At 44.6% G+C, this 72,089-nt stretch overlaps 3 protein-coding genes across 3 annotated transcripts; 1 reads left to right on the top strand and 2 right to left on the bottom strand.

Moving 5' to 3' along the window:
• Positions 1-22,070: 22,070 nt before the first annotated feature.
• LOC134078945 (von Willebrand factor A domain-containing protein 7-like) lies at positions 22,071-34,793 on the bottom strand. The gene is made up of 15 exons (XM_062535113.1): positions 34,713-34,793; positions 34,125-34,424; positions 30,750-30,843; positions 30,320-30,448; positions 29,448-29,634; positions 28,865-29,043; positions 28,484-28,602; positions 27,982-28,098; positions 27,064-27,216; positions 26,448-26,580; positions 25,197-25,349; positions 24,944-25,036; positions 24,153-24,415; positions 23,125-23,421; positions 22,071-22,759 (listed from the first exon to the last, which is right to left on the bottom strand). The coding sequence occupies exons 1-15, from the start codon at positions 34,791-34,793 to the stop codon at positions 22,373-22,375; spliced, it is 2,685 nt and encodes an 894-aa protein (XP_062391097.1). The 3' UTR covers positions 22,071-22,372.
• On the top strand, positions 31,861-32,799 carry LOC134097640 (uncharacterized). The gene is made up of 2 exons (XM_062550913.1): positions 31,861-31,996; positions 32,123-32,799. The coding sequence occupies exons 1-2, from the start codon at positions 31,915-31,917 to the stop codon at positions 32,797-32,799; spliced, it is 759 nt and encodes a 252-aa protein (XP_062406897.1). The 5' UTR covers positions 31,861-31,914.
• A 2,688-nt stretch (positions 34,794-37,481) lies between the features above and the next one.
• On the bottom strand, positions 37,482-59,885 carry gtpbp1l (GTP binding protein 1, like). The gene is made up of 13 exons (XM_062544245.1): positions 59,846-59,885; positions 59,292-59,480; positions 58,643-58,754; positions 54,317-54,497; positions 52,519-52,702; positions 51,091-51,255; positions 49,612-49,735; positions 49,317-49,431; positions 47,358-47,502; positions 45,087-45,405; positions 43,584-43,762; positions 43,047-43,187; positions 37,482-39,965 (listed from the first exon to the last, which is right to left on the bottom strand). Exons 2-13 carry the CDS (start codon positions 59,469-59,471, stop codon positions 39,861-39,863), a joined length of 1,950 nt encoding a protein of 649 aa, XP_062400229.1. The 5' UTR covers positions 59,472-59,480; positions 59,846-59,885; the 3' UTR covers positions 37,482-39,860.
• Between the last annotated feature and the right edge of the window lie 12,204 nt (positions 59,886-72,089).

Here is a 72,089-nt window from a genome sequence, read left to right as displayed (position 1 = left end):
TTAAAACTGTAACTTCCTCACCCCCCCCCCTACTTAGAGTACCTAGATTACATGCCAGAGTGTTGGTGTGTGTGTTTATTTGGAAGGGGACAAGCTGGTAGTTGTCAGCTACCTGTTTACTGTGTACTATTTACATGAAAAAAAAAATATTTTAATTGCTTTCCAGGATGCTGTTATTTACACCACATTTGCCCTGTGGGCAAACATATTTTGCTATTGATGTCCACTCATGAAAGCTGGACAGAGGATCAGATATGTGCCAACTCATCAAACCATTTTAAAGCCAACTGCTCAATTAAAATTGAAATAAAGTTTTAAAACTCAGAGGGACAACACATGGTTGGTGGCCATATTTATGCAGCACTGTGATCGGGATGGTCTTGAAAAAAAGATATCTAAAAAAAAAAAAAAACCCTCTAGGGGAGTCATGTCATCAGTCTCATAATGAGTTCAGAGTTGAATGCCCTTTGACTCTGTGGCCCCTTGTCAGGACGCGTGAGTGACATTTCCTAATGACGGATGTTATGCCAGGGAGTGACAACACCCACACACGCCACTGGCAGAACATACCCACTTCATAGCCATGGCGCTATATTCAGAGGAGCAAGGATACATTTGAGCTCAAGTGCGTTCAAAGTGGCGTACGTTTGTGGCGAACACGTTTTCTTCAAACAGTTCAATTTGATTTGGTGTAAATATTCCATTGTAACGGTAATTGCATTGTTACCTTCATCAAGCTCACGTCCAGTCTCACTCCATGTTTGTAGAGAACTGGAATGAAGGGTGGAATAAATAAGTCAAAGTTTGCAAGTGTTCACCTATGTTCATGAATTTTGCAAATATGGCGAATGGTTGCAAACAGTTTTCCGTTAGCCTTGAGTTTTCGGCAAATGTGTGCGAACATTCGCAATCAATCTTCCAATCAGTTCTCCGCTAACATACGGAACTGTATGTGAGTTTGATGAAGGCAACAATGCAATTACCATTAGACAGAGGTGGAAAAGTCCAGCTTCAGAAAGTAAAAGTCCTACCACATAGCTCTCAGCCAGATGGAGACGCTAATTGATGATATCACCTGTGTTAAGTGCAGAGGTAGAACCAATACATGATTGGATTTTTACTTTCTGAAGCTGGACTTTTCCACCTCTGCCGTTAGAATGGAATGTTAACATTAAATCATTCAAATTTACCTGTTCAAAGGAACCATGAATGTTCGCCATGTTCGCCAAATTTGAACACATCTCTCATCAGGGCCCACTGTTCAGTTAGATTTGTCAGTGGGTACGATTCAGTAACAATCAGTAGAGGCACATGACAGACTGAACATCACTGTGTCTCAGTTACCTGGTTACAGGAGTGTAAACATGAACTCCACATGACAGCCTTCCAAGAGTGCTCAGGATACAGCACCCTGGCATTCCCAGCTTTCTTCTGGTTTACTGCAGACAGGAAGTTCCTTGTTGTATCCTATTTCCTGTTTTAATAGAAATGGCATTAAGCAAGGCGTTTTTTGTTGTTGGTTTTTTTAGGTTCTGAGAAGTTGTTTTGACAATGTGACTTAAACGTAACAGAATGACAGCTCTAGTTGGGTCTTCTGATGTTACTGGTCTTTCATCAAGTTGTTGACTTTATAGAGTTGCTTCACCCTTTATTTGTGCATTGTGATAGTCAAGGAACTCCTTTCATTGCGATAACCGACAACTCCTTTCATCCCGTGAGAGCAACACACACAGCAGGAAGAGAGCAAACAAGGACAGAGGTATGATGTGTTTGGCACAATTTATATACAGTATATGCTGCATAAAATACGGTTTTACACCGCTGTTCTACAGCTAAAAACCAAGCTGGTTTTTACACGTTAGTTCAGTAAAAAAAAAAACGCTCATGATGGTGGTTTACTGCATAGAAAGACTGACTGGGAAGGAAGCCAAGAAAAGACCCACAAGGCACTGCAGAGGGGGAGTCAAGATTTATTACATGTCAGAGAGTACATACGCCACTTACTGAGAGAACATATGTATCAGCACATTAATGTCATCACCGCGATCTAAAAATACACCCTGATGCCCTTGCACTGGGGTATAAATAAGCTGTAACGAAGCACAGGAGCTATATGGCGGCGTCGCAATGTACTACTGTTTACCGGAATCTGGACTGGAATGATAATGCAGTAGGCCTAGGCAAAAATGTTACCTCAGTGAATGCGGAGTGATATTCTCCCTCGATACACACACTGTTTGGCATCTTCCAAAAACAACTCAGCCTGCAAATGAGCAGACAGATGGCAGACAATAGTTAGGGGAAATATTAAATGAATGGTCGGTAGCGGCGATGTTGACCAAAAAACACGGTGGTCCCAACTGACCCGTACAGGCTGGACTTCATTGGCCCGGTGCAGTGGATTACACAGGTGGGTGCCATTACTGGGCTGCTGCCTGTAGAAACACCAATTGAATCTGAGGACAGCTTAGTGGTGGTCTGATGAACATAATAAACAGCAAGCTACTGGGACATCTGCTTTAACAAACCTTCTCATTCAGCACCCATAGATATCTACCCAACATCACCACACCACCACATGACGTTAGGCCTGCAATAATGTAGGCATGAAAAGCTTCTGTAAGCCTCTTCTGAAGAACTTCTGAAAGTAGTGCACCACTCAATTCCCAAATGGTCCATGTCAGCTATACCCATATAGCGTTTTGTCAAAAAGTTCTGAAATCATCCCATATTCTAGTATTTAGTTTTTAAGTTTAACCTTGAAGCCTATGTGTGTGATGGTGGATATCCTAAATGACTTGCCTCATGTTTCTTCTTCCCTCTCTCTCTTCCTCTCTGTCTGTCTCTCTCTCTCATACACACACAAACACACACACACACACACACACACACACACACACACACACTTAACGGCATACACGGTTTAACTTGTTTGTCAATTACGGCGCAGCTTCCCCACCTTCCCAGGAAGGCTGGCGATAAAGGCAGCTCCGATAACTCCCCCTGTTTACTGTTATTGTTCCTGTTCAGCTGCGTTCAAAAAAAAAAAAAAAAACCCAAACCCCTCTCGCACGCGCCGACTCGAGCTAAACGCCGTGAAATTGATTCGCCCGTAATGAAAGTTATTACAGGGCTCGGCGTGGAAGAACGCGCCCCGTCTTGAGAGGATAAAGAACGTGGGGCGACGGCGGAGAGGAGGGGAGGGGAGAGGAGAGGAGGGGAGAGGGTGGGGGGGGGCTCGAGTGGCGGCTCACGGCGGGTCAGAGGCATCCACGGTCGCCTGCTCATCGACTGGCGCTGATGAGCGAGCACTAAAGCTGTCCAAGAAATCATTTGCGACGAGCCAATTCTCCCGAAGCGGCCGAATGATCAGCGGAGTCTCGCTGGGAAGTGAGATGATAATGCGCGCACTCTGAAAAAAGGGAGTGGTGTGTGTGTGTGTGTGTGCGTGTGTGTGTGTGTGTGTGTGTGTGTGTGTCTAGTGGGGCAGACCGTGCGGTACCATAGTGAACAACGGGCACTTGAAAGCGAGGACAATTGTCACTTATTTTTTTCCCTCAATAGCACAGTTGTCACTCAAAAGGTGACTAAAGTGTGTGCGGGTGACCTTGGCTGAGTGAGAGTGAGTGAAAATAAGAAACAGGCAGTTGGTAAAAGTGTTGTTTAAATCACGTCGGTTTGGAGACTGAGGCAATAATAGTGTTTATTTACATTCAGTATATACACTGGCAACGTTAAATGGTAGCCATAACATAGTAGGAATCTTTTTTCCACCCCAATCCACTCTAGCCCCTCTACCACACAAATCCACATTTTCCTCCACACTCCTTTTCCCATCTCATTGCACAGAAAGACAAAGGCATCTATTTGAGGGTGTGTGTGTGGGAGGTGTGGGGTGTGTGTGTGTGTGTGTGTGTATATGGGAGGGGGGTTCAGTGGCTCCTTGCCAGACCCGTTACGTGTTTGGTCTCCTCTTACAATCTTACACTTGTTCCTCTTATCTCCCCCATCTTCTACTTGGGTAGTCGAGATTGCCCTTATTCCTCTTCAGCTCTCCTCATGAATCCCTCTCTGCCTTACCTTCCACCCCTCTCTCTCTCTCTCCCTCTATCCCTGTATAGCTCTCTATGCCTGTTTCTCTACGCTCTCTCTCTCTCTCTCTGTCTATCTATCTCTCTCTCTCTTTACCCCTCCCTCCATCCCTGTATAGCTCTCTCTGCCTGTTTCTCTATGCTCCCTAAATCTCTTTTTCTCTCTCTCTCAACCCCTCCGTCAGCTCTCTCTGCCTGTTTCTCCATGCTCCCTCGCTCTCTCTCTCTCTCTCTTCTCTCTGTGCAGCTTCACCTCCTTTTCATCCTCGCCCCTCGATCAATAATTCAGAGCCCCCCCCTGTGAGAGACGGCAGTCTGATGAACTGATTAAACATGTGAGATGGAAGGAGAGCTGCGGAGAAAGAGAGGGATGGAGAGAGAAAGGGAGAGATGAGAGAAAGAGCAGGGGAGAAAGGGAGGAGTGGAGGGAGAGAGAGGGCAGAGGAGAAAGAGAGAGAGTAGGGGATAAAGGGAGGGGTGGAGAAAGAGAGGGAGCAGGGGAGACAGAGAGAGAGAGAGAGAGAGAGAGAAACAGAGGCCAGTGAAGGAGAAAATGAGAGAAGGGAGGACTGGAGCGAGGGAGAGATGAGAAAGGAGGTAAACAGCACTAAAGAGGTGAGCAGCGTGCAGCATGACTCGACTTGCCTGGAGGAGGAAGAGGAAACGAAAACGTGAAATGTTAAACCTCTTCCAATTGAAACAGTTAAGACTTAGAGTTGTCGAATGGAGACAGCTGGGATATGGGCGAAAGAATAGAGAGAGACAAGAGACAGAGATGGAGAGAGAGAGAGAGAGAGACAGAGAGAAAGAGAGAGAATCACAAGCCGTCAGATTCCATTTTGCAACACACAAAAAACAATCCAATTTACAGCCCGTAGTACACCCTGCCTATCCACACAGCAACACGCTATGCCAGTGCAATGCTACCACTTCCAGCCATAAAAGTGAACACACTGTGCACTACTGAGTTCTTTTAACGTTCACACAGCACACAAACAACCGACAACAGCCCAAGACTCAGCAAAAACCACCCATAACAAAGGGGGATTCAAAATGGCTGCCGCCAACGAAGCTATTGATTTGACCCTATCTCAGCTACTAAACTAAAGCCCAGTGACTCGCTGTAATGTCTTTGCCGTGTTTGTTGGGCTGACCGAAGGCCTGGGCTCTGCTTGAGGCGGTTGCTAAGCGAGTAGGGATGAGCTGACCCAGCAGGAGTGGAGAGAGTGAGGCAGGAAATGGAAATTGTTTTCACTATTGGGCTGAGAAACAAGACTGGACTGATTACATACAAGGATACAAGGAGGTTTATTTGTCACACATGCATATCATTACTAAAGTAAAGAATGCAGTGAAATTTGTCAATTCCTTCGCATACTACATGGCCATGAATAAAAAAGTACAAACGGAGTCTAACTGGTTTTGGATCATGTCTGACAAACATGTGGAAAACATTATTCTTAATTCCTGCTTTCATTCGTCTTAATATGTGTCTTAACATACTCTAAAATCGTCCACTAAACACCTAGAAACTACCACTAACCTGCCAGCTGGTTATAATGATCAATTACCATGACATCCTTCTCAATTGACCCCAGCAATAACCTAACCTCAGGAAACTCCACCCATAGCCTGAACAGTATAGGCTGCAACACATGATTGTAACCTTAACCTCACACCTATGTGCCTATTTGTATTCTGCACTGTGGACAGAATGCCAACAGACAGTTCCTGGGCACAAATATTGTGCTATTGTGCAATGTGAGTGTGCAGTGTGCAGCAGAAATATGCTGGGCTGACAAAAGCACAGGATAGGAGAGAAGGGACTTTTATATATCCCCCACGGACAAACTCTGATGAAGAACAACAAAAACAGCTTTATGTAATTTGATTCTTTCATGATGGGTTGCCTGGAGAGTGTCATATTTCTTAGGATTATGTAAAGTAACATCGCATAGGCTACATAACGGAGATGAAAATGTCTTCCGTTTGAAGTATGTAGGAATAAAAACCATGCAATAAGTTGGTCTAGGTGTCACGGGAGATCTCCCAAGAAACTCTACATCTTTTAGAGAGCCGCTTTAAAATATCACCACCACATTGTCTCGCGAAATAAACAGCCAAAGGATAATGTGGCATACATAACATTATATATCTTCAAGTCATTTTTTTTATTTATTTCTTTTAAAATATGTAATCCAATTACGAAGACACTCAAAATGAATTCAACTGTATTATAAGATACTGTGTTTTGCCTGTGTAATTGCATCACATTTATATTACATGCAATTAGACACATTCCCGGGCACGGACTGTCAGATTTACCCACAGTTAATAAATCATACAAACAGCCCCAGGGCTGGTACTGTATGGAGCCCCACAGTCTTCACACTCACCAGGGGGTGGTGGTGGTGGTGGTGGTGGTGGTGGTGGTGGTGGTGGTGATGGGGGTGGTTGGGGTGGGTTGGGTTGCCAAGCAATGACTAACGACGTGTTCAACAAGCCAAATTTCATAGCTGACGGAGAGGGTTGGGGGTGGGGGCACATTTCTCAAAAAGCCGCCGTGTGATTTACAGCAGGGTAATGTAGTCCACCACAGTGCTGAGGCGCGGCATGGCGTCGCGTGGCGCGGTGTGGCGCGGTGCGGTGTGGCGCGCGTGCCACCTAACTTGTGCTTGAGTCAGCACGCTGCCTTAATCCATCACTATTTATAGGCGCGCACGCTCCAAACAAGGTGCCGGCCGCGCCCGCCTGTGACAGCCTGCTAATTGGCCCGCAAAGTTTTTCCTCCACCGCAAACTCCGAGGCCCGGCTCCATCAGTCACAAAATCTGTCACTCGCAAAGGGAGGGAGCAGAGTGGTGAAAAGGGTTGTGTGTGTGTGTGTGTGTGTGTGTGTGTGTGTGTGTGTGTGTGTGTGTGTGTGTGTGTGTGTGTGTGTGTGTGTGGGAGGGGGTGACGACGACAAAGACAGTATATGTTTAAGAAAGGTTGCAAAATTATAGTGTGTGTGTGTGTGAGTGAGTGAGTGAGTGAGAGAGTGTGTGTGTGAGTGAGTGAGTGAGAGAGAGAGAGAGAGAGAGAGAGAGAGAGAGAGAGAGAGAGAGAGATGGAATAAGGGCAGCGATGAAATCCCATAATTTCAGTAGCCGTGAATGGGTTGCAGGGATAATTCCCCCTTCGCCAAATGCCAATGCTACTTCTGCAGCCGCTGCCCAATGTGAAGGAAGACCATTTCAATGGCATTCCAACGCACTTCAAAAACGTCACCCACGGGAGGAGCACCAATCAATATTTGAGGAGCTGAGGGCTCTTCGGAGCGAAACTCCGAGCCTTCCATAAGCTTCCGTAGAGTCCCACAGAGGCTTGGCCGTGTATGGCCACCAGCCAGTGGATGTTCATCTCACAGAAGATGCCCACTGATCCTCACTTGTGCTGTGGTGTGTGTGTGTGTGTGTGTATTCATGGCCTCTCTCTCACTGTCCTGCTGAATAGAGGTGTCCGCTTGTAGCGGTGTACCATTCATGCCGTGAATAGGGTGCTTAAATACTGCGCTTGTATGTGGCTGATGGGACTATAATGGGAGTCGCGAGGGGGTTGACAAAAGAAGCTGTGAAAACGTGTGTGTGTGTGCGTGTGTGTGTGTGTGTGTGTGTGTGTGTGTGTGTGTGTGTGTGTGTGTTTACGCCTGGCATGGTGATTTTTAAGCACAAAGGCATGTGGAATGAGTTCTTTTTTTCTCAAACTCTCTCTCTCTCTCTCTCTCTCTCTCTCTTACACACACACACACACACACACACACACACAGACACACACAGAGTATTTTACTCATATGTAACAGTGCCCCCTGCTGGTGTCTACAGGGACATGCTCGTCTGGCCTGTTTGCCAATATTGGTTTTGATAAATTTGTGCGCCTCGCCTGCAAACCTTCACTGATATGAACAGTCCTTGTTGTCATTGCTGGGCTGGTAATGATCTCAAATGTGGCGTGCTCCTCCCTGTGTATTGATTTAGAGAGGGATAAGGAAGAGAAGAGTGCATGTGGATGGGAGACAGAAAAGGAGGAGGAGAAAGAGGGGGAAGAAAACAAAGGGAGGAGAGAAAGAGAGAGAGAGGAGTGGATGCATTGAGGAAATGGGATCGATGGGGAAGGTGTGCGTGTGAGAGGGAGAGGTGGGAAAAGAGGGGGAGACGAGAGAAGCAGGCGGAAGTGGGAAGAGAGAGAGGGATGAAGGAAAAGCCAGGAGGAGGAGGGGAGCGAGGGAGTGGAGGGGGTACAGTACAGCAGAGGGATGGCTGTTTAATGAGGAATTTACATTTTTTGGGGGGGGGGGGGGGGTGTATTGAGAGCGTGAGGCCGTTTTTCGTGTCTTCATTTGGGAGACATGCTGGATCTGCCATCACCTGAGCGTGGGTGTAAATGACTCGCTGAAGCCTCTCTCTGTCTCTCTCTGTTTCTCTCTCGCTCCTCGCTCCTCGTCCCAGCTCCGCTCCTCTCCCGCCGCCCTCTCTGAAGGTCAGCGAAGCCTCTGGGGAAATCTCCGCGCGTGGCTCGTCCACCTCGTGAGTCCGGTTCAGCGGGAGCGGCAGCCGCCCTCCATCCCCGCCCTCTCGCTTCTCTCTGCGTGCCCCACACAACAAGCCTGGAGACAGCGGGCACAATGTGGCACAGAGAGAGATTACAGATACGTATAAACTCATAGTATTAATTAATTATAAAAACACATTGATTAATAAATATTAATAAATATTAATAAACACAGGTTTACACTTTACAGAAGAGTATGTGGTCCTACTGTATGCTGCAGTCTTTACGAGTGTCTCTACTTGATGGTTGAATTTGCAAAGCGTTATCAGCCTCGGAGCATTTGTTAGCGCATTACACATTATGTTGACATCGTGATGTCTGAGTGAATGCACCAGTCTATTCTATCATAGTGGGACTGTTAGATCATGTTAGCAGCTGAACTCATTATCCTGATGCCAGTCTACTCAAATTCTAGTCGGAATATGAGTCTGATACTGCTCCATTGGGAAGTGATTATGGGATGTGTTTCATCCTTCTTCTTTCCAATTGCCTGGATATTGTTTTCTGGTGGTTTTTATTTTCTATTTTATTACAGTTATTGCATTGGCAATATCTTCTACAACAGATGTGATGCCGAAATCTAAATGTCTACCTTCTAGCAACAGCGGTTTTGTTATAGGGAGAGCCGGGATGAATGAAACTACAGTATATGTTTGTAATCAAATACTATTTACAAAGACATTGTACCATACAGAAAGCTAATATTCTGTCACTAGCAATCTACATCTGTCCTCCGTCAAACACAGTTGCATTTACAACTCTGAACAAAACTGTTCAGGAGTTCTTCTGGTCCGAACCACTACAGACAAGTCCAGACCAAACTTCCCGACCTCAAATGTTGTGGGCGCGGCTAAGTTTGATTGACATCCAGGCTATGAGCATTTCCATAGCCAATGTGCATATCTTGTGATCAAATGCCAAATCTATGTCTATGGAGTAATACAAACTCTACATGAGCTGGTTTCAGTATAGGAGAAGAGCCTTGGACTGGACTTGATGATCAAACCACTGTCCCTTAAGTGACCATAGGTCAAGCCTTCTGGCATGGCTGGGGTCAGTGATTATCTTGAGCCCCTAGAGGAGCAGAGTCACTCACCATGACTCAGGGGTCAAGCTAAAGTGGTGGAGATGGGGGGGCATGGCAGGTCCAGTCGGCCGAGTCCGAGGTGAGCCGTGGGGAGACATATGAGGGCAGAAGGAAAAGAGAGCATCTGAGAAAACCACAAACAACACATGTCCGAACCAAGCTCCACTGTCCATTCAACAGGCTATAGCTACCAGCAGAGTGCTATCGATTTGGAGACTATGTGTGTGTGTGTGTGTGTGTGTGTGTGTGTGTGGTGGAGGAAGACTAAAAAGACCTGTGGGAGAGAGCGTGTGTGAGGGAGAAGAAAGAGGATGGGGGGAGGGATGTGCATGCAGGTACTCTCAACCACTTGCCCTCCGTAGCCTCCTCTCATCAATAAAACCTTGGAGCCAGAGCAGTCTGCTTCCAAACAACAGGACTAGTGACTAGGCAGTCAGAAAAAAGAGAGAGAGTGAGAGTGAGAAAGAGAGAGAGGGAGAGAGAGAGTAGAGGAGGGAGGGAGAGAGAGTGTGAGGAGGAGGGGACAGAAGGGAAGGTGTAGTGATGGGGGGATGAAGGAAAAAGAGCACATGGAAAGAGAAATGGAAATGCAATAGAAGTAGCATTGATGAGTGAGGGATAGAGAGAGAACATTAGAAGGATATTTGGAGTCTGTGGACGTCTGTTACGGCAACTAAGGGGAGAGATAAAAGGAGAGAGAGAGACAGAGAGAGAGAGAGAAAACATGGAGGGTGTGAGAAACGAAAGAGCTTGACTCCTGTCTGCCCTCCAAATATCACAGGCACGTGAAATGTCTACAGCCGAAGGTTTGCTGAGTCGTCGCGTCGGCTGCGCTTGAAGTCGCTGAAATCACCCCCCCAAAGCTGAGAGATAATAGCAACCGCCCTCACAGTTAAGGACACGCTCTCAGAACACGAGCGAGCCCATTTCCTACATGAAACGCCCCTGGGCTAGCACAACATGTCAATTATATCTCGCCGAAAACATATCAAAGTTGTGTCGGAGATATCCAAGAAGTGCAACTCAAAGAGGGGGGAGAGTAATTATGACTGACTTGCTCCAAATTCATGTCTAGATTCGGGATTCATTTTGAGAGAAGCTTTGGAGGGATACTGACAATAGGGAATTGATTTTTTTTCTGTAGCTGCTCTTGTCAGCACTTTCCCTCTACAAACAATCCATTTAGTTGAAGGAATAATCAGTGCAAATAAAAACAGTCTCATCTCCGAATCCTTGTATTGATCGACTGCTTGATTGATTGACAGCAGTGTTTATGATCAGATCAGATTGGTGGTTGTGGGTACAGCTCCTCATTATACTTTTCGGTTTTCAACCAAACTGTTGAGACATATCTGTGTCACGTAATACTAACGCTATCACCGCTGTCATTGATTGTATTAGCGCAACCTAACTGTACAACTGTACGTCTGTCGTTGTAAAATGACCACCTCATTCTGGATATGCGGTTGTGATTGGTTCCTTGATTTTTGGTGATTCAGAAATGAGCGTGAATGGGGGAGTCGCCATATCGACCAACGGAGCCAATTCAAATGTGTTTCCAGATTCACTGGGTTTCAGCCAGGCTTGTCTTGTTTTGTTTGTTTTTTTGCTGCATTCTGTGTATGAAAGGTACTATACAAATAAAAGTATTTATATATTGTTTTGTTTATTTTATTGTTTCGTTTGTTTGTTTGTATTATTATTTTCACCATTATTATATGGCATCATGAGCTAGACAGACTCATACTTAAATGTGTGGTTGTTTAGACCCAACTGTATCAGCGTCTCAAGTGTCACTTGAAACATTTTGGAGGTTTGAAAGCAGACTTTGAGCTTTATTTGGAAGAATAAAGAGCCGTGTGTAATGATGAATTTTAAGGCACTCAACAGCAAATACTAAGCTTCACTAAATGTCACCATTTAAAGTCAAATATGACACATGGTACCTTGTGCTTCCTGTGTCAAATCTGACATTTTGAGCCCACCACCGCTGGTTTCTAGTTGTTTAACAGCCCTGTGAAGCCAGCGTGAGATCTGCCTCTGGGAATACCAACGCCACACGGCACTCTCTGGTGGCTGCTGTCATCGAGCCGCCATCTTCATTCTCCCCTCCAGCGGTCCCCATGGGAACGGGCTTTTTGTTTACATCTGATTCCTTCTCCAACAATTCACTCCAAGCTGTCCTCCAGTTGGAGCCTACTGAGTCTTTCACCTTTTTCCATCAAATGTTTGAGGGACGGGGGGGGCTGTGAAAAAAGTGCGCGAGCGGTTCTCCTAATTGGCGGCGGTGGTGGTGTTGTTATTGAGCGGCCAGCACCGTTTGTCTCTCCAGGTGTGGCTCATCTATCGCGGGTTTCTCACCTTGTCCTTTTGTGCTCGCCGAGGACTCGTCATGCTCTCAGCCTCTGCTCCTTAGCGCCCCCCCCCCATCTCGTCTCACTGTTGACCTCCAGCCTGTGTTATTAGAGAGAGAGAAAGAGAGAGAGAGAGAGAGAGAGAGAGAGAGAGAGAGAAAGAGAGAGTGAAAGGGAAAGAGAGAGAGAGAGAAACAGGACCCCCAGGCCTGAGTCATGCACCACTTTCATTTTACTTCTCTTGGACTTGGACTGTGTCATCCATTTGGCATAGACACACACACACACACACAGACACACACAATCTTTGTAATTCTCACACATAGGCTATCTTCACCTCTCACATATAGACTCTCTGCACTTCTCTCTCTCTCACTCACACGCAAACACACAAATGCACAATCTATGCACCTCACACACACACACACACACATTCTGTTTCTCTCTCTCACACACACACACAGACACACACACACACGTATAGAAAAAAAATACTCATTGAGCCTCATTGGAATCAGCATTTAGAGGGAGCTCCCAGAGTTCATTAGCTCTGATTCCTCCCTCTGTGTGGGGAGATAACAAATAACTCCCCCCAAAGGTCCGCACCATACATTCAGCTTCCTATAATCTGCTGGGCCCCCTCCCTCCACGTCACCTTTGGAGAAAAGACTGTAATGCACAACGAATATCAGAATGAGCAGAGATACAACTTAAACCCAATAACACTAAACTAATACAATGTAACAATCATGTTCAGGGTTTCCCCCAGAAAATTTGTTAGTTAAGGTGGTGTCTGTCCAGGGGAAGGGGGCGTCGCCGTAGCGTCCCCGCCGCATCGCCGCCACTGTCCTACGATGGGGGGGGGGGGGGGGGGGGGGGGGGGGGGGGGGACCGTTGGTTTAACTGCAGCCGAGACCGAGTGACAACGACCGAGTCTTTTAGGAAGCAAGTTGGAGTCGAATCCGAGTCTTAAAGGAGTCAAGGCCGCATCAAGACCAACCAAAGAAAGAGGTTTTCATAATTTACATCACCAAGGATCATATAACAGTTCAATTCCCAAAGGGTAGAGAGGGGATTGTTGGCTACAGGAGCAGTCTAGCACACACTTGTCTAAATAACTTCTTTTCTGATTTACTTTAAGACAAGGAGGTCAGCTGAAGTAGGCCTAAAAATTTAGTAGGCTGTCAGCATTTCATTAATGTTAAAAATGTTGAATTTTGACAGTAATGACAGCAATATACCTGGATTTCACATTCATTGTATCAGATTTAATTGTATCAGCAACCAATTAAACATCATTAACACAATTTAGACAATATTATACCTTAAAAGTGTAAGTTTACAACTCCAATACAGGGCCTTTTGTATCTTTCAAAACATTTGCACTGCTCAGCATAGCACCATAGGATATATTTTAAAGCCAGTCAATATTATAATATTCTATTAAAACCAAGAATATTTGTAATGGTGGATATTTTAGAATATACCATGAAATAAAGATGAAACTGTATGAAAATGTAACATTGCGACTGTATGGTAAAGTTAGTGAATTGTGATTTAGTAGCCTAAAGCTGCAATTCTTTGATTGAAAAGTTTTGAAGAAATCCAAGGCACTCTTCGTCTTCATTAAAAAGCTTTTAATTAAGTTAGAGCTAGTTCATAATTGAACAGTTTGCCTAATTCTTTGATTGAAGCTGTATATTGTGCGTGCCTGTTGCTCATATAGCATAAGAGAGCCGGAACGTTTTTAATGCTTTTTAAAACATAATTAGCGAGATCGTACCGCATTGAACGCTAATATTTTGTCTCTAGCACCCAAATCTGTCATCTGTCATATACAGTTGCATGTTCAGCTCTGAACAAAAACATTCAGGAATTATTTCTACAAAACGGAAACGTGCGTCCCGCCCGGTCGGGATGAATGAAACGGGAGACAAGAGGCTACAGTTTAAAGTTTAAACTAGCCTGTGTAAACCTCACAATTTCAGTATTTTACAACACGTGAATGAATAGCCGTCACAAGTTGTTGTTAGCTGTAGGCTAGATGGCACAAGTGTTTGTCACATTACAAGATGCAGTGGGTTATGCATTCATAGTAGACGAGTGATAAAAAAAAGATTAAGCGCTCAAAAGTGTTGCGCTTTATCTTTTATGCCGCTCATCCCACACATTTGGTAGATTCAACGGAGAACCATTCCTGTGAGAGTCGTCAAATCTAGCTAGGTTTAGGCTATTTGTGTTCGCAGTCACTCTGAGATATGCGTGGCAGTGGCACCTGACCTGATATCAAATACTCATGCTGTATGAGCGCGTCGCCTGAGCGCATAGGCCAACTCGATTTGAAAAAGTTTATTTTTTGTATGCGTTCTACAGAGAAGGGAGATTAGCGGCTACGGTTTGGAATGACAGGGAGAAAACATGACAGAGTAATACGGCGAATATCACTATACATAATATATTTATTAATTTATTTATTTATTGAAGACGCTAGTTAAGGCGGCAGCCCTGTGTTGTTAAGGCGGCCGCCTTAGCAGGAAAGCGCTGCGGGAAACCCTGATGTTATAGCATATATAACGAGGAAGAGGACATATTAGCTTGACTTTATTTATATACTTATGGATTTTAGCTTTTGTATACATACAGTATGTACGAAATGCCTCGCTGTATTTAGTATTCTATAAAAAGTATTCAAGCCTCAAAATACTAATACGTGACTACAGCTTTCAGTATATCTACCACTTCTCAGGTCTTACCACTAAAGTATGCCCACGTCATACCTTCACAGTTGCACACCTTATATAGGCTTAAAGTTCCAGTCTTCGGGATAAGACAGAATGCATAAGAGTGACAAACACTTTCTTACTGCCACTCTAGTATCAGTTTAATGTGGGGCACTGACGAGAGTGACGCAAAAACTTGTTTTTTTTCAAAAATGTTTTTAAAGCTCCTCGGCAGTGCATCCCACTGCTAAGACCTGGGTAATGATCGAGTCTCTTCGCTAGGCACACTTCCTCTCGTTTTCATTCCACTGGCATTTTGTATCCTCTGCTCCTGTAAGACATCCATTCCACCAGAGCTTCTGCTTTATCCGATAAGCCCTCCAGCTCTCTGTCTCTCTCCTTTCTCTTCCTCTCTCTCTCTCTCTCGCTCTCTCCTTCTCCCTCTTGCTCGCTTTCGTGCTTGCTTTCTTTCTTCCTGTCTCTCGGTTTCTACTTTGTCCTTGGAGGCGGAATAAAAAGAATGCTGCCAGTCTTTGCCGAGGTATTTGCTTTCATGTGCGTTATCATTTCATTCTTTTTTTTTACTACTCCCCCACCCCCCTTCTTAAAATCTTAATGAGTCAGCAGAGTTATGTGGTTTACACACTCAAGTCAGTCACTTCCTGGCAAAGAGACGGAAGTAGCAAAGGCAACGATTGAATTAGTGTGGACAGCAGTCAGTTTAGCTGGAGGCAGCTCCTTTCGGTCGGAACATTTGGGTTCCTCAGCCACACAGAGTCAATTCTTCTCTGATGTGTGTGCGTGTGTGTGTGTGCGCGTGCGTGTGTGTGCCTTTGAGAATGGTTTGAAACTAGTTTCTACTTTTCAGAAGTGTAGAGCAAACAGAAATAGTCCAAAAAATAGCTCCAACTCCTTGATCTTCCTTGTTTTTGTCCTCTATCAGAGGAGCGGACGGACTACAAATCTGCACGCGTCCTTCGTTCCGCTGTCGCCTTCCCCTTCCCCTTCCTTCCTGTGTTGTCATCCAATTATTATTCAACCTCTTTGGCCTCTCCTGCTTGTTCCCTCTCCACTCTCATTCTCCATCTCAAAACTTCACAACCTCCCTCCCTCAACACTCTAACCCACCCCCCCCCCCCCACACACACACACACACGTCTTCAACTTTTCCCTTGGTCTTCCAATGCCCTTCCTCCGTCTTTCTTCTTCTCTTGCTCTCCTCTCACCATCTCACTCCCCCCTCCACCACCCCTATACCTCCACCACTCCAACCCCCCACCGTTCCTCTGGTCTCCCCAGTAATCACGACTCACAGATTAGCTCCCCGATGGCCCGCGCCTCAGATCTCGCTCTCATCTCCGATTCTGTGGGAAGGCATGGTGATGGGGATGATGGGGAGAGGAGGTGGTGAAGGCTGGGGTTGGTTGGAGAGGAGGAAAAAGTAGTGACAGAAATGGTAGGAGTGAGGCAGAGGCAGAGAGAGAGAGAGGGAGAGAGAAAGAGGGGGAAGAGAGAGAGAGAGAGAGAATGGCAGCGGCCCCAGGAAGGGGGTCTGGAGACCACGAGAAATGGTGATCATTAAAATGAACTGCGAGTGAGTGGAAGGCGAATAATAAGGCATGCTGGCACAGAGAGAGAGAGAGAGAGAGAGAAAAGAGAGAGGAAAGAGAGAGGAAAGAAGAAGGGGGAAAGTAATGGAGCAGGTATGATAAGAACAAGAGAGAGAGAGAGAGAGAGAGAGAGAGAGAGATGGAGGAGAGAAACAGAACAAACTGCATGGGAGAGAGACAGTGAGAGAGTCAAATGATGACATAGAGGGAGACAGAGATGGAGAAGGAGTGATGCTGTGCTAACAAACAGTCCAATGGATCAAAAATGCCAGTACAGTTTTACAAGTACAGTTTACTACTGAAATACCCAAGCAGCCAGAAAAACACAAATCCAGTGATACAAACCAGGCAACAGCTCAAAATCCCGTATGCAGTCAGAATCAGCCAACATGTAAAAAAAAAACAGTAGCCCAAAAGGGTCAACAACAGAACATTCAAGAAAAACTCATAGCATAACTCATAGCTTCATCACTAGGATTGCTCTAAAATAGAGTGCCAACTAAAGATGCGAAGATTAAATAGGCATAGGAAAAGGCTCAGATGAAAATCATATTTCAGTAATGAGAAGGGTGAGCTAAACATGTGATCTCAACATGTGACAAACACCAAACCAAGACAGAACAGTCACAAAAGCCATTGCAGGAACCCTACCTATGAACGTCTCCTGATGATAATTCTGGAGCGATCAGGATGTCTCTGGTGGAAATCTTTGATTATATCCATGCAGAATGTCTAAAGCTGGACCTAAGGACCGAATCTCTGGGCCATACACCTCCCAGTCGACGTTATCGTAGATCTCGATCTTGGAGGAAGTTAATTGTATAAACTGGGTCAATATCAATAATTCTAGGAGGTGGTTGGGATCTAGTTGCAGAAACCACTGGGCTTTTGATAACTGGTCAAGAGACATGGAAGGTGGGATAGGCATGGCCAGATTAGTTTACAAAATGACTTCCATAACCTTGAAGTGAATTGAGGTCAGTGATCAAAGACTATATCTAGAGGACGGCCAAAAATCCTGAAACCTGGTGGCACACAATGGGAAAAGGGTCCAAAATAACCAAAATGACTCCCTGGGAGGGAGAGGCCTGTAATGAAGTCCATGGAGATGTGGTATGAGGGCCATTTAATTATAGGTATAGGTCATAGGGAAAGACATGGGAGCTTTTGTTTTGGACACACAGCAATGGAACACTTGACATCACAAACTCTAATGTCCTGTCTCAGACGGGATGGTTATTCAGCCACTTGGAATGATTGTGACATGATGGACATAGTCATGTAGTAGGGACTTCAAGAACACCAGGATGTCATCCAAGTAGATGGACCAGTTCAACACATCCCTCAGGATGTCAATGATGAGCACGTGGAAAACAGCTGGGGCATTCGTTAACCCAAACGACAAGTGTGAGGAGGCAGTGATGTGACTGTCTTCTTACTGAAAACTTCACTCAGATCATGGTACTTTGGACAGCTCCAGAGGGCTAAGAGACTTAAGAGTAGGGGTAAGACTCTAGAGAGCAGACAAGAAGCTTGGCCATTTGACGGCAGTTTCTAAGGACCAATTGATGTGGGGACTATCAATGGTGAGACAATCAGGGAAGGCCAAGCACTACTGGGAACTCAATAAGAATAAGGTTAAATGGGATCTTTTCATGATGACTTCTACCAAGGGACGTTATAAGATGGTCAACGGTACCTTAGCCAACCACTTGTCTGGCTCATGGATGACAACATACGTTAGGTTGGTTTGTTAATAAATAGAAGAGTTCTGAACTATTCTTTCCCTGTGATCTTTACTTAGGAAGAGTGTTTTGATGTGACGATATTAGCGGATGTCTTAAATGTAAAAAAAATCCATAAACAGTCATTCATTCATGACGTCAGATTTACGATTAAATTGAAAAATGACGTGACAATTTCCAGTTAAGTTTAGTTAAGGTGAGTGGTTAGTAACTTGTTGAAGTTGGTGGCTGGCTTTGCCAGACATGTTACCCCTGGATTTTAGTATGGAAGGCAAAGGTTAATAAAGGTAAAATATGTCTATCTAAAGTAATACAGGTTCACACTGTAGCTCATTCAGGGAAAGGCAAAATAATGCAGCCCTTTCAGGTTGTCTGCAATAGGCCCTTTTGGCACACAGACGTGTGATGGAATTATGTCAGACATTGTGGTCTTTTTGAACATACTGTACATACAGTATACTCACTGAAGTGTACTTACAGTACAGTATCCCTGTATGTATTTTACATTTACACCAGTTATTTCTAAACAAAAATATGGTCCTCTTTTTTTTTTTTTTTTACACAAGCCACCAGTAATTGCTTATTCGTTTTTGGCAGGGTCCAGGACCTTAGCCCCCAAGGACACTGAAATGGTTGGAGTAATAGCTCATTAAAACAGGTAGCTAAATTAATAAATATGTGTTGCCTGCACTCTCTGAGGGATTCAGCTTGTTTAGTATTCTGGGAGCAACATGCCCAAGGCTTTTTTTCCCAATCGAAAGTGAGAGGAGAGAAAAAGAGAGGGGAGAGTAAAAAAAAAATATAGGAGGAAATAAAAAATGGTGTGCCTTCTTTTGCTCGATGTTAGCCCACAGGTTTGGGCAGGCCACAGAGGAGGTTACCTTGGAGACGTCAGGGGCAAGATTCCAATCAAGACCCCTAGCTAGGGCTCGCTGTCACACCCGTTTTACACAGGAGGGCCAGAGGGCTGGTGTTTGTGTGTGTTTATGTGTGTGTGCTTATATGCATTGATCGTTTCCACTGGAGCCACCTCACACGCCTGACCCAGAGCTGTCACGACACCTGATAGGAATAAACAAGGGAGGTGGCTTAACTTGCACTCAGTGACACACACCAACACAGATCAATATGATGTGGTGGGGCTTCTGTCACTCCATTTCCCTCTCACACATACAGTACACACACACACGCACGCACGCACACAGGACTGAAATACAGTACATGTGCACAACACAAGCACACACTTCACACACACACACACACACACACACACACACACACAGACACACACACAGAGTGAATGAATCATTTTGCACTTACAAGTCTCACCAGGTTTCTCCAGCTGTCCATGGCTCTTGAAGAAAACATAGCACGATCGACTCATACATACATCGCTTTAGGCCAAGTCCCAAGATCAATATGTGACTCCTAGTGACTGTGTCTGACACCATGGATACATGTGCAACAGACACAGAATAACCACAGTTCAAGGTGTGTGTGTGTGTGTGTGAGTGTGTGTGTGTGTGTGTGTGTGTGTGTGTGTGTGTGTGTGTGTGTGTGTGTGTGTGTGTGTGTAAAGGAGAGAGAACACTGAATATGAGGCTACAATAGGGCTTATTTGCAAACACACCATTGTCATATTGTTGACATGACCACAGCACAGTAGCCTAATAGCTTAATCTCTCCCATATGTGTTGGGGTGATCTGGTTAATCTAAGCTCACAGATAAGAGGACAATATAGTATTACTAATACTAATACGATAATAGCGGCAATGAACTTGGCTGAAAGTTTGGCCTATTTATCCTATCTAACCACAAGTCTCTCCTGCAATGGCTCAGTTCCCGCCTTCCCTTCCAGTACTCTACGGCTCTTTCCTGTTGTTAGAACAGCCATGTATTACACAACATAATACGCCTGACCATCACATCACGTTTTGTAAAAAAAACACAGTGATAATACTGGCGCTGTCACACTTCACAGTTGACAGCTGCATTAAATAGGCCTATCTATGCATTGGCTATGTCAACAATATGGGCGCTGAGAACATTATTACCTGATAATTATGTAGACCCTGTTGATACAGTATGTCAACAAAACAAATGCAAATGCAAATGTAGTCTGACAGCTTTTTTTATAGACGAGTGGGAGACTGGTCTTATGAGTGTGACTTATGGGAGACATCAGTGATTACAGGATACAGTTTAAAAATACTGCTGTGGGAACAGACAATAGGCCACGAGTTAAGATCCCAGTGATGTGGCTGAAGCTTGAGACTCCCCACAGAGTGGCTGTTTACACTCTGGGCTCTGGATGACAATAAAAGGGAAAGATGATCCACTATTGTGACGAGGGCTGACAAGCCATCAACGGCGTCATGAATTTTTAAAGAGCGAAACTGACACATTGGAGCCCCGGCAGGGCGACATTGCAAACTCGGGGACGGAAAAACATCATCCTCTCCCATGCCGATGGCGGATCAATTATTCTCTGAAATTTTGACGATGTGCGAGAAAATGGTGTCTGACGGGGATGAGTGCAGAGAAAATCGATAGGCCGTGTCAACGCTCCCCCCTCCAAATCGGCAGCCAATCAGTTTAAGCATTAGGTTGTTAGCTGAGCAGGTTAAGAGAGTGGGTGAGGATTCCGCATGCCTGGCAGATGGTCAAAAAGATTTTTTTGCCATTTCTGGCCGTTTTCCATATCAGAAGTGAGCAAGGTAAGAGCATTCCGAGCCATCAGTGTCTATTTGAGGGAAATGTTTATTGACATTCATGGTTTTATATGTCTTTACTGTCCAAAAGAAAAGTGCTTATAGACTTTTAAGCAATGATGCTACATCATTTCCACGGTATGTTTTTGGCATTTTCTGAGTATTGTGATCTTCTCCAAGCCCTGAAAAGACATCAGTTCAATTCACTTTTCCTGAGATTGAGTAGCATTGCTCTAACAGAAAAAAACTACCTTTCAGGTCATTTGTAGAACACCACCGCAGAAAACGAGTTGTGTACTCCAACACAACACAATGACAATGGCAGACTCAGCTCCTCCTTGCCTTATGAAAGCACTATCTTACCCATTGACAAGCAGACACAAATCCCTGTAGGTTTCAAACGACACCACTGACACTTTTCTGTACTGTAGAGGAATAAAAAAGGGCGGACATTTCGCTCTCCAAATGAAGAGACCCAAGTGTCTCCCCATAGTCACAGTTTTGGCCCTCTCCTGTCTAATTTGGGCACTTATAAGATCACCCCCACTAATGTATTGGTTTCTTGGTAGGAAAAGAAGGTTGAAGGCCCAAGAGTCGCATTACTGAGATTTCAAACACTGTAGGTGGTGGTTCGGTGGAGAACTGAAGAATTGCATCATTGTTTGTAGTCCGGGAAAAAGGGCATAGAAGCCTTCTCTAGTCACCAAATTGCCATTTTTCCAAGCCTTCCCCAGAGCCTGAAGCTCAAAGAGTCCAGTTTAGCTACAGAAGGTGACAGTAGAATACATTTTCTTCTGAATGGATGTGTGCCAGTGCCACACAGTGGGTAGCTGGGTAACATTAACTGGGGTCACGGCCAGACAAGGACAACGGGAGAGTCTTTGATAGGATAGAATCCCTTTCTGATGGCTAACCGCTAACAAGGCCCTTTGGAGCCCCCTCCACACGCTCACTAGCACACATTACCCTCAAAGAGTTCAGTGACGTGAAGTGAATTCACTGATGTGCTCAACCACGTGGTGTTATCTGTATCTCATTTCCTGCCAGATGAAAGGGGGGAAATGTCCATGTATTATTTAATCACAGGAGAGGCTCCTCTCCCATCCGCCTGTCAGGTGTTTTGAAAGCATAACTACAAATGAAAGGGAAAAGGAAGACCGGCTCAGTGATGACATAATTACTGTTTAATGGAGACCCAATATTTTACATTTATAAGAACTAGTTTGGTACAAAATTAGTAACATCAAAATATACTGATGCGGATAAGATATTTCCACTTATTTAAGATATTTACATCATGCCACTTTAGTGCTGTTTCAAACTGAGCTGCCCAAATCAAAATACAATCAGATAATATCAGATAATATGGCACCGAATGTTCTTTTCATTCAAGTCATCTCCGTAACAAATACAAAAAACATGTGCTGTAGTATCAAACAGACCGTGCTCTGCGTGCCCCTGTTGTTAACTGTATAAAGTCCTAGTCGCGGTGAGACTCACCATGCTGACCCAGAGAGGTAGCAGAGAGAGGCTGAGTGCGCGTCCTCCGCCGTCCGACGAGATGAAGCAGGTGCCCACGTTGCCTACGGCGTCGGCCACCACCAGCACCACCTCCCCGAAGCAGCAGGTGGTGGCGAAGGAGACCAGCGTGACGTTGAAGCCCGCGGCGCCCAGAGTGGTGGTGGCGTTGAGGGTGCCCCTGGCGTCGCGCACGGACACGCGCTCCACCCCGGAGCCGCCGGCGCCGTCGCTCACGGTGGCCGTGAACTCCCACGTCCGCAGGCTGCAGTTGCCCGTGCAGTTGGCGTTCACGCTGACCGTCTCGCACGTCGGGGCAGTGATGTCCGTCACCTTGGAAAACGGGAAGGTCACATTAGACGAATGAAGTAGCAGCAGTAACTATGAATGGAGTGAAGTACCAGTCAAAAGGAGCTACATGTATATGTATATAGAGTTAGTGAGCAGCTGAAAGTGATATTAGAAAAGTATTTAAAGCCAGTGCATTACAGACGTACACTTTAACAACTTTTAGTGCAAATACCACAGCATGCTAATTTATGGTTATTGTTGTGTTAGTGTTAGTTAGTGAACTAGCATACATAGGACATACCTTCATTTAATAATCCCACTGCACACACAGGATCATAGATAGAATGTGAATAGGGATGGGCCTGTAACACAACTCTTAAATGATCTCTGACCACACATATATTTACCTCAGCAGTAACGGTCAAGCGCACAAGCACGTAGTTGAAGTCGGTGCCACCCGGCGAGTCCGCCTCAATGACGACGACAACACCGGTGCCTGAGGCGGTGTCCGAGGGGGCCGAGAGGGTGCCGCTGCCCTCGGCGATGCCCCCTGACCCCACCGTGAGGTTGCTGGGGAAGGACGTGGCAAAGCCGCGGTCGTTGGACTGTCGAACGGCGACCGTCCCGCCAGCGCTGTTAGCCGCTGTCACATTGAATGGAACACTGAAGTCTGTTCCAGGTCTCCATTCACCTTCATCTTGAGCCTTTGATTAAGGATTAAATGATTTGATTCAATGTGTATGGATACATGCAAAGACTGGTTAAATGTGTACAGCATGAATGACAAAAGGATTGCAATAAAGTAATAATAATAATAAATGGATGGGAGGGGGGGTATAACAGCTGTGTGAACATCCTCTGTGTTTGTCATTATTTGAATTCAATCACGGTAATGAATATTAAACAGAACTGAGCTGACTTAGATTTAGACTTAGTGAGAAATGGAAAGAAACAGAGGCCCTTGGGCAATTGCACAGTCATGACACTCTAATGAATATGGATTTTGCTCTCGTCTCAAATGGCAGTAGTCATACTAAGCCAATGTTGGTGTTGCTTCTGTTTACCATGGGTAAAGTAAACAGTGTTAACAATATGTGTATGTAAGTTATATTCAGGAAGTTACACTACATTTCATCCCTTTCCACAGGTGTATAAAATCAAGCACCTAGATTATGAATGCAGACTGCATGGTGCTTGATTATCCCACCTGTAGAGAGGGACCTGATGAAACCCATGAATAGGATGTATCTCTTAATTGTATTTATTTATTTATTTTCCATACACACTTTAAGGTTCACTCTGAATAAAATGTGAGCAAAAAGTCAGTGTGCGGTAGAGTGATTCTTTTTTTTTTTTTACACTTTAAGGTAACTTCAAGGTTTAGTGCTACACATAATAACCACTGGGTATTCCTCCATCACCCTCTCCATCTTACTGTGACAGCCACGGTGGAGGTCAGGAGCTGGGTGGAGGACTGCCTCTGGAAGACCTGGTTGGAGGCCGAGCTGTTTCGCCCTCTGAGCTGCAGGAAGAAGCGTCCCGCTGGAAGGCCGCGCATGGTCACCAGGTAGTCGCCGGTCGCCATTTGCTGCAGAGTGCCCTGCACCGCACCGCTGCCTGACACCTGTGTTGCCGTCACTTCAGTCACACTCACAGCAGAGCCCCCAGTTACAGATACTGACAGAGACACATCACCAGCTAGAGAGAGAATAAGAGAGAGAGAGAGGGAGAGAGAAGGGAGAGAGAGAGAGAGAGAGAGAGTGAAGGGAGAGAAAGAGAGAGAGAAGGGAGGGAGGGAGAGTCAGATGATTTAAGCTTGACTATTTTTTCCCATTGTTGTTTATTGGTAAATACAAGATTTTGTTTCACCATTTTCCATATTCTTTACTTATCAGTTGAATATTTTGACAGTGCTAATTTCTTGATGAATTTAATTTTCCCCCCCTAGAAGTTTAAGAAGTTAGAAAAACTTTTAAAACACACTCTTAGAGATTTTAATATAAAACAGATGCTGGCAGCTTAAAAGAGAGACTGTTTGTTTGAAGGCATAAATAATTTCAAGGAGCAGTCGAGACCGCAAAAAGATTGTAATAAATTGGTAATAAATCTTGTATTCCATTTGTTTTCCACTTGTATTACACTCCAGACTGTATTCCACCGTAACAACTCAGGCTGTTCTGAGCAGGACAGTGAGTTATTGTGTGGAGAAACCATCAATATTCCTACCGGCTTGTGGCCTGCTATCCAGAACTGTGAATCCAGGTTGAGGATCTTGGACGACTTCCACAAACTCAAAGAAGAAATCTATTGAACTCTCACCTGAGGCAGAAAAACAAAACGAAACATAACAAAAACGACAACAACAACAACAAATAAAACACAGAAAAGTTATAATTGAGGCACACAACTCTGAGCTCTTGAGCTGTTTGCACACTAAATCAGTAATCTATAGCGGTTCGTATTTGAATTTGTAATTCACCAATAGCTTTGAGTGTGTACGGCAGGGAGGAGAGGACGCTGATCTGCCACTGGCCGGTCTGAAGTGGGGAGCTGAGTCTGGTGATGCGGAGGTTGCCCACGTTCTGGACGATGCCTAAACGTCCACTGGACTCCTGACTCCTCTGTGTTGCACCTGGACGGACAAATCGTGACCTCTTATCAGACACAAGGAAACTGGACATAAGTACACACACACACACACACACACACACACACACACACACACACACACACACACACACACACACACACACACACACACACACACACACACGTGTGTAGAGAAAATGTGTAGAGAGAGAAATAGAAACAGAGAGAGAGGGAGAAAAACAGAGAGAGGGAGAGAGATAGAGAATGATGAACTGAACAACAGAGAGGGTCAAGGTTGTGCTACCATGTTGAATATGAGCATTCTAACTGCACACCGTATAACTAGTTGCTCTATACCAAATATCGCTGTGTGAACTATGGGCCCTCTTACCATATATGGAAATCCCTCTCTGTTCTGACACATTACTAGACTTATCAGGAATTCATTGCATGGATTATTCTGCATGCCCGTCAATCAGTCTGACACACACCCACCCACCCACACACACACACCCCATAGCCCATGGTATTGACAGGGGAGGGAAGGGCTTTAGATGGAGTGAGCTAATGGCCGTGTACTCTTACTTCATGAATATTTCACAATACTTAATGACTGGAGCTTAATTACTCACTCATACTTAATCACACACTGAGGCTGTAATTGTGACATAAAAGAGTACGCTATTTTTAACATCCTGCGTGAGGTCTGAGTCAAAGTTCATTTTAATGGGCCAGTAGAAATAATAATCAATCGCACCATGTACTGATTGTATATGTATTCTCCTGTATATGCGATTAATCACCTGACAGAATATACAAAGCCTAGGTCAAAGGATTGATGCTGAGGGAGTACACCCATACCGATGACAAATCTCTACGTAGCATTCCTCGAAGCGCGTAGGATAAAAGTGTCCGCTAAATGTCTGTTTTTCATGCAGATTTGAAGACTTGTTTAGACTCAGAGCTCATAGTTGGCAAAAAGCTAATTATCCTACAGCATAGTTGGATAGAAAGATAGAAGTCTGTTGGCACATAATGCACCTGTGAATATTTGTGTATATTTTTATATTTTTGAATATTTTGTTTGAGACAGCAATCTGCTTTAGTTTTGTTAAGAGAGTTTTCTTCTTCATGTGATCACCTGAAGCACTGGTGATGGTGAACGTCGGGGAGTCTCCAGTGATGTAAACAAGCAGCGTCCGCACTGACGAGTCCACGGTGAAGGAAAACGTCTCGGAGGCCCCCGGGTCTCTGACCACCTGGATCAGCGTTGCCTGGGAGCACAGAACAGTTGAGCTTAGACAAAGATGACTACTGATTTGAGTTTAGCTTCAGTGTAGAGTACTGTAGTTTAGTGTAGCTACTAGCATGTGTTTGAAGACCTCCAAGTCAATGCTTGAAACTCTTCAAAAACATTTTCTATAAATCTAACAGATTTGAATTCTCCCACTAATGATAGCAGTGACACTAATTTTAACTAGCTAGGAGTTTACCTTAAAACCTTAACTCTATATCCTCAACAACAACCCTTCCCTTTTAGCCTACCATAAAAGAGGATATGTATATTTTAAGTTTGAACATTAAAAAATGGGCAAGAAAAAACAAAATGCAACGAATCCACCATTTTGAAAACAGATAGCTATACTATAGTTAGCATGCTAAGCAGCCAGCGCCGGTCCAGGCAGTTTCCGTTGCAATACCACTTTGTAGCACATGGGGCACTGTATCAAATGAAGCGCGAGCGCAGGCGTGCGTACCAGAGTTGGGCTGAGAGCGTCGGTGACGAGGCTGAGAGCTTGAGGAAGCTGCTGCTGTGTGACCTCCACCGCCTGCCCCCCGGAGAGCCGCGCCAGCACCCGGTACAGGTCACCCGTCTCCGCACTGCTCAGGTCCGTCAACAGGAAGTTCACCTGCACATACAGGAAATAATACAGAGAGAGAGAGGGAGGGAGAGAGAGAGAGGGAGAGAAAGAGAGAGAGAGAGACAGAGACAGAGAGAGAAAGAGAGAGAAGAGTTTGGATTGATATATGTGACCCTGCAAAGCGAAACCAGTCGCTTTGGTAAAATCTGGTAAAAAAATTAAGTTATTGTACTCACATGAACGGTCATAAACTAAGCTTTTACGTATTTCGAAGGTATTACAGAAACTATCGTTAAGATAACCGCATCCAACGTTGAAATGGTTCTCCCGTCACGATATGCCAGAAGAGGAGAAATCAACTTTTTAAGCGGCATGGACAACGGGAATGACTGCTAATGTGTTGAATCTTCACCGGGTCAAACAGGGTTGAACAGTCAAAACGTATGTTTTTCCGTGAAATTAGTTCACGATATGAAACTGTAGACTGTATACTGTCGAATTATGTGAAAATGTGAAATTCAACATGTTAACCCGGACGTTTGTTTAGCGACTGATTTTGCTGTGCAGGGTCACATATACAGTATATTTATACAACAGATAGTTCCGGTCTTTGATTAAATGTCAGCTGAGGGTTGTTTAAAGGCACTCAGCTTCGCTCGCTCGCTTCGTGCCTAACAACACCCCTCAGCTGTACTATATTCACAATACAGAACGTCCTCTCGGGGCTTATTGCTTAAATATATACACACTTTATGTAACTGACAGGACGGCCATGTTACGATGTTATGTTGTCAGTTAGTTATGTGAGCTCACCACAGACTTGGTGTTCTCAATAAGGGCAGTCACAGTACTCTCCAGATGGGAGTCTCCAGGTGGACCATCGGTGAAGACAAAGATCTCAGATCTATCTGGGACTCCAGCAAGGGCTTGCTGAAAGACAAAGACAGAATGATTTAATTAAGGTTCTTGTTCTAGATCTTGTTACATTGTTTTATATATATATATATAATATATATATATATTATATAAACATACATATTTTGTATATATGTACTGTACATACACAAACTGTATATGGGGAATGGGATTTTCTACCATCACTCTAAACAGTCTTTCATGGTACACACTGACCAATGGACCAAACAGCCTCTAACACAATAACCAACCAGCCTATGACATTGTAACCCAGACGCCAGGGTAAGGTTACCATCACTCTAAACAGTCTTTCATGGTACACACTGACCAATGAACCAAACAGCCTCTAACACAATACCCAGCCTATGACATTGTAACCCAGACGCCAGGGTAAGGTTACCAGAAGTGCAGAGAGGCTTTGTCTGGGCTCAGAGCTGTTGCCTGCTCCACTGACAGACAGCGTGTTGATCTGAGATAGGAACACGTCAGAGTCCGTCGTCCTCATCAGCGGGCCAACACCTGAGAAGGGGGAACACCAGAGACACAAACATTTCAAACTGACACACCTGAGATCAAATAACATTTACACACACATGTGTGATCTTCTAAAGAGTGTTAGCAAGGTGGTATAATGTACCAAACACCCAGAGACTTGTCCTAGATGCCAATCTGCCAAGTCAGGCGTGAGGTGTTTAAAGTATTTGATAAACAGCCAACATGACATGGCGGTATGTGTCTATTAGCATAACTTAGTGTGCTTGTTAGCGTATCGGTATCTCACTCGTTCCATTGAAGGGGACAAGAATGTAGACGGACGGCTTGTTGGACTCGCTGCTGGCGATGGTGGCGGCTAGGCTCCTCAGCTCGGTGACGACGCCGGCCATGCTCGCCGTGGTGTCCACCACGAAGCAGAGAACCAGCGAGGAAGAGGACGACGTCGATCGAGAGACGCCCATTAAACTGGAAAAAAAGGAAAAGAGTGAAAAGTGAGAACATGAACGTCAATCTGTCTATTCATCGCTTTCTTTTCATTTTGTTCACAAAGTATTATCTTCTTCGGTTTCCATCAACGTAATTCACAAATGATTAACTGAAGAACCATGATAAGATATGAGACCGATTATATAGCCTAGAACAATACTGGTTCAGAGATCTGAAATGGCTAATGTCACTAGAAACTAAGTAGAGTGTACCATGAGTGCATAAGGTCACTATCCCTACATGATTCAACCCTTACTGTATGTGTTGATATCACACACTCTACCTCCTCTTGAACACGGTCTAAAACGGCTGGATTATCCCCCCCCCCCCCCCCCCTCTCTACATAGTCAGCCCTGAGCGAGTTTGACCCCGGCGTGACCCACCGCAGGAAGTCCTCGTCCCCCACCGCTCCTCTGACGTCCTGCAGCAGCTGGACGGTGGCGGCGACGGCCGCCCGGGCGGCGTCGGCGTGCAGGCTGCCGTGGGCCGCGTCCACGCCGTCTTTGTTGATGCCCCCCCGCGGCTCCGTCAGGCTCGTCAGGTCCACAGACCCCCCGTGGCTGCACTTCCCTGCGGGAGTGGACGGGAAAAGGAAAAAAAAAAGATGGATGGACGACGGAGGGGAGAAGAAGAAGGGGAAAAAAAGGAGAGAGGAGGATAAGGCTGAGATAGAGAGGCGGCCATTTGTCCCCCAAAGGCCTGACCCTTTTCATAACCGCCGAGTGGACACGTGTAGCGCCGCCGCAGCCAGAGAAAGTCCAGAGCGGACATTTGTTATCCTCTGCAGTGTATGGTCAGCCACTAAACGTCTTGTTGGAGATAAAGAGTCGGACCTCAGGAAATAGAGCTCTGCAGAGCCGTTATGGATGATTTGAACAAGAGTGGACTGTGGATTTGTTTTCCCCTTGGTGTGTGTCTGTGTGTGTTTGCACACGGCGCGCATGTTTGTGTTGTGTGTCTGTCGCATTTGTAGAACATTAGAAATTGTGGTTGCAAAGGACATATGAAACGCCTTGCCCTCAACCGTACACCGTGTTTGTGTGTGTGTGTGTGTGTGTGTGTGTGTGTGTGTGTGTGTGTGTGTGTCTGTGTGTGTCTGTGTGTGTGTGTGTTTGTGTGTGTGTTTGTGTTTGTGTGTGTGTGTGTGTGTGTGTGTGTGGTTGGGTTCTTCCAAAAACAAAAACAAAAAAACACAAATAGGAGCCATCTTTATCTGGCCCCACAGAAGTCCAGAGTGTGTGTGGGCCTACTGTACCGTCAGGTTTGGAGAAGGAGGTCAGGCTGAAGTACCCTGAGGTCAGCTGCTGCTCTGCAATGATGCTCTCCAGGACGTTGTTGTCACAGTCGTCGCCCACACAGTTTCTGCACGTTGGTGTATTAACGTCTGGTTAAAAAATACATCCAACAACAACAACAAAAAACATATTACCGCCTGGTCACAAAAAAAAATACTGTACAATCAACAACAACAACGTTTTACTGCCTGATTAAAAAAAAAAAAAAAAAACCCTACAAATGAAATAAACAAAAACAAAAACAGTAAACAAATGACAACCCCTTCTCCAGTCCACGCTCACTGTACTCTGGTGTTGCATCCGATTGCATCACTCCTGATCCGTGTTCCACTGTACTGTGCGTGCTAGCCGAGTCCTACCTGTTTCGCTCTTGATCTCTATCTACAGTACCTGCGATGTTATCAAAGGCGAGGTCTGCTCTGATAAGAGTGGAGAAGGCATCCCTGTTCCCCAGTTCAATCCAGTTGCTGTGACTGTAGAAGTCCTGAAATGCCATTACACACAGAAACAGAGAGGCATGACCTGTTTTAAAGACACAGCACAGAACCAGCCAAGCAACTGAATAATGTAACCAAAGTGCATGAATAACACATGTATGTGGTACATAATGTGTTAAGAAAACCTGTTGCTGCATATGATATGACAATCAACTAGAATAACTGAATTATTTGTTTGCTTGTATGGATGTATCTTAGTTTACTAGAGAATGACAAATAGAGAAATAAAGGACAAATAGAGAAATAAAGAGTGATGGAATGAGAAAGAGAAAAAAAGAATACATGTAGCTTGAGAGATTCATGCTACCCTAATCTCTCCTCTGCTGAAGTGTCTATGTGTAAGTAGCACATCGGCAATGAGTGTTTTCATCTACTGTATTTCAGTTTTTCATTTGAGGCCTTGAACTTGTGTTGGTGAGGGTGGGGCGACAAACATATTTATCTAGCCATCTATCTATTTTTCTTTAGATGTACTTGTACCACACACAATCAATGAGTTTTATACAAAAGCAAAAAAAGAGAAAGAAAGAAAGAAAGAAAGAAAAAAGGAAAGAAAGAAAGGCGATGAAGCTCATGTGAATGTTGTATAGGGTGGTGCCATTTTTGACAAGCATTTATCCATTCTTAGAATTCGCTTTCTAAACTTTAAATAGCCCAATAATAATAACTAATTTTCTGCTCAAAAATAAATGTTGTTCATAGCTAAGGCTACATTTCAAAACACAAATATATACACTAACTTTATTATGGTGAACCTGATTAAAAACTGCCTAGGCTAAGCTACATTTCCAGCACCATTTTAGCATCACTTTTAGCAAAGATTCTAGAACAGCGCTCTGTTCTAGAATCTTTGCTTTTAGGCTACTTGCTTACTTTCAATTTTTGCATTCACTTTGTTGCCATGGTGATATTCTAGAACTCTAAGAATTCTAAGAATTAAGAATTCTGGGCAAAGTAGAATTTTCGTGAGAAATCAGACACAACTCTTGATAGAGAGACAGAGAGACACACAGATATTCTTCTCCCAGACCTTTTACTTTTACACAAAATAACAAAACATGGAATACCGGTATGCTGATTATGATGATCGCTACATCTTGAAACTTTGTTTCCACGTACCATCCAACCCTGATCATCAAGGTATGATTCAAACAAATATTTTTGACTTGAAGCTTTCTAACTACAGTATATTAGTTGTAGTAAAAATGTATTAAGACCACCTTAAGCTTCTTAAGTTGATTCCCATTTCTATACTCCATACTGTAGGTACCAGCTCATCAACTGGCCTGAGACAGGAGGTCTATGCTGTGGTGACCAATATGAGACCAGATGAACCTTTGAGTTTGGACACGCTGCACTGCATTGCAAATAGAATCCCAGCATTCCACCAGAGGCTCAGAGGTGCTCATGTTTATGTGCCTCCAGCTGACCGCCCGAGCCTAAACATCCTGTGGGCCCCCTACCAGCCATCCCCAGGTAACCATCCGGTCAAAGAGGCCTGGAAAGCCTACACAGGCTCAAGTTGCCCTGTCTTCAAACCGAACTCACAGGCCACAGCCTACCGGCCACAGATTATTATGCAAAAACAAAGGCCTCAGATGATGCCCCCTGCCGCCCTCCAAGTACCATGGCACGCCGAAGAGCTGGGGGAGAGAAATGACGATTTGGGCCCCACTACTCGGTACAGTGTCCAGGTGTCGGTGTATGGACAGAAGTTCTACGAAGTGTTTACTCCAATCCAACACTCTGGCAGAGAGGATATCCCGGGGCTGTGGCGGTTTTCAGTTTATGACTGGGACCACACACTCTACTTCTCAGTGGTTGTTCAAGTCACGGAGGAGAGAGACATGCCAAAGAAGCCTTCGACCAGAAAAAGAAAGGCTGATGACAATGGGCAGGACTATGACCAGTGTCCTTGTAGGAAAAGGGCCAACAGACATTAAAATGTTTTATTTAACTTCATTCCATGTTCTTGTTCCTTGTTCTTGCTTTAGCACATAAAAAGGTAAATTAAACAAAAAACGTGTATATGAAATGTGCACAGTTGATCTGCTGATCAGGTCCATATGTCTGTAAATTATGTGCTCTAGGCCATAACATGCTAAAGCATACAAGCAGAAGATGAATGGATGAATGGACAGACAGACATTTAGTCAAAAACAACACTGGTTGACACATGGGCCATAAAAGTGAGTGAAAATGAACACCTGCTATGGGTCCACACTCTGGAACACTGAACACCATCATACCCAACTACACCTGACCCATCACAACGCTGAACACCATCATAGCCAACTACACCTGACCTATCACAACGCTGAACACCATCATAGCCAACTACACCTGACCTATCACAACGCTGAACACCATTATAGCCAACTACACCTGACCTATCAAAACGCTGACCACCATCATAGCCAACTACACCTGACCATCACACACATTTAGATTCTGATATGGGGGACGATATGAGAAGCTTATTTGTCACGGCTATAGAAAGACTGGATGCACCGCATAGCGGTACACAATATGACCGCCGCTTAGTTCTGCACATTCTTTCCACAAAAAAAAATTGACGCTTGTCAGCTTTTCCTGTAACTATATGCATATCTCCTACTCTTGCAGCTCATGTGCAAATGAGTGTGTGCATGTTTGTTTGCTTTTGTGTATAAGACTGTGTATGTGTCTGTGTGTGTGTGTTTGTCTGTGCGTGTATCTATGTGTGTGTGTGCATACTTGTGTGTGTGTGTGTGTCTGTGCGTGTGAATCTGTGGATGTGTGTGTGCGTACGTGTGTGTGTGTGTCAGTGTGACGGTATCCTTAACCAGCAACCCTTCGCTCAATAGCACCATATGCAGGCTGATGGGTGTACAGTCACTAAATGTACACATAAATACACTTATTTCATAGCTGTGCTAGCGGCGGTCATAATTATCCATCAATGATTAAAGTATCATCAGCTTCTAAGCAGGAGGAAAGGATACATCATGAGTAAAATAATACATAATGCATCTTATCTCATATGTATATTCAAAACAGATATGGATTAGGATAATACATACTTAACACATGCTGCATTATGGATTACTGATGTAAATATTTCAAATGAGCGGCAAAAAGGTGCCAAAAGTAATGACCATTAGATACTATGACTGCCAATGTTGACATTCAGCAAATGATTCAGATTGTTCCAATACAGCAGATTAGATCGATTCCACACTAGAGTGGATCGTTTCTGTTCTCTAATTATAAGCCAGGGTGGTCTCACCTGGAGAGTGTGCATGATCTCCCCTATGGCCCGCTGAGCCGCCTTGAGGCTTCCCTGCTTTATGTTGGCCTTGGCGGCCGCAAGGCCCCGGGTGATGAGGCGGCGGCCGCGCACAAAGCTCTCGTCGTCAAAGTGATACTCCTCGTCGAAGACGTGCCGGAGGTCGACGAAGGCATTCCGGAGACTTATGACTCCGATGGCCGTCTGGAACGCCTTCACAGAGTCGGTGAAGAGGCAAGCCTCCGACAGGCTTTGCACTGACAGAGAACCTTCCTGCCTCCCTACTCCCCTCTCCAGCACCTAATTTGTAAACACATCCGTCGGGGGGGGGGGGTTACATAAACAACACGAGGGGACGACGGATGGGTTTCAACAGACTCGTCCAAAGAGCGACAGCTCTTCACCCAACCCCCCCTCCACCCCCCTCTGCCCCTGTTCATGGTGCTGCAAGCCCCCCCCCCCCCCCCCTCTGCCCCTGTTCATGGTGCTGCAAGCTAACAATAACAAGCAAGTGGCGCTAGAGCTGAGAGAGAGAGAGAGAGAGAGAGAGAGAGAGAGAAACGGTCATTATCGAAGCGGCGCCCGAACTGTGGCGCCAGGGCGTCCGCCGGTGATGGAGCGGCGACTCACCACACTACACCATCGCGCTCCACAGGCACGCTGTCGCATTCCGGCACATTCCGCACATACATATTACGTTATGGTGGAGGGGGGGGGGGTCTGGAGTCAAGCGTGCCTATTTAAATCAAGCCATTCATCTCACAGATGTATCGCACAACAACTCCAGCATCACAGCATAGAAATAAGGTCACGACAATGGAGGGAGGGAGACAGGGAGGGCTGTGGAGGGGGAGGGGGAGAGGGGGGGGACGGGGACTTGGTGATACTCTGTGCCCAGAATATGGAGCAGGTCCAGGCCTAGATGAGAACTCACGTCGGGAGGCCACGAGACTGAGCAGCATCTGGGTGCAGCTGGAGTCCTGCCAGCCCCCAGGAGGAAACGGGCAAATCTCATTTTCCATCCCAGAAATCTGCTTCCAGCGGAGTAGCGAGATGGAAAAAGAAAAAAGCTCCAAAAGCGTGATTTATTTATGAACGCCGGGTGACATTGATGGCCCAAATGTGACGTACTATGAGAAGCCATATTTTGAGCAAAGCGCCGGCCTCTTCTGACAGTTATGTTTTTTTTTTGTGCCGTCTGTGTGTGTGTGTGTGTGTGTGTGTGTGTAAGGGTGAGTGGCTGAGGAGGAATAAAGTAAGTCCTGATTCTGCCACAGCTCAAACTTTCGCTAGTTAGTTTTCAGTCGTGCACCGAGCCCAGATGTCCTGGATTTAATTGGTGCTTTCCTCCAAAACTGGGGTAAAAAAAAAAAAAAAAGATCTTTGCACCGTCTGTCAGAAATCGTGAAAAGCTCATCTGCTTTGTTTGCGGCACACATAAGCAGAAGGTGAAGCCAAAGCTGTAATGAAGTGGCACTGGAAAAGAACCCGACAAATTCAATTCCGGGGAAGCCATTTTCACGTCAGATTAAAAAGAAAGACAGAGATACTAATAGCACTGTTTGTCGACTCCAAAAGAGCTGTGTGGTTATAACGGGTCCTTTTACTCTAACACACCTCCCTTTATATCGCCTGAAAGTTTCTCAACTGAGGTAATAAAAGTCCCGAGTCCAGAGAAAAACCCCAAGAGACGGGCAGAGAACTTACACTTTGAGAAAAGAGACGCACGCCTGAAGGACAAGTTTCTCCACCAGCCTTGGCTAGTAATGAGAAAAGCCCTAATTGCCTTTCGATTCGCTCAGGTCAGGCAGTAATCGAGACAGTGGTGGTGGTGGTGGTGGTGGGATTGCCCACTAAGGCAGACAGGGGGCTCTCTCGAGCATTTCTCTCTCTGGATGACTTGGATGGACAGTCCACCTCAGGACTCAACAAAACACTCCAACAATCAGGGCTGAGGAGCCTGGGCTGTGTGGACCTGCACCGTAAACGTTGACGAGAGGTGATTATTATTATTATTTCTTCCTCTCGTTCTCCCATCCGCCCTCTCGAGGTCACCCGAGGGGAAAAGCAGGAAAAAAGTGCTTCCTCTCTCCCTGGGAGCTGAGCTGTTCTGTGATGTGAACACGTATCCCTTTTTATACCCCTGCTTGCCGGAGGAGAAAAAGAAACAACCCTGGCTCGTTTACGGCTCCTTTTTTTAAAATATGGAAATGGTTTTGGGAGGCTCGTCTTATGATTTAAGTGACTGTAATGCTTTGGTGCCTTTATGGCCTCGCAGGCAGCAGTGACAAAAGGTGGCGGGCGGGCAGGGGGTAGGGCTCATCCTCTTAGCGACAGAAAGCTGAACGGGCTGCCCTGCCGAAACAATCACATCACGCACAGCGGGAGCGCACAACAAGAAAAAAGGGGGGCCTCCGTAAACTCACACGGCGCTCTGAAATAGGCTGCCGTGCCAACGGTTTTTACAGTTTATTGTCTGGTCCTACACCGTTTGTAAGAGGGGCCAATTATTGAGTCTTGGGACACCAGGATATATCGAATTGCGTTGGGGGGGGGTGGAGTCAAAGTGGAACTTCAACAAGGAGCAGTGGGCAACCTATTCAGGCATCATCGCATGGTCTATGTTCCTGGCTGAGCCAATGGCCTATTCTCACACGCTTCACACTCATAACACTCCGTCTCAGTCTTGGAGCATTTTTGTCTGATGCTGAGCAATGACTGCAACTACGGTCTCCAATTTCTTCTCAAATCTTCTCAATAACAGACACTGAAGAAAGCACAGTTGGAAGATCCAGGCAGGGACATTAAGCATCAACAACCGAGCAGCAGTCTCAGAGTGGAAACAGAGTAGTATCAGGTAGACGAGCACAATCATTGAACGAGAGCTCATACCATACCGAATGTACAGTAAAAGCATAGCAACATAACTTGACTCCAGCAGTCTTCTTGTCTGTACATGTTTTGAGAAACTCTGATCGGAGATATGGCTTCCCCTCAGTTCCTTTGAACTTAAACTTCCAAAGGAGCTGGTTATGACCTCTAGATGGACCAATGTCCTCGAAAGTGAGATTGAAGTATGACAAAAGAGAATAGTCCATGACAACAAAAAGCTCTCGCATCATTACTAGTCCAAGGACCAAACAAAGCTTTCAGACCTTGCACTGATAAATAAAGGATCTATCAAAGCTCGACGTCCTTGCACTAGCAGAAGTACCTCAGAAGAAAGCTTGAAGTTCTTCCTCTTCTTCTTATATTTTTGGGGCTTTTGCCTTTACTGCATATCAATAAGAGAGACATGATGGGTTAAAACATGTTACATGGATCGATGAATTAAGAAATATAGTCCACAACATAAAGAATAACATTTTTTTTTTTAATTAAAAGCATGTACAACACAAACCTTTTGTTGCCAATGTTAAATAGCATTCTTTTTTGCCGTTTTTTGTACATACATACAATGAACATTTCTTCAAAACTAATCCATGCAGTAAAAACTTAAAAACAGGGGGGAATTTATCCTGCCTTTTGGTTTCCCGCAATAAAAACCAATGATTAAAAAAAAAATACCTTCCAAAAAAAAATCCAAACCAACACAAATGTCTGGCACATCCTGATGACCATAATGAGAATAAAACAAAAATTTAAACCTGGCAAGAAATCGCTTCAACTCTTGGACGATTAAGCTGCAAGCTACAATCCATAAGCCCCCCCAAGCCTGTTTAGCTTATTAAGCTGGTGCTTTAGGTTCAAGTGGGCGACACACACACACACACATTTCTGGAATAATGCTACCAGGTCTTTGGGCTAATCAGAAAACTTAGGGGCCAGATATGCATCCTCTGAATACTACCATCTTGAGCTGCCTCGTTCATACGCAATACTTTCTTTCTAACCGGTAAAGCTTTCTTCATCTGTGCCACTTTCTTGACCAACCACCAACCACCCGGTAATGCAGTACATCTACATGGGAAACCAATGTGCACGTCTTGCTCAAAGACCTGTCTGTCAATGGAAACTGACAACTGAAGTATGTATGAAAGCTTGTCAAATATAAGAAGCCATTGAACTCAAAACCCTCATCAACACATTCCGGTGTAAGCCTTGGATAGGGGTGGAAGGGGAATTTTATAGTCCCAGTCTTGCCTGCCTTACGAAAATATTCATATAAATTGCCTCATAAAATAAAAGTTCATTTCTTTCATTTCTTCCCATTCCGAAACAAAAAACACAATAAAAAGTACAGCATCACTTCTAAAAAACTTAAGATTGTATTTCCCTGTATCTCCCCTGCCATCCGTTCCATACAGGGGACAGAACCGGCAGAACCTAAAAACACTCCTTAACCTCGCTATTGTCTAAACAATCCACTCTTTTTAACCTGGTTTCCTCACCATGGGGAATTTAGACCTTGAAGCAATTGGATCGGTGCAAGAGAAACGGGCATGTTGGGCACAATATTACTGGTCTTGGCAAAGAGCAGAACTGTGTAAGTCACAAACACACCACTGAACAAGTTTCAATGCAAAAACTCATTCTCAATGTCATTGCTCATAGAAAAAAAAAAACGGTAGATCCAAGCGTTGAACTGAATATCCGAATACTGGGAAAAACAGGGGGGGATCCAAGGCTTAGGCGTACCATGTTGACCTTGATTTTTAAACCGAACCTTGAAATCTCTTCATAAAGACTTACAAAAGACACATCAATCCATTTTTTCCCTGAAAAAAAAGAGAGTGTTCCCACTCACCAAAAGCAGGTCCTGATTTGGTAATAAATTGAAAAAATCTCTGCAGGTATTAATCTATGAAATAAAATAGTCAATCTTCATCAATACTCAGCTTCAAACTGCAAAGTGAAGAACACCGTACTGTGTAAATGTATCATCTACCAGCTACATCAGACCTGTGAGCCTATCCTTTTACAGTGGCTTACAACAGTTCTCAGTCAACATCCTAATTTTTGGCTACATAATTGTTTAATGCTGGGGTAAGGACAACAACAAAACAAATGTTGGACTCTAATGAGGCCCATGGCACGCTGAACCTCTTCCATGGGGATGAAACGGTACACGGCAAGAGGCCACGCGCCTTAAAAACAAAAACACCATCGATTCCCAACAAAAGGCTGGTTTTCAGAGACAAGGTATGGCCAACATTCAAACAACAACAACAACAACAACAAACAACAAAAAATCCCTCGCTCTCGTATTCCATATCGATGGGACCTGCTGGCAAAACTGACCGGTGAAAAATAAACGAGGAGTCCAATGCAAACGAGGACTTGGCCGGGGGGCACTCTGATTGGGTCGGTGGGGAACATGGCCACATGCTGGAGAGCCATGAAAAACTACAAAAGGGAGGCCAGAGCAGGTTGCAGGAGGACAATATAAAACTACAAAAGGGCGGGGTGGGGGGGCAGAATGGGTTGTTAAGTACAATAGTTATGGGTCAGCGAAACGGCTTTGAGAATGGCAACACATTTGAAAAACAAAATGAAGAGCGAAAAGGGAGGGGGGGGGGGGAAGGTAAGAACAGAGATTACTGTCTGAGAATAGTCCTCTACTGGCTGGTTGGAGAGCAAAAGGGCTCCCCGTTGAATGGCAAAAAAAAAACTGAAATGATGAAATATCCCTGGTGCCCAGAAACAAAACAGCGGGAGGTCTCTGGCTGGAGGGGGGGGGGGAGAACCGGAGCCGTCAGTTACGGAGGAGGGGGGTGGATGTGATGACGAGGCTGCTTAGCTGCTTCCTGTTCCGGCAGCAGGGGGCACCAAGAGGCTGGTGAGGCCTTTACCGCGGTGCCTCTGGCCTCCTCGCCGCCGCCCACCACCACCCTGCTTTGGCTGCAGAGAGGGAGAGAGAGAGAGAGGGATGATCAGACCGGGAGAGAGGGAGAGAGGGAGAGAGAGAGAGAGAGAGAGAGAGAGAGAGAGAGAGAGAGAGAGAGAGAGAGAGAGAGAGAGAGAGAGAGAGAGAGAGAGAGAGAGAGGGAAAGGGAGAGGGAGAGGGGAAAAGAGAGAGAAGGAGAGGGAGAGAGGAAGAGAGACAGAGAGATCAGACCAAGAGAAAGAAAGAATCAGGTAGAGAATCAAAGAGAGAGAGAGGGAGTGGCAAGGGAGAGAGAGAGAAACAGACAAAGACATCAGACCAAGAGTAATCAAACAGAGAATGAGAGACAGAGAGAGAAGTAGACTTCGACAGAGATCAGCTCCAAGACAGAAAGAGAGAATCAAAGTGAGACACCCGTGCGTGCCCCGCTATGAGGACTGTTTAAAGATGACCCCTGGTGAGCTCCGCATTGATCTCAGCTCTCCATTCACTTGGTCTGAAGCTGGAATAGATAGTCCGCCGTCGTCTTCTTCTAAGGGCACACTTGAGGTGCTGTAACGCTATCTGAGAGCAGTTATGAGAGGGGTAGCCTTTAAGTAGGCAGATGTAAAGTGGCCCTGTAGCTGCTACTGGAGTTGTTAAATCATGCGCAGGCCTCTCCACGCGTTAGAGTCACACCGCTGTTAAAACAGACACGACCGCTTTTAGTTCTCACAGTGATGAGAGGGGGATAAACCTTTGGCATGCAAGGAGCTTGAGAGGGGGGTTTAGGTGACGTGTCGGCACGTACGATTGAGAGGGGAGAGACTATAAAAGAGTGAGCGACGGAGAGCGAGAGCGAGGAAGTTTCGCTCTTCTGCTTTTGGTGAAGCAGAACATTTTGTAATGGCAATAAAGCTCACTTGAACTGAATTGAGAGTGCGAAAGTGTGTGTGTGTGTGTGTATGTGTGTGTGAGAGACAGAGAGAGAGAGAGAGAGAGAGAGAGAGAGAGAGAGGAAGATAAATCTACTATTTCCATCAGCAGCCCTGCAGGAGGCCTGACACTGAGTGTTAAGATTAGATGCCGGCGCAGCTCATCTCCTTCCCTGATAACACCGGGCCAGTCGCACATACCCCCCCCCCCCCTCCCCTTCCCTCACTCTTCCTCCTCTCTTTTCTCCCCCCCCCCTCCCCTTCCCTCACTCTTCCTCCTCTCTTTTCTCCCCCCCCCACCCCCTCCCAGTGGTGACGCACAGTCAGGGCTGATGTGGAGGAGCCCATCTGACAAAAGCGGAGCTGACCCAGAACTCATCAGGTTCAGCGATACCCCCAGCTCAGCGCTACACCCCGGCGATAAGAATTACACTGAGCCCCGTCAGCAAAGCGCTTGGGTCGCGCGTACGCAGCTGCTAGCGCCGTGATCCCGCACGTAAAGCCATTGGCCTTTGACTACACGCCTATCTTATGAATAACGTTGTGAGTGCAGCTACATTCTTTATGGCAGGGCCTATTCATATTCTTTTTGCGTTTCTCTAACGTTTCTATTTCTGTCGGGCTTCTAGCAGGGAGGGTGATCGGCTCTTATGACTGTGTTTTGCGGCAGCGGAGACGGAATACAGGCGACGCTGGGTGTAAATTGGCTTTAAGTCTGATCTATTTGTGAGATGATTACACGGCGCAAATGAAAGTTTAGCTCAAAATGACAACTGCTATTAAGTCCTCGCGCTCGAGCCGATAAAGCTCCGCGTGTTTCATAGTCAACTGTCTGGTTTTGCATCTGTTTTTATAACGTATGCAAGTGAATGGGCATTACGGTGCCATTACAGAGTACAGACACTCTGTTGGATAATCCGTGCCATGCTGACAAGGGTGCGTTGCACAAACTGTGTGATTTTCCATGGAATACATCATTCTAGATCAAATGAGTTTGTGTAAATGTAAAAGTTCTGACAGGAGAAAAAACCTCACGTAGGGGGAAAGGGTTGTAGAGCTCTGCTCCACGGAACACATCGCAGTGTTAAATTAGGGTTCTCGTGTAACCAAAGCAGTCACTTTGGTTAGAAGATTCCTCATGCTTGACGTTCCAATTACAAGGTGTGTTTAGAGCAGCCAGCCGTTACGGATGTTCTCTCTTAGTTGGGGGAACACAACAGGCATCCTTCTTGTTATTCAGCAGGAGAGAAAAAAAAAATTGCTCTCGTTCTTTACCTTGTTTTCTTTGTTGCCGTCTCTACTTTGCGAGTCCTCCTCCCCCACTGGCTAACGTGGCAGCAATAAAACAAGGGGAGAGGAGAGGAGGAAGAGAAGGGAGGAGAGAGGGAAGAAGAGAAGAGAGGGGGGAAGAAAAGGAGGAAGGAGGGGAGGGGAGGACAAGGAAGGAGAACGGCCAAGTGGCAGCATAGAGTGGATGGAATTTAGGTACATGTGGCAAAAAAAAAATGTGGGGAAAAAGAAATGCAGGTGGAGGGTAAGGAAGAATATTTGTCAAAAAGAGAGAGAGAGAGGGAGTGACAGGAGACAGAAACGACAGAGAACAGATTTAGAACCGCCTGAGGAACCGAGGAGCTGATGTGGAGATATCAGAATGAAGAAAATAGCGATCGACATGCAATTGCACAGACCTGCAGTACAACACGAAGAGGAAAACCGAGCCCTACAGTAGCATTGGGCTCTCTTCTGCACCTCTTGCTCACCTACTGACTTCACACTCACACGTCATGCAGATATGTGTCCTGACAGGTGTGAAGACACCAGGAACCATAACTAAGGAGTAATATTACTATACGAGAACATTTATAGAAGACTCGGCTTATCGGATCAATACACACTGAACGCTGCCAGCTGCCTCCAGCTGTCTAACGAGTCACTTGCTGTGTAGCAGGCGTCAAGATACCAGCTATGAACGTTGTGCCGCGATGCCTTGCTGCCAATGCATGCTATCTTTGATTGTCTACGTAGATACATAGTCTGTGACCACGCCGTCGATTTGGGTTCCTGTGTGTTTTAAATATTCCTTAGTATATTTCTTAGCATTTACTTATTTCTCTCCCTCCACCTAGTTTTGTCCTGACTTCCTGTTTTTGTTGTTGTTGTTGTTGATGTTGTTGTGGTCACCTGTGCATTGCCCTCTAATAACCCTGGTTCCTCGTTGGGTGGCGTTGTTCCGTCTCCACGCGGCGACGTCTTCTTGCTGGACTGCATTTTCATTTGCTGCGGTTTGGAGTGGGAGGGCAGGTTGTTGGGCGACTGTAATAACTGCAAACAAACAAACAAACAAACAAACAAGTTAGGGGAGAGCTGCCAAGGGGTTCTGAGAAGGTCAACAAGTAAATGCAGCTTCTAAAGCATGGTAAGCTAAATGATGTTGTGCAGTGCTGTTTGGACACAGCGGTACGAGTATTACACAAAAATGGCATCACATCACAATAGGCAATTCTATCACTATGCCTTTGGCTGAGCAAACTTTGGTCTGAATTTACGTCTGTAGTGTTTTTCTTGCTGGTCAGCAACTAACCCGCTGCCCACAGCAACTGATACACAACCTCTCCGGCTGTCGAGGCCCGTTTAAGGCTCGCGGGCACGAGTGCCACCTCTGGGCTCCCTGGAGAGTCCCCTCGCTGCTCACTGACCTTGGAGATGGTGCCCACTGACCTTGGAGATGGTGCCCACGGCCTTGGTGCGGCCCTCCCGGAAGACCAGCCTCTGGTCGCAGTGCAGGTACTCGGGGGTCTTGATGAAGCGGAAGTGGACCAGGGCCTTGTCCCCCGTGCGCAGGCAGTCCCTGTTCATGGTCAGGATGGTGGCCGTTTGCCTGATGCTGCCACAGTGCACTGCAGCACAGAGAGAGAACGGGAGCCCGTTATTACAGTCAAAATACCGCAATGTGCTAGCCTGGCTAGCGCCTACCACTTCTCAAATGAGACGTGGTCTGGCAACCAGACGTTCATTTTCTCGTATTTGAAAAATTGCCCAGATCCGTTCATTGGGCACCACGGATGTCTATCAAATGGGCTGTGCATAGCTCATCATGGTCTTGCTTTTTCCCCCTGTTCTGTGATTGGTTACCAACATCTGTCGAAAATTTGGGTGTTAGTTTCCAGACTGCCTTAGCAGCGTTAATGAAATCACCACGCAAGGCAGGATGGGAACACCCAGGCTAGTAATGTGCCATAATATGCTGTTCTGTGTTACGAGATTGTGCTCAACGTAAAGAGCTAATGCTAAATAAGCTTGTAATGCTAAAAAAAAAGGCACTATGCCAAACAAAGATGTTATTAGCATTACATTTTTACTTGCCCTCAAAACTCATTTGACACACTCGGGCCTGTTGCTGTAGAGCAGCGTTGCCCAAGGTGGGGCCCAGGCTCCCTTTCCACCGTGCGATAAGTACGGAAATGATTTGGGCACCTCTGCTGTTCAGCAATTAGACTAGGAAGGGCAATGTTTACTTAAAACTAAAATATTCTTCACCCTCTTGGACCTTACGAGTCTACAGGCAGATTCATTTTAGATTAGCTGGCTTGTTTTACAGCCATGCTGCGGAGGTGTGCAAATATGATCAGTGAGGAGGCAGGCCTCACAGGCTAGCAGCAGCAGCAGCGCAGACCGCACTTCTCATTTAATCCACAAGCATCGGAGGGCTTAACAAGTCAAGGACGGATAACATTATACATGCTGCTATTAGGTGTAGGTATTAACACTGACTACTTGAAAACACTATTCGAAGGCTACCCAAACCTTACGATTTTGTACATGCCATCTTCCATAAACACATTTATTATAATTTTGCGCAATTTTGTTTTCCACTGCATGGGAAATATATCAGCTTGAGTAAACTTGTCAATTACTCTTGGCTCGCATATACTGTATAGTGAAAGTGTCCTTACTTTATGCGACACCTAAGTATCTATGGGTATATGTAGCCACCCAACTCAGCAACCAGCTTGGGTCAAATACTTTCCCGTTTCCACGCTTTGAGTTTTAAAATCTTTGGGCCTATGAACTGACAGCACCTTCAGGGGCTTGAATAAACAAATAAATAAATAATTAGTAAAAACTGTCCTCTACATTTCCAGTCTTTTCCCTGCGTCACTCCTGAGAGGTCACGTGTAACATGTCTTCCCGCTCACTAGAGGGCGCTCACGCGTCACCTACCCATGGCCTGGTAGCGCGGCGAGATGGTGGTGGGGTGGTGCAGCACCAGGATCTCGGCCTCGAACTCCCAGCAGGCCTGCGGGCTGAGCCGGGGCGACACCATGACCATGCCCTTGCGTATGGACGAGCGCTTGATCTTCTTGAGGGCGAAGGAGGCCGTCTGGCCGCCGCGCACCTCCTTGACGGGCATGCGCTTGCGGTGGATGGACTTGACGGCGATGGAGATGAAGGCGCCCAGCGGGTCCGGCCCCAGCAGCAGGGTGTCGTTGAGGCGGATGAGGCCGCGTAACGTGGTGCCCGACACCACCGTGCCCACACCCTGAGGACACACACACACACACACACACACACATACACACAAGCTCTGTGAGTGACACATTTCACCCAAGAAGAAAAAAAAAACACCTGGGCAGATTCTAGGAATCAGGGGAAAAAACACTATTTACAAACATTAGTCACCACTGTGCCAATAACATGACAACACTGATCATTCCGGGGGGAAAAAAACTAGACAGCTGCCATCAGCCAGACATTCTGGGCATACAAGATAAGTCCAAGACCTGCCCTGTGGCAAACACTTATCTCAAGAGGGGATGATGAAGAAGAAGCTTATTGTCCCCAGACTAGGAAGCATACAGCCTTAAACAGGGCAGCACCAGAGTCACACACTAGGACTTAGTCATTTAACAAAACTCACATCCGTTTGAGTGAAAAGACCTGTACTCAACACTACTTTGTCTACACAGTAAGAACAATGAGCTGGATTCATTTCAGGGATGAAGATAGTCAGACACTACATGCCTGGACATCAGATCCTCAAATGTGTAACCCATGGCATTAAAATGACTATTTTTCGTGAGTATATCATATGCTGCAGCTGTTGCTTCTGAGGTCCTACCATGCAAGTGACGTCACTGGAATTGATAGCGTTCTAATACTAACAAACGCATTTTTTGCGTTGCTTAAAAAAGGCTATGTATTGATTTTTTTAATTAAAAATTTTAGTGCAATTTATTTGTAATTATGATGACTAACACTTCATCAAAGTTAATTATTTCAGTTCAGTTCATCTTTAAGCCTGAAGGTAGTGCAAGCCATTCACTAACAATATTGCTGATGCGCAACAGGAATAGCATTTTGAAAAGGTTCATTGACTAAACTGGCATATGGTCCACAATATGTTTGTGTGGGAGCTCAAATTTGAAACTCCACTTCTTAAATGCAGCTGTCTGGTTGAAGCCTCAAAATATTGTAAACAAAGTAGCAGGCTAAGCTTATCATACTCTACTGGTTGGACTGTTCAGTTTCCCCACATGTGCTTAAGTTTCAAGGTAAGCTAATACTTTTTCTCCTTGGGACAGGCCCCTTTAAGTCTTGGAGTTGAAAAACATTGTTGGTCAGTCAACTTGAATGCAAGAGTTTTAATCAAATGTCGGCAGCATAGCCTACTAATGATGCTAACCGAATATAACAGTAATTTAGCTAGCCGTCTTCTGTGCGTCAATGCGTTCACGATTGTGAATGTTTTATTTGGATTAAATGTGCATGTGGAGGGCAGGTGTCCATTGAGCACGCACGAGAGCGGGCCAAGGAGAATGAGTTTACTTCTACTGTTTGGTAATTAAGTTGCACGCATAGTCTACAAAAGTTGGGGGAGAACTTTATGCTTCTACCCGAGCAGCGTCAGGTGCATCAGTGCGACCACCGACCACGCTTCCAGGGATGATCTCGTTGGTTTTCATGGAGACAGACAGCCGCGGTGTGCACGGAAGGGAGGGGCTGTGTGTGTGCGTGTGTGTGTATCAGAGACAGACACGTGAGTGACAGAGAGAGAGCGCAGGGAAAGGAAATTCAGCTTTACGAATGCTGCGTGTTTTTCAATAGCGTTTCAAAATAAACAAATAAAAGAATAACGAAACGCAATATGTGGCGGCCGGTTCTGAATCTGTGGCGCACCGCCACACATTTGTCTATGTGTGGGAAACACTGCATCTGTATTGGATCCTGTATTAAGATCCTGTTCCTAAATGGTTTGGTACAAACACGTGCACCTTCACACCCCTACACCATCTTATGCCAAATGCTGAGAAGAGGGCTGCTAACACATGCTGTACCCATACAGGGGAGCCTGGGTAGAAGCACGAGGCTGAATCAGGGCATACTGAATGAGTTCTGTATTTAGGACACAGGAAATAGATCGGAGTGCTTGTGCGTGAGTGTGTGTGTGTGTGTGTGTGAGTGTTTGTAGTGTGTCTCTTCAACTCCTCTCACCGGTACTGAGTATGTATCATCGATCTGGAACTCAGCTGGCTCGTCGTCGCGGTACGTGGTTCTGGACGACAGCAGGTTGAGGAACATCTTCAGCAGGTCCATGTTCTCGCCAGTCACGTTGGAGATCTGAAAGATCGGGCACATTCTACCGGCACACACACACACACACACACACACACACACGCACACACACACACATCCTCAAGGTTACTTAGACTGCTTCCAATTCCACAAACATCCAACACCAAAGAGTCATTTTCAGACATTAAGGAAAAAAAGAGAAACAGACATTTTGCCATTTCAGCATCTCTAAAAGGCCACAACGTCACATTTCCAGCACAGGAGATTGATTCCATCCATTGGCAAAATGGAACAGATTCCAACCACTGCCAAAAAGCAGTCCCTGCTGTTCATAAGGTAACAGGATTGCACGTCTCTTACCAAACATGACACACGGTCAGACATACACACATGAAGCTGACCTGGCTGCTCCGACCTCTAAAAAAACCCTGCCATTATGCCACGACTGCCATTATGCGGCGTCCCACCCTGTCATCTTCAGAGTTTAACATCTGAGCGCTCTTCTGCCTAATTTGGGTACTTCCCTTTCCTCCTTTCATTTCATGTCGCCCTAATAATATAAAATATAAGGTGAGATTGGATACGACACGCACAATGATGAGACTAATTCCCACACTCTCTCTTTCCCTATAGCCCTGCTCCAGTTGATAGGAATGATCTGGGGCTCCAATCTACGGGATGAGGCGTTTGGCTGTGAAGGCTCATCTCAAATCAAATTAAAGAGAACAGAGCAGAGCAGAAAAGAAAAGGCCCTGATTGAATATGCTCGTGGAAGCACGGCCGCCTGAGGAGCTCTGGTTGGTGTGTGTGAATGTGTGTGTGTGTGTGTGTGTGTGTGTGTGTGTGTGTGTGTGTGTGTGTGTGTGTGTGTGCGCGCGCGTGCGTGTGCTGTATGTGTGTGTGTGTGTGTGTGTGTGTGTGTGTGTGTTTTAAGCTGTAATTAACTGGACCAGCCCAAGCCAAGCCACAATTTCCATCCATGCCCCCACAAAACTGCTGAGCTGGACGACGCGGAGAATGCGAGTGACCGCTCGGTAAGAAGCCCAGCGCGGTGCCGGAGCCCTGCTCCCTATACAGCTCGCCACCGATCCCGCTGATCTAAGCAACCTTTTAATTTATTCTTTAGCTTCCCCCCTGAAAAGTCTATTGTTTACACAAAGTAATCTGCCTTTAAATGTCCCCACCAGGACATTATGCCTTCCTTTTGTTGAAGACAGACGCCATTGTTATCTCACCTATGGACTCGACCGTATACAAAATGACCAGCCCCAGTACTATCATCTCCTATTCGCTGATTATGTTACCACAAGATTAAATACGTGATATGGTTGGTTGTTCACATTGTTTCAAGATAAAGAGTAACGTTGTTTCAGCCTTAACTCTAATGTATGGGCAAACACTGAGAGCGGTCTTAATCTCTTTGTCCTTGCTTCTCCCAACTGAATTTAGAGGCATACTGTAGAACAACTGAATACACACATGAACTAGAAAAGCACTCAGAGAGCGTAGACCTCCGCCTGTATCGTTCTTCCTAGGTTGTCATACATTTGAACCTCAACTATTCTGATCGCCACCACGTGGCCATACCATGCCATTACACCACTCAGCAAAACACATAAATGGCTCCGGATTCCTGACGGTGTTATGGATCACCCCCAACAGCGAAATCCATCCATTACTTTTTGAGTTACTGTTAGCTAAGTCAAACTTTTTGAGTTTGAGTTAGCGAACAGACAGACAGACAGACAAGCAAACAGACAAACATACGGTCCCCGATAAAAACATAACCTCCTTGGCAGAGGTAATAAATCACTCAACGCGGATACAAGCGGTCAAAGTACAGCATGCACATGTCATGTGGTCTGAACACAGGCCTACCTCTCCGAGCTGAAGTTGGAGGCGGTGACTATAACGTCATCTTTGTTCTGCACCAAGACAGGGATTTTCCTGCAGCCCGGAGATTTGAGTAACCTCTGCAGTAGTTTCAGCGTTTCTAAAAACAAAACAAAAGAAAAAGAGGCACACACAGACATTACACACGTCCTTGTTTTCTACACGCTGTGGGGACATGAAGGTGAAGATGTTTGGCTTAGCCTTGTGAAAAGAAAGGTTCGACCATCCGTGGTAATGAGGTGCTTTGTGTTGGCTAATGGCTGCAGCAAAGCTCGCTCACCTTGTAAAATATTGGCTGGACACATGTCGATTTTCGTGACTACAACAAACACGGGAACATTTAATGCCAACGCGAGGCCAAGATGCTCTTTTGTCATTCCCACAATCCCTGCATTACTGCCAACCTAGAGAGAGAGAGAGAGAGAGAGAGAGAGAGAGAGAGAGAGAGAGAGAGTTAAGTGGGAAACAAGCAGAGGTCAAGACATAATGGTAACTAAAAGATCCTACACATTCCAGAATGTAAGTACTTTCTTAAGAATGACATTTTCAGACCATGATGGAGGGGGACAAAAGGGCAGACACGATGAGCGATGGATATCATCTTTAGATATGCGATTAACTCATGTACGAACCGCCGTAAACACCGTACAACAACCTCAATACCAACGCCTATAATGAAATGCAGCCTAAATAATGCCTTCATGTATTCCGAATTCAGAATTCCTAAACCATTGTATCCATCATTCCATCAACCTAGCCAGCCTCCCAGTTTTATCCTATTATTATATCTTTCTCCCGGCCTCCTCTCCAGGCTCTCTTGCCCCCTCCTCGACTCCCGTATTAAACATTCAAGGTGTCAACATCTATATTGAAGGCCTTCAACTCCTCAACTGTGGAGAGCGTTCTAACAGGTGGTATTGCAGTACCCTGCAGAGTGATGCATGTGATGAATAAAACTCTGTGAATCCTTCAGTCTCATCCCCTGCCCTCCTCACTCCACTGGCAACATCCTCTTCCTCTCTTCCTGATCTGCTCTTTAGCTAGTTCTCCCCGCCTCCTCCTCCTCTTCCTCTCTTCCTGATCTGCTCTTTAGTTAGTTCTCCCTGCCTCCTCCTCCTCTTCCTCTCTTCCTGATCTGCTCTTTAGCTAGTTCTCCCCGCCGCCTCCTCCTCTTCTCTTCCTGATCTGCTCTTTAGCTAGTTCTCCCTGCCTCCTCCTCTTCCTCTCTTCCTGATCTGCTCTTTAGCTAGTTCTCCCCGCCTCCTCCTCCTCCTCTTCCTGATCTGCTCTTTAGCTAGTTCTCCCTGCCTCCTCCTCTTCCTCTTCCTGATCTGCTCTTTAGCTAGTTCTCCCCGCCTCCTCCTCTTCCTCTCTTCCTGATCTGCTCTTTAGCTAGTTCTCCCTGCCTCCTCCTCCTCCTCTTCCTCTCTTCCTGATCTGCTCTTTAGCTAGTTCTCCCTGCCTCCTCCTCTTCCTCTCTTCCTGGTCTGCTCTTTAGCTAGTTCTCCCTGCCTCCTCCTCCTCTTCCTCTCTTCCTGGTCTGCTCTTTAGCTAGTTCTCCCTGCCTCCTCTTCCTCTTCCTCTCTTCCTGGTCTGCTCTTTAGCTAGTTCTCCCTGCCTCCTCCTCCTCTTCCTTTCTTCCTGATCTGGTCTTAGCTAGTTCTTCCTGCCTCTTCCTCCTCCCCAACTCCACTATCATCTCGCTCTCTCTCTCCCAATTCTCTGCTCTCTTTGGCTCTCTCGTCCTCAGCCATCTCACCATGAGCATGCAGAAGTCCGGCAGGTGTCCAGTCATGCCGAACACGGTGGTCTTGAGGTACTTCTCGTGACCCGCCAGGTCGATGAAGGTGATGACCTTGGAGGAGCGCTCGCAGATCTTGGTCCAGTCCAGGCTGCCGCCATGGCTGTCTGGTTTGTTCACCACCTGAAGATATGGGGCAAGACAAGATGGACACATGCAATATCCGTAAAATAATGCAGTTTGGCAAATCTGCCAGATGGGCATTTAAAAGCTTGACTGCTTAGATGCTTGCATGGGCACACATGTTGTTGTCAGGTGAATTTATTAGTTACTGGATTGATTTCTTTGAATTACTATTCACATTAACCTGAACTGTGAACTTCATGACCTACTTATCTAGTGGTGCCATCATGCCCACTGAAACCTGAGCATTCTCATTTGGATTTGCCATGCTCACTGAAGACGCTTTTTCAAATCTGGATGTTTGTGGAAAAAAATGACCTAATTATATTAAGCAGATGTCAAATGGATAGAACTTCATTAAGTGTAACTGTGACCATAGACAATAATGCAAATCAGTAATGCTTTGTTAAAGGGCTTCACTTCCCATCTTCGGCTTCCTAGATGATATTATTCAATTCATTAGAGTGTAAACAAACCATTACTTTCAAGTTGAACCAACAGTAATTTATATATATGCCTGTGCTTAATGCTTTATTGATTTCAACTGCTGGAATCAATTAAATTCAGCACAAATTCAGCAGAGTGTATAAATAGAACACCATTTACTTGGATGCACTGCAGTACCCTTTATGAAGAAATGCAATCACCTGATGAGTTACAATAATCATGGAAGATTTTCCCACGGAAGTTTTTATTTTTTATTTAGTTTCTGTTCCGGCGTTTTTGTTGACACGTTTGCTTTACTTCAGTTCCCTTGTCCTGGTCCCCTGACCCTCCTCTACCCTCTCACACTGAACTGAAACCACCACAGCTGTTACATGTGGAACACATACATCTATACCGTAATTTCCCGACTATTAGCTGCGGCTTATACATTGATTTAGCTAAATTTCTTCAGCTATGAGGCTAATACAGGGGGGCAGTTAATATGGTGTTGATGTGGTTTTGTTTCTTTTAACTTGCATAAAACACTGTCCTGCGGCTTATACACAATGCGGCTTATATGCGGGTCGGGAAATTACTGTATATGTACTATTCCACTGGAAACACCCTAAGAACAAAAAAATTAAAAAGAGATTTAAAAAACGAAGAAAAAAACCCTGCTAAGTGTTTCCCTAGTGTTTTTCCACTTTCGTTTCTTGAGAAAAGAGTGAAACCTGGATACCTCATCCCCCAGAATCCCACCTGAAATGCTGATGTTGGTATTGTGGATTAATTGCATTAAGCCACTGGAGACACAGTGACTGGGAAGACGACGCCCACCTGTCCGTGTTGGTCGAAGCCCAGGATGTCGTTGCCAACGCTGCTCGTGCGGCCGCTCTCCATCTCGTGTTTGTGGCGGAAGAGTTTCTGGCGGGCGAAGCCGCGGCCGTTGTCCAGCTCCCCGTGGGTGAGCACGCCCAGTAACGTACTCTTACCAGCGTCCACGTTCCCCACCACGGCCACTCTAGGATAAGCAGAGTTCTTAATCAGTAACCAGGCCGACAGTCATCAGGATGTGGTCTGGTCAGACAAAGCCAACAATTTGTTAACACATCACACACAAGCTAGTAACACAATAACAGTTGGGTACATCATTTGAACTCAACAAATTGACTAGCGTGTTCATTTCTCCCTGAGATTCAGTGCCACGTTCTAGACTGATTATCTGTTGCTCTGATGGCTATGCGATTACTTGTCTGATTTTTGACTAGAAATGGTATTTCTTCTCTTAATATTTCATTAAACAATGGTATGAAAATTGTACCATGAGAAAATAATATTCACTACAGTTCGGCAAAAAAAAAAAAGAAAAAAGAAATTGGCCACAACAAAGGGATTCCTAGTAAATACTTCAAACTGGGATTTTATTCACAAATGACAGTAAAAATCCAGCCACCACAAATGATGGCAAAACAATGTCACTGATCACACGGTACGGGACATCCCCTATTTCAGACTGCCAGTAAAACAGGACAGACATAGAGCAAACAGACAGACAGAGAGAAAGAGAGAACGAAAGAAAAGGGAGAAGAGATGCCAAGGCAGAAACGAAACAGACGACAAAAGCTGGACACCCAAAGACAGAGACAATGAGACGAGGAAAAGCAGAAGAAGGGACTGTGACAAGGGGAAGAGGGGAAGAGGTGACAGAGGCGAGAGAGAGAGAGAGAGAGAGAGAGAGAGAGAGAAATACAAGATGACCACACCGAACCAAAAAAAAAGAAGCTAAAGAAGAAAATTGGATCGAGAGGCCAAAGGACATCAGAAAGAAAAAAGAAAATAAGTGACAGGCTTGTGGAAAAAGGGAGGACTGAAAAAAAAACTATTGGAGGTGAAAAGTGTAGTACTGCCCCCATCTGTTTGGCAATATCAACACAGACTGGACCACAGAGTGCTTCTGTGTACGGATCATTCTTAGCAAACAGAATGAACGAATGCCACAATCCATGTATCAATGATGCAAACATCGACTGGTCCAACTTAAATCCATTAAAGGGGCAACGTTAAGTTGTGGCTTTTTCCCCCCTAGGGTCAGAGTTAAAAAACATACTTGTACATGAAAACATACTCCATTCTCCCTAAACGGTTGCTGCGGAATGGATAAATAGGATAGTGCCATCTAGTGGACAGAGGAGGTGGGCCACACTCACAAACAACAGACAAATCGGACAAGTCTCATTTTAACATGCACACTTGCTCCAAGATAATTCCATGCCACGATCACCCAGTCATTGCCATACTGTCATATCACAAGAAGGCATCAGAGCACAAATCTCATCTTTGAATATTCTAAGTGGGCCTGAAGAAAAGTGGATGACAGCTGTGATTACATCATCAATTGCTTAAAAAAATAAAAAATAAAAGCTCAATTGTCAAGAGTCATTCACAGGTCATTTGAGCATTAAGATATCTTGATTGAAGTAGTACACACAAATGGTTAGGAAGGAGCAGACTGTTCAACTCTTCAGCCCACATAGTGTGCTGTGGCATACACTGACAGTAGGGTTATCATGTCATTGTGAGGTCCGCCCCTCTCCCCCCTCCCCCCGCCCCCCCACTTTCTCTGGCCGTTTCTCACCTGACCTCCAGGAAGTCGGTGTCCCCGACGCGGCGGCGAATGAGGTAGTCGCGCACGCTGCCCGCCGTCTCCGCCCGCTCTCTCAGCAGGATGAGGTCGGCCTCCACCGTCTCGCACAGCGACTGCACCGTGGCCACCGACGCCTCCATGTCCTGCTCGTTCAGCCCGTAGTCCCCACCGTCTGAGAGAGTCGGGGTACAGACAGATAGATAGAGAGAGAGAGGGTTGGGGTACAGACAGATAGAGAGAGGGTCGGGGTACAGACAGAGAGAGGGTCGGGGTATAGACAGAGAGCGAGAGAGAGGGTTGGGGTACAGAAAGAGAAAGAGAGATGGTCGGGGTATAGACAGAGAAAGAGAGATGGTCGGGGTACAGACAGACAGAGAGAGGCACAAGTGAGAATACTATACAGTACACTGTGTAATAGTCTGCATGATAATATGTGAAGGTTCAATCCTTATGAAATCAGATAAGTTTGTGCACCGCATCATCTCAGATTCTGGGCGGACCGTCTTTATATCATGACTGGGTACCAGAACCTTCCTTCATATTTATTTAGCCCTTGATATTATTTAAGTTTTACAGCCTGAAAAACACAGTATCAGGAGATCTATGTTTGAGGTAGAGGTCTGCAGGAGACAGATTTTTCAGTCTCACTCCCGCAATATTCTGTCCCGGTCACACCCGCTCTCCCAAAAACGTGTCATTTTCAGTCCCCCTCCCACCCGCTTAAAGGTATACTATTTACATTTTACTCTGCCGTTGTAAATAGCCTATTTCTCGTGGCTTGTTACCCCCCTGTTCACAAAGAAAATGCTTTTGCTGTGGAGGTGAAGGATTAACAACAGGCAAAAACTCTCCAAACCTCCAAAGAGTTATATCTACAGACAAAGTAATTCCTAAAGATGTCTTCTGTTTTTGAAGTTGAATGGCTGGTTCCCTCGTTAAGGACTCTCTACATCTAAAGCCTATCTTGCACTGAAAAGATTTGGGAAAGATTCTTGAAAGATTGTAGTCTTTTAACTAATTCTCCTCATTCAAGCTTTACTCAAAAGACTACAATCTTTCAAGAATCTTTCCCAAATCTTGTCAGTGTAAGGTAGTCTTTAGCTGTATGGCTATCCTTAGACGATTCCCCTGCGGGTTTTGCTTACCATCGCATTGGCTTCACAAAAGGTTATATTAAGGTGAAAACCTTGCATAGTGTGTCATAGTGTACAGCCTGCACAAAATAGCTGTGCAGTGCAGTAGGGATATTCAGTTCTGCTTTCTGGCCCACGGAAGGAGCGCAGAACTGAGAAAGTCACCAACATCCGAAATAGCCTACAGTACTAGCGGTGCATTCTTCCGCATGCTTTCGACTTTGACAACAACTTTCAAAAATGTGTCCCATGCCGCACTCCTCAGCATCGCGACCCGCAGGTCTTCCACAACTCCCACGGGAGTGCACGCCTCTAATTTTAAGTCTACACAAATAGTGGGCATGCGTGTTATTACCGATAAAAACAAAGGGAGGTTGTGCTTTTCGGTCATATTCAAAGAACTGAAAATGGCATGTGGTCGCCTGGGTGAACCCAGACAAACCTGTTAGCACATTTATTTAAATGGTGTGCAGGTCTGAAAGGGATCCCATTGATCCACAGGCCATCAGACAACTGGGCGACCAGTTCCTCAGCATGTTTGTAATATTATGGCAAGAATGAGGATCTAAAATCTAACACCACAACAATTCGGTTCTTAAGTCTGGCGTCACTAGCACAGCTAGACGGTTCTTGCAACTTGTAAACTTTGTCATCATCACCCCTGTTTTAGCGGTTTTAAAACAAAATCGCTAAACTTTAACAGAGTAATCACAGTTCCTCAACATGTTTGTAATATCATGGCAAGAATGAGGATCTAAGATCTGACACCACAACAATGACAAGTGAAGGTGAGACAAGAACAGAGGTGAGCATAATGTAGCCATATGTAGCTGTCCTTGATTCCTTAAAAAAGTGCATTTGACAGGACAGAAACAAACACTGGACATTATTTTTCATCCAGTTGGTATTTATTGGTTGATAAAGGGTGATGTTACTTCTTGAAAGTGCTGAAACCACTGAAGACACACCAGGGCGTAAAAAATAACAATGCATAAACATAAAAACCTCAAAATCCAAACAAAAACATTTTGTCAGACACCAGCCTGGCAAGCCAAACTACACAGAAATGGGGGGTCGGACCATTCACAAAACTGAAGCCTGTGGGTGGGATGAACAGTTGTCTTTCAAACTGCCTCTGCACGTAATAGGCCAGCATTTGTGACCAGTCGTAGCCGGTCCGCAAAACGGCAAATACATCCTTCTTTAAAACGAATGACTTGAGTGCTTCTTTCTGCTCAACCTTCAAAGAAAAGCCCAAGTCTAACTCTTCCAAATTTGATTAAAACGAGCGCGCTTCCTTAGCCTCATCCATCTTTCGTTTTTCTCTATGGTTGAGCAACATGGTCTCACACCCAACTCGTCAAACGTGGACGCATGCGGAAGCCGAATGTGAGCTCAAGGCGGGCTCAAGGACTCCGTACACAGATAGAGCGTTCTGATTGGCTAGGCTGGCCTGGAGCCTAGCGCAGGCTTGGCCTCAACGGTGCGACCCTAGACCATCTCGCTAGGCAAAAATATTTTTGGCCGCTAGGGTGTGTCTAGATTTCTAGGCTAGTCAGACACGGCTGATGAAATTATTCTGTACTTTTGGTTCACGCATACAGCCCATCCCTTTAGTGTCTACAAATGTCACCAGTTAATTGTGCGTCTGAAAAATGTCTAAAAGTGAGATGAGGGATTGTATGTGGGATTGTATGTGTCCACTGAGTCTAAGCCACGACAAACTGATCCCCTAAAACAGAGAACAGGACCACCAAAGGTGCCCTTTGACCTATTGGGACAGCTGAGAATGGGAGAGGGTGACACAGCACTGCTTAGGAGAGCAAAACAGACTGTGTACAAAACGCGCTGCCACAATGCAAAGGGCGCAGGCAAGAGCATAATGGCTAAATCATCCCATAGGATTTGAGAAAATGTCACCGTCAAAACACAATTGTAAGAGTGAGCATGGGGAAGAAACAAATTTAAAGCTCTGCACTATTCCAAATGCCACATACACTGACATTTTAGAGGTAACCAACAGCATGGCCCCTGTTTGTTTACTCAAAAACATTGACCTGAGACTAACTGGTTGATGGGGGTGGGAGCCCTAATCTGTATTAGACACAAACAATCAAAATGTAACTAGTGCAAAATGTAGAATGCTTTTCACCTGCTCGGGGCCACATGTCTTTTGTAAATAAAATAAATTGAAAAATGACAAATACATTTAAAAAAAGAGACACCCAATGAATCCTTTCCAAGCCCACGATCAATGTGGATTTCAGCAAGTGCATTCTTGTGATCAGCATCCAAGCAGTCACCACTCACTGCCCCAGAACCCAGAGGCAGTGTGTCCAGAATTTTGTGACGGTGGCCATGGTAACAGCACACTGGTGTCAGTGCTGTGAGCATGTGCTGCGGCCAGAGAAAGGGGGAAAAGGTCACTGGGCTCCAGTGAAACGTCTGGAGGTATCAGGGTGGCTGTTCACAAGTCTCAGCCTGATTGTATCAAGGCTGACTTTTTGAGCGGTCACAGCAGAGTTTCATCTACCATCATTTCCCAACTATTAGCTGCTGCTTATACATTGATTTTGCAGCATTTCTTCAGCTATGAGGCTAATACGTAGAGGCAGTTAATATGGTATTAATATTGTTTAGTTTCTTTTAACTTGCATAAAGCACTGTCCTGCGGCTAATACACAGGAAACGACTGTACATTTTTGGGTTTGCCACTGCTGTTTCAGAAAAAGGACTGGCAGGCAGGCAGAATATTGTCCTGGTTGCCTCGTAAGTCATCCTGTCAAAGTGCCCTCCTCCGCTGGCTGCCACTCTCATAGCAGTTCAAAAATAAACAGCAAAACTAATCAGAGGTCATGTATTACCTACTCTGGGGGAGATGAGCAAATTTCCCAAAACGTTAAGTGTTCCTTTGAAGACATATCATGGAATAATTGAGATCTATTCCCTTTGGGATCAATATTCAAAGCCTTTTTCTACGAAGATGGTACCAAGTTAGTCCAAAACCGGCTAAAGGGGTCATGATATATTCCCTAATGCAACATCAAGAATTCCACATCGGCAACGACAGAGAAATCATTCTCCACATTGTAAGTCGGTGAGTGCAGCATCAGAATGAGTTTGAGCAGTTGTTATGAGGTGAATGAGCACTGTGTTGCTTTAAAGTTCACATAGAGCGACTAACCTGAGCCCATTCCCACCACGTAGATGGTCTCCCCACAACCCTCGTCCATCCTCTCCCTGAGTTGTCGAAATAACACATCATACTGTTCTCCTGTTGGACTGACCAGAGCCATCTGGAGAGGGACAAGTTAAAAAGGCACTTCTGTTAAATAGTATGCTACTACAGTATACATTGTGCAAAGTATCAAGTTAGTTGAACTAACAGGAAGTCAAAAATGAACAAATCATGCAATGTTTGGCCATTAGACATTCCAACATGACAGAAAATACAGAAAAAAACAGAAGCAAACATGGTCAACTGTAAAAACATTGTGTCAATGAATTCAAATAATGCACAAAACGTTCAAATCTTTGTCAATCAACATGATCAATACCATGGCTGCACACTGAAGTGGACATAATATCGGCCTAGTACTTTTCTGTTAACGTTGCCATATGTTGACATGGCTAGCTACGTGTCATTCATTGAAAGAGTCGGTTAGCTTGCTAATGCTAACCTTGGGTACAATGTAACCGGACAGTTCCACAATTAAATACACTGGTGGAATTTTACCATGAACAGCATGTATTGCAGTGACAGTAAAATATATATCTGAAATGTTAAATGATAGTTTAGAGAACGTCATGTCAAATGATAGACACAGGCCTACCTTGCTAGTGAGGTCTAAATGATCCTCGGACTCGCCATTGTGAGCTTCCCCGTCCTCATAGCAGTCCCCTCCAGTTGCATCATCGTCGCTTCCCCGGTCTGGGGCAAACATACAGGCAGGTACAACAGTATCTGCCATTGCTATTGAACTCGGGCTTAAACTCGACTCGGTCGCCGCCATTTCTAAAACCTGTCATAGAAGACAATAATGGTTGATATCAATAAAATGCAATGATTTAGGTCGCTGCCGTTTCTGTCCAGTTAACAATTGGTTATGTATTTGGCTAGCAAAAAGCTAGTTAGCAAGCTAGTCAAATACAGTAACGTAAGCTAAACGTTGTTTAGCCAGCTAAGTGTTGGCTAACAATATTAGCAAAACAGCTACCGGTAAGTTTATAAAGTTAGTGTTTAAACTAAAACATCCGTGTATAGTGCAACGGAAGTAGTTTTTGCAGAGACACATCTGGTTTAGGAATATTTAAATGTTTCTGTTCATCACATTTCATAACATTTACACATTGCAACTTCAAATATGAGCCCAAAATACACACATACCAGCTGGGTCGTTGCGTGGCCTTGCTTGTACCACTGTCCCAGATTCGACAATACCAACGCACACGCCCACTTATGAATAATTCATGATTGTGCAGAATCAGGTCTAATGAGCAAAAGGAATTAAGTAAATAAATCAATGAACGCATGCATACGTAGGCCTACATAAAATACCAAATCTAGTATCCATCAAAGTAGTAGGCCTATAGGCTCATTGTCTGTGAACACTTTATGAACATTTTGAAAATGAAGGTCTCAAACTACATTTTGAAAATGAAGGTCTCAAACTAAATTGACCTTTTGGTTAAAATGTGGGCCCCCAGAGCTCGTCTTGTCATCTAGGCTACCCTCTTTATCGAACACGAATCTTTGGCACTCGCCTGTCTGGTCTCCAGGCTATGGCATTGGTGGGCCACCTGACAGATGAGCAACACTCACACTGTGTAGCCTAACCTGCGTATTGGCTGCAGACCCAGACCCAAAAACTCACTAACAGCACCTTCGAATGAGAGAGGAGTAATTTGAAGGGGCTAAAAGGTTTTAATGTCAGACAAGAATTTCTAACAGCAATACTAGGCCTTCTACACATTATTGAAGTCTTATCACATAGCTACAGGTAGGCCCTAGACAAAACTAAGGAAAACCATCCAGTATGTAACCAAACTGGCACCTCACAAAACAATCTCTCAGGCCTCTAGGCAAGCAGTGAAGAGTAAGCCAGACTCCAGACCAGGATATCTCACACCAGCTTGACAGTTCTTTCAGCTACTCCCAACACTTCAGAGCTCCTAAAGAAACCTACAAAGACTCTTTCATAGCCTACGATAGCAAACATGGACAAATAAACTCATCTAATCTATCTATCTATCTATCTATCTAATGTTCAAGCAACGGGCAAAAACTGATGCCGTTAACTAATAATGAAGATAGGCCCATTTTGGCCAATTTGTCTATATGCCTGCTACTTTATAGTATACATGTAGCGTCAACTTCCCTTTTTAAACACAACGTAGGATATCCACAGGTCTTTTCCATGTATTTCTGTACAGAACCACTGACGTAAAGCAGGGGGAAAAGGTGTCCGTTCTCTATCTGGGTTAACCCTAGTAGCTTTACCTCCACCACTGTTTTTGGTTCAGTTTGGTTGTCTGTCAGTTGAACCTATTACATTTCACCTCGGTTGAGGTTTCTGAGAGCGGAGTACATAGTTTCTGTTTCTGTTTCTCTGTCGGCACATAACCTTGGCTCTAGAAGTAAAAAGAGGTATTGAGAATTTTGCAATAGTGTTGCTGCAAAGTCATGAGACATTTTCAGTTAGCTGATACTAGTGATGTGAGAAAAGTGTTTATTTTTCCATTAGGTGTAAAAAAGTAGCAACTCCAGCATATGACCATAATCAATCAATCACATAGTTCAGAGAACATCCTCTTGTGTGTTTGTGTATGTGTGTGTGTGTGTGTGTGTGTGTGTGTGTGTGTGTGTGTGTGTGTGTGTGTGTGTGTGTGTGTGTGTGCGGATTGCTATAGAGAGATACATACTGTACATTAGGTAACTGTAGACACACAGAGAGAGAGAGAGAGAGAGAGAGAGAGAGAGAGAGAGAGAGAGTTAAAGAAAAAGGAGGCCAAAAAGGACTTCACTCTAAAAAATGTTGGGTTAGATATAACCCAACCTTAACCCAGCTGCTGGTTAACTATTGGACCAACACCGCATTGAGTTATACTAACCCAACACAGTGGGTACAAAATTAAACCCAGCAGGTTGGGTATGATTCTAACCCAAAACACTGGGCTATATCAATTAGTCAGATTGCCACAATAGATTGGGTAAAATAAACTATTTGCTGGGTTATAACTATATAATTGCTGGGTATTATTCACACAGTAGGCCTAGGCCTATATTGGGTATAGATTCAACCCAAACCACTGGGTTACATCAACAGAACTGCTAGTTAAAATTACCACAGCCAAGTTTTCCAAACCCAGTATGGGTAGCATTGAGAAAAAGGGCAAAGAAATACAATTCAACATAATTATTTACTTGACAGTTTACTTTATTTTTGAACAGATAGTCTAGTAGTCACAAAGGCATGTGATACTTCCACGAAGGCAGGCAGATTCTACAGTCCGTTTTGGGGGTCAGCCCTGTCAATCAAAGACAGAAAAAGTGCATTAATCACTGTACAGAACTTTACGGAAACTTCCATGAACCATTATCAGTGAATGATGTTAACAGACATTAAAAATCCACCAGGAGACAAAATATTAGCGCAACACACTCAGAAACAATGACATGACCTGATATTATGGAGTTGTTTTAGGAGATGATCTGGAGCAGACTGACAAACACAAGTTCAGTAACGTTAGCCAGCTAGCTGCTAATGTAAACACATCGGCTTTGACCACTGATCTATAAAGAATACCGCCTAGACCACAACATATACTAACATATGGTTGTTACACAGGTGAATATATTAGAGGATACCAGTATGGGTTTCTCAATGTCATTTAGTGGTGTTGTAGACCGATACAACTCACATCCAATACAATATAGCTATTTACAGAATCATGTTCTGTAGGCTATCCATCTATCCATAGCCTAGGCTACATATATTTAGGTCTATCTATCTCATGCATCAGTTAGGAGCCATAGCCAGTGAAAAATACATTATAAGAATTTTAATGTGTCATAATTGCTTTGATATTGACAATCAGTCAAGAATTTTAATATTTCTTGATTTGATTTGGGATGCTAATGCTTGTTTTCTGGTAAAAAAAATAAATAAAACTAAACAAGTGGAAGAGCAGTAGCCTAGTTAATTATTTTGGGGCGCTACATAGCCTGCAGTGGTTCTCAAACTTTTTCCTTCATTCCCCACTTTGATCAAGGGGGCTTTCTCGAGCCCCATGCACCTGTCCATCATCATCACTCTAAAAAAGGTAGAAGCCTAGGTCAAGCTCAAAATTGTCAAATTTATTGACATAACGTCACTTGCTAAATGTACCTCAGTAACAAATAACAGATAGGTTACAGATAGGCCTAAATATCAGTTCAGAAATAGAGAAAATAAAAATCTAAATCAATGACCAATATCGTCAGTTTTTGTCATTGACAAGGTGTCCTTGCTTCAAAAAAAGCTGATTTCCAAAATTAGGCTACAGAAATAGGGCCAACTATAGGCTACTATTGTGTTATAGGCTAAATGAAGCACAACCTCGTTCAACATTTTAGTCAGGTCAGGTCAGGCCCTGACGTGAGCGCTACCCTTGAATGAAACAGTCAGTCCGTTGCGCATCGGGCGCTACCCCCTCTATCACGGTCTGCAGGCCATTTCTTATGTGCGCCATCCGAGTCCCTCACAGCTTTCCCATTTGATGTCATGTTCTGCCAGGTAGACTAGGGTAATTGTTGAGAATGTTGAATAGCTCATCAGCAGTGGCCCTACTTTTGACAGAATAGAATATCTTCGCTCGCTGTCAAGTTAACAAAGCGGACATAACTTTGTTACAGTCAGTGCCTACTGCCTGAAGTTGGAGACCAAGTAGAAATGTAGGCCTATTGCAATTTAAAAACTGGAATAGGCTACTCGGCAATGACTTATTATTATACAAATTAATTGCATTAGAAAGATCGCGCTCTGTCAAGTGTCATTCATATCAGTGTGAACTTCGTGAGCAATCCGACAGAAACGAATGGTGCGCATTTTGCACTTCGCCCGCCGCAAATAATTTCTCTGCGCTGAGAACGTTGTAGATATTAGGCTATATAGCCTACCTGCTATTGATCTAAAGAGCCTACCTAGATAGCAATTTCCTTTGGGCCGGATCCGCATGAAAGCCTTTAGATCCGTATGTAGCGGACCTACGGTATCTGACTGTGGGCCAGATGTGGCCCACACACAATAAGCGGACCCGTATTGCAGATCCGTACAACACAGAATAAGCGGACCCGTGTCACACACAATAAACGGAACCATATTGCAGATCCGTACCACACACAAGAAGTGGACCCGTACCACACACAAGAGGCGGACCCGTATTGCAGATCCGTACAACACAGAATAAGAGGACCCGTGCCACACACACACAATAAAAGGACCCGTATTGCAGATCCGTACCACACACAAGAAGCAGACCCGTACCACACACAAGAGGCAGACCCGTATTCATGGGTTTCATCAGGTCCCTTTGCACAGGTGTATCAATCACCATGCAGTCTGCATTGATAATCAAGGTGCTTCATTTTATACACCTGTGGAAAGAGACCTGATGAAACCCATGAATTGCAGATCCGTATACCACACACCAGAGCGGTAGATAAAACAGAGTGGCGACACTTCCATAGACCTCCGTAGGAAAAAATGGCAGTGCTTTTTCCAGGCTATTTCCTCGTTATGGGACTTTTGGAACTATTTACAGCCAATCTCTTGGTCAGTAGTTAATGAGTTAATTTATTACACCTTCCAGCATCTAGAAGTACATCCCACCCTCCTGGAATTCAGCCATTCAGCGCAGGTTTTTTTTAACTTTTGATCGCGTGGCGGCGACATCAGCGTGTCGCAACTCTCTGCTCTCTCTATGGCTCTGCCACACACAAGAAGCAGACCCGTACCACACACAATAAGCGGACCCGTATTGCAGATCCGTACGACACACAAGACCTGTACGGGTTCGCTTACTGTGTGTGGTACGGATCTGCAATACAGTTCCGCCTCTTATGTGTGGTACGGGTCCGCTTATAGGGCTCGGGATCATGACGTGAAAACTTTGCGGGCACAGCACAGCTAATACTATATTTCTGCTTCTTGTCTTCTGCATCTGAATGAATGGACATCACGTTCAGTGCGCTACCAACATGGCGGCAATATTCCTAGAATGCAAGTCGTGTGCCCGAGCCCTATTGTGTGTGGTACGGATCTGCAATGCGGTTCCGCCTCTTATGTGTGGTACGGGTCCGCTTCTTGTGTGTGGTACGGATCTGCAATGCAGACATTCACAACATCCCCAACTGGTCACCACTATAAAAAACTTTGCAGAAGAATTAAGGATGCTTATCACCATTTTATGACTTTATAAACCTCATGGTTTAGATATAAAATATAACCTAGACATTCTCTGATAACTTTAATTATATTTTGTGTAGGCCTACTTTGTTTGCTTGTTTGTTTGCTTTGTTTGCTTCCCAGCATGCATTGCAAATATTAGTTTTGAATTTTGAAACAATGTGGTTGGGATATTTTAGCTTATAGGCTAACCTACTCCACTGATGTTTTGAACAACAACATTATCAGATATGACCATTGACTTAGTCAGTAATTTATAAGGGGGGAAATACACCGTAGTCGTGAAAGTATTAGACCTAACCGGGTATAAATATCCAGCTAACTGATCCATTTATTATTCATCTGGACGTGATCATCAATCTCCAAGCCGCACCCACAGGTAAGACAAATAAGTGTGTGAAATGAAATACTAGACGTAGACCTACTTGCAAATCATTACTGCATGCCAATTACTGCTTAACAACTTTGACAGCTGTTTCACTCACATAAATAGTATCCTAACGCCACACGCTTCGTGACTGATTCACTTGGGTAATATCCATGGCGCAAATGCTAAACGGTGAACAGGTAGTTGGGTGAAATTCGATTTTTCCTCTTTTTACGTCGCAGTGACAAAATAAGTTTTTTAAAAAGCTCTGAATCATCGCCGGGACGTTATCTTGTTTGTTGGGAGCAGTCTCAGCCCTTATTGCCACCAGATCAGTTAAACGGATCCAAAACAATTTTGGACCGATGTGCGTTTGGACGCCGGATCAGGTCCACTATTCAGATCCGTGCCGGATGTCGTGGTAGGTGTGTTTTGCTATCTGGGACGGACCTGGACGAGTGCAAGTTCATATCTGCCGCAAATCCGTCAAACAGATCCAAAACAATTGTGGACCGATGTGCGTTTGGACACCGGATCAGGTCCATTATAAAGATCCGTGCCGAATGTTGTGGTACATGTGGCCCAGTTCCGTCCCAGTGCAGTTTTGCTATCTGGGTATACATGCCTTAAGTTCGTCTTCTGTCTACAATAGGCTATGATCTGCTGTGGTCTAGTCACCAACTGATTATGAACGGGTTGAAGAAAAAGAAGAATGGATTTTGGCGTGACATTTCTTATGTCTGCGTGAGAGCGTGAGATTGATGCTGAAATCGTGAGTGTCACGGCGGGAGCGTGAGAGTTGGCAACCCTGATAGTGTAGTGGGGGAGAGGAGGGGCACTGTTCTAAAATACAACCCAGAAAGCTGGGTTACCGAAAATAACACAACTTGAGTAAAAACAACTCCACAAAATGACCCAGCAGCCTAAACCCAGCAGTTGGGTAGAGAATATAACCCAGCATTTTTTAGAGTATTGCCATCCTTTGAAAATAATGTGTATAAGATCTGTGTTCAGATTGACTAGTCAGTTTTGTTTTTAGCATAGATGTAGTGAGGTGAATCAAATCCACAACCTATAAGGTCAAGGCTTGGAGAAGTAAGAGGAAAGTTTACTCATCAAGAGGAACAGTACAGATCTGCACTGTCATATCGAAAGTTAAAGATCTTGTAAATAACTAGCCTAGAAAAGCACTCCAAGAGTGCACACCTCTGTAAAGCGCCTCCTGGATCCAGATCACTCAAATTGAATCATTGTTTGGGTCATTTCAGAGCTTTCCTGAAAATTTTATCGAAATTCATCTATAACTTTTTGAGTTTTCTTGTTAACAGACAGACAAGCAAACAAACAAACAAACAGACAAACAAACAAACCCTGATGAAAACATAACCTCCTTGACAGATATAACTATTAAACAGTATTAGTAGGAACAGCACAAATCTACACTGTCATATTGAAAGTTAAAGAATTATTAATCTTACAAATAGGCTAACTATTGCAGTCATACAAAGTGGAAATGCATGATATGTAGATACGTGTATAGCTACTTCAAAAAATGTATAGCACACTGAAACTACAGTGTGTCTATGTCTATGTCTGGTATATAATGCAAAGGTGAAGGTTTGATTTGGAAAGCTGTGGGGACAAAAGATTGAGGTTCATTGTCTGCAATCTTTTCATATTTATGATTGTCTGGAATCTGCATATGAAAAAGCGCTAATATTTTATTCATTAAACATTGTTTTAAAGACTGTGTTTAAATTGTTGTGCCACCTTTGACATGGTTTTATCACGGGTCTAGAAATAAACAAAGTTTCCAAATAAGAATTAGAGAAGTAGAGTAGTTTCATGTGGTAAGTGCCATTCAATCATGTTCATGCTCATGTGATTTTGACCCCTGGATGTTATGAACATGGTTGAAATATGTCTGTACTGTATAAGGTCTTTTTGGGGAATGAGAATGGGTTGTGTGTGTAGAATTTGCACTCGCTAAGATACCAGCTAAGCCTGAAACACAATGACTAACCTTGATCAGAACTTTTCAATGATGTAGGCTACATTGTGTTTTATCAGGATTTTGAAATCCTCAAATATCGAAATCGGTATTGGTCTTTAAAATCTCATATCAGTCGGCTCTATACATTACAGCTATACATCTTGTTGTGAGAAGTGATAAATTACTTCAAACAATGTTTCAGTTCAGTTTTTTGTCAGTCAACAGGCAAACTTTCAAATTGGTGGACTGGAGAGAGGAAGAACCCATTACATTTTAGTGTACATGTGTACATGTTAGAGTGCACGAGTACATCCTATTTTCCTGTAGGCTACATATACTATAATAACCCTAACTATAGTTGTGTACACAGAATTATCAAGCAAGCATTTTTAGGCTGAATGACAGCAAGTGGAAAATTGAAGGAGCGTTTTGTTTGTTGGAAAGTCATGACGAAGGGGCTGTAGAGGAGACTTGTTTCAGTTATAATCTCAAGTCCTGTTTAATGTGAAAAATGTCACAACCACACAGGCACATTGTCCTCATTTTGGAAAAAATCTGCGTAATCTATTTTGTCTGATTATGTTTAAATACTGTTTGTGCACGTTCATATCCTATCAGTAACAGCATGTCAACACACATGACCCCCCCCCCTTACTGGATGCTTATTGTGTGCTGTGTGTCTATTTTCTAATCTCGTGTCCTGTTTAATGCATGCTTTAAAAAGGAAGTGGCTATCTTTTTTCAGAGCATCTCAACAGTTCACAGTTTTTCACAATAGCATCAGATCAGATCATGTGTATTGTTTCAAGAGACATTATATGTGTGCGATATCTACATGATGAGAACTGTGTGAGGAATTCAAATGAGAAGAACGGTTGTGATTTTTTAATCAAACCTCTTGCCGTGATCACGACATGATGAAAACGCATATGTGGAGGTACGCCATCAGAAAAGGGGTGAGCCCCAGCTGTGGTGCAACTGGCTGGGCCACCTACACCAGCGTACCATATTGGGGCAGCCGTGGTGTACTGGTTAGCGCATCGGGCTTGTAACTGGAGGGTTGCCAGTTCGATCCCCGACCAGTCCACCACGGCTGAAGTGCCCTTGAGCAAGGCACCTAACCCCTCGCTGCTCCCCGAGCGCCGCTGGTTGGGCAGGCAGCTCACTGCTCTGGGTTGTGTGATTCACCTCACTGTGTGTTCACTGTGTGCTGTGTGTTCACTAATTCGGTTAAATTGGGTTAAATGCAGAGAACTGAATTTCCCTCACGGGATCAAAAAAGTATGTATTCTATTCTATTCTATTCTTGTATACGTCGGTGTTTTCACATTTTTCCTGTGAAGCTTATTTGCTGCCTGTCACGTTTCCTGTGAGGCTCATTTGCTTCCTGTCATTTTCCACTGTCCTATAGCATAAAAGGCATAAAAAAGTCCAAAAAAGAAAAGACAATAGGGGCATGTCCCTACAATAAACTACACCCATGGCCAATAGAGCAATTAATCATAGCATTGCATACTGAAGGTGAAGCTAATTAAAAACTAGATGTACCGCAAAGCGATACACAATATGACCGCCGCTCAGTCTTGCACATTCTCGCCGCAAATATCAATCACGCTTTTGTTTCCATCGCCTACTCCATCCCCTATTGCAACTATGTTGCAACTATTTATGTATGTAAATGAGTGTGTGCATGTGTGCGCTTGCTTTTGTGTATGAGTGCTTCTCTGTCTATGAGTGTGTGTGTGTGTGTGTGTGTCTGCTTGTGTGTGTGTTTTATGTGTTTCTATGTGTATATGTTCACTGTGTTCTCTGCCGTCACTGTCACTCCAATATCAGATCACACACATACACGCAGGCACACACTCACACATGCATGCGCGCGAGTGCACACACACACACATATGCACACACTCAAACACACGCACACATACACACACACACACACACACACACACACACACACACACACACACACACACACACACACACAAACACAGACACACACAGATACACCCACAGAAAGAGAGAGAGAAAGAGAGAACACACACAGAATACACACAGATAACACAGAACACACACAGACACAGAGAGAGAGAGAGAAAGAAAGAGAACACACACAGAATACACAGAACATGCACATACACACATACACACATGCAAACACACACACGGGCACACAGAAACGCACCCATACACACACACACACACACACACACACACACACACACACACACACACACACACACACACAGGCTATAGTACTGTACATTACACACACACTCACTTCTCAGCTCCGGTGGTCTCACAAAACGTACTCAAAGATATGTGTGTGTGTGTGTGTGTGTCTGTGTGTGTGTGTGTACTGTGTGTGTGTGTGTGTGTGTGTGTGTGTGTGTGTGTGTGTGTGTGTGTGTGTGAGAGGGTGTGTGTGTGCATGCGTGTGGGCGTGTTTGTGCATGTACATGTGTGTGCTGGTGCGTGTGTGTGTAGGTATGTGTATGTGTGTGTGTATGTATGTGTGTGTGTGTGTGTGTGTGTGTGAGTGTATGTGAAAAAAAAATAAAAATATAGCCGCAAGCGGCGATGGCGGGCCCGAGCACCTGCGGTGCGGAGACCTGTGACATTTCGTAATCTAACAAAGCAACATGTGTTGGTGGGCATGTGCATGAGCAACACACATAACCACCAAATTTGGTCAATGTTCCTGAATGTATGTGTCAACCACAACAGACAACATGCTAGGTGGCGCTATAGAGTCCCTAAGCCACACCTTAGGCCAGAGCTCTATCTCTGACTATTGATAGCAATAACGCACAAGCCCACCAAATTTGGTTCATTTTCGTGATTTCGTGTGTCAACCACAGCAGACAATGCGCTAGGTGGCGCTATACAGTCCATAAGACACCCTTGGCCAGAGCACTGTCTCTGAATAGCTATAGCAATAACACATATGCTAACCAAATTTGGTTCATTTTCGTGAATGTTTGTGTCAACCACAACAGACAACGCACTAGGTGGCGCTATAGAGTCCCTATGCCACACCCTATGCCAAAGCTCTGTCTCTGACTAGCCATAGCAATAACACAGAAGTCCACCAAATTTGGTTCATTTTCGTGAATGTTTGTGTCAACCACAACAGATAACATGCTGCTAGGTGGCGCTATAGAGTCCCAAAGCCACACCTTAGGCCAGAGCTCTGTCTCTGACTAGCAGAAGCAATTCCACATGTAGCTGCCAAATTACATCCAATTCATAGCCTTTTTTCTGCCTATAACACCGACTTCCTGTTTCTTAATAAAACGGCATAATTCAAACCTTCGCCATTTCGATATACTTTTGAAATTCAAAAATCTGGTCGCAATTCCTCTCGGGCAACCCCTCAAGATCATTTTAGTGCTGATATGACATGATTTCGATAAACCGTCTAGGAGAAGTGTTTCAAAATTAGGGCTGGGCACGTTAACGCGTTAATATCACGTTAACTCATCAATCATCTAACGCCGACAATTATTTTATCGCGCATTAACGCAGTTTTTATTATTTATTTTATACTGTAAAAGTCTGTTGCTCACAGGCTGGTCACAGGCGTCTCATCACGCATTGAAATTCCATAGCCTACATTCACAATATCAGGAGATGTGCAACAGAAGTGAGAGAAGGCACTGGCTGCAGCAGTGCAAGAGCAAGTCACATGTTCACGGTGCACGTTGTCACAGGCACGTCTTATGTTTTGCGCTGGATTTGCGGCTACTTTGTTCAAGTGGCATTGATAAGTTAAACAGTCGTTTTTTCCTACACGGAAACGTTTTTGTATGGAAAGAAAGCATTAGCCTTGAGTATTTTACTATTCAGTTGCAAACAAAGACATCTTCCTATGTAGCCCAAGCTGTAAATGGACTGAAGTTCGCTCTAAATATCTAATTTGATCAATTATGCTAACCGTTAGCATTTCTATGGGATTTCTCATAGACATTAGCCATAAGCTAACGCATTAGTTAGGCTACTATTCTGTAACTTGGAATGAGCCTACGTGACTGCACTCTAACAAAAAATTGAAGGAAACTGAAATGTACTCTGTTGTTCTGCTTAGTTTTACAGTAAAAGTTTGAAAAGAATTTCAGCATCAGAGTTTCCCTTGGGAAATTGGTTAGCCTTATATCCATCTATTCTAATGTAGCTGGTTGACTTCATCATTACCACACACACAAGTTGGGGCAGAATTACAAGTGTCATAGAGTGACAATGCATTGGTTTATTTGCTTAAAAAGACACAGGTTGGTACAGTAATTGATTATAATAGTAATGTTGCTACTCAGAAATAATGAGCTGTAAAGTAACTCAGACTTTTAAAAAACATTTTTTTAAAGGATATCGACTAATTATCGTTATCGTCAAAATCACAAAAAATATCAAGATATTCTTTTTTGCCCATATCACCCAACCCTATAGGCCTAAATAAAAAAAAAACATTTTGACATTATAGCCTACCAGGCTAGGCTTATTACAACAAGTATTATGGAAATATCTACACGCACTGTTAAAGGTTTTACCAAAAAAAGTGTACAATAAGCTTTAAATTTGCATTTGTTTTGATTACATTGTGTAAGTTGAGATTTAAACTAAATCATTTATTTAACTGCTACTGTAATGCGTTCATATGGCAGCACATTTAAAATAAAAATGTGCTATATATTACTTTTGAATTCATTATTGAGTTTTGCGTATATAATGCGATTAATCATGATTAATCAGGGAAAGCATGCGATTAATCGCGATTACAATTTTTAATCGTTGTCCAGCCCTATTCAAAATACATGATGTGCAA

Source organism: Sardina pilchardus, chromosome 1, assembly GCF_963854185.1.
Source record: "Sardina pilchardus chromosome 1, fSarPil1.1, whole genome shotgun sequence".
Classification (NCBI taxonomy): domain Eukaryota; kingdom Metazoa; phylum Chordata; class Actinopteri; order Clupeiformes; family Clupeidae; genus Sardina; species Sardina pilchardus.
Note: the sequence above shows the minus strand (reverse complement) of the source record. Positions and strands in the feature narration are given on the sequence as shown.

Bases quoted from the DNA above. Each gene is read 5' to 3' on its own strand.
- LOC134078945 (XM_062535113.1), bottom strand. From the start codon at position 34,793: ATGCGACAGCGTGCCTGTGGAGCGCGATGGTGTAGTGTGGTGAGTCGC. The intron at 28,099-28,483 runs GTAACCTTACCC...TTTGTCTTTCAG, and splicing joins AAAGCCTCTCTGCACTTCTG to CAAGCCCTTGCTGGAGTCCC. The intron at 27,217-27,981 runs GTGAGCTCACAT...CTGTATGTGCAG, and splicing joins TTGAGAACACCAAGTCTGTG to GTGAACTTCCTGTTGACGGA.
- LOC134097640 (XM_062550913.1), top strand. From the start codon at position 31,915: ATGGAATACCGGTATGCTGATTATGATGATCGCTACATCTTGAAACTT. The intron at 31,997-32,122 runs GTATGATTCAAA...TCCATACTGTAG, and splicing joins ATCCAACCCTGATCATCAAG to GTACCAGCTCATCAACTGGC.
- gtpbp1l (XM_062544245.1), bottom strand. From the start codon at position 59,471: ATGGCGGCGACCGAGTCGAGTTTAAGCCCGAGTTCAATAGCAATGGCA. The intron at 49,736-51,090 runs GTGAGATGGCTG...CTCTCTCTCTAG, and splicing joins CGGACTTCTGCATGCTCATG to GTTGGCAGTAATGCAGGGAT. The intron at 47,503-49,316 runs GTAGGCCTGTGT...GTGTGCCGGTAG, and splicing joins TCCAACTTCAGCTCGGAGAG to AATGTGCCCGATCTTTCAGA.